The sequence below is a fragment of the Nicotiana sylvestris genome, chromosome 7, assembly GCF_000393655.2.
Source record: "Nicotiana sylvestris chromosome 7, ASM39365v2, whole genome shotgun sequence".
Taxonomy (NCBI): Eukaryota; Viridiplantae; Streptophyta; class Magnoliopsida; order Solanales; family Solanaceae; genus Nicotiana; species Nicotiana sylvestris.
Window position 1 is genome coordinate 7,367,081 of NC_091063.1, and position 72,089 is coordinate 7,439,169.

General features: G+C 37.1%; 4 protein-coding genes across 5 annotated transcripts; 1 reads left to right on the forward strand and 3 right to left on the reverse strand.

Moving 5' to 3' along the window:
• The first annotated feature begins 8,512 nt into the window (after positions 1–8,512).
• Positions 8,513–18,401, forward strand: LOC104224822 (uncharacterized). Its single transcript, XM_009776528.2, has 15 exons — positions 8,513–8,825; positions 9,285–9,530; positions 10,082–10,206; positions 10,347–10,557; positions 10,749–10,874; positions 10,941–11,197; positions 11,719–11,826; positions 15,797–15,938; positions 16,028–16,193; positions 16,415–16,572; positions 16,666–16,989; positions 17,146–17,220; positions 17,358–17,427; positions 17,533–17,690; positions 17,927–18,401. The coding sequence occupies exons 1-15, from the start codon at positions 8,559–8,561 to the stop codon at positions 18,074–18,076; spliced, it is 2,583 nt and encodes an 860-aa protein (XP_009774830.1). The 5' UTR covers positions 8,513–8,558; the 3' UTR covers positions 18,077–18,401.
• A 2,527-nt stretch (positions 18,402–20,928) lies between these two features.
• LOC104224820 (protein FIP1-like) lies at positions 20,929–29,575 on the reverse strand. 2 transcript variants are annotated; one of them, XM_009776527.2, is made up of 14 exons: positions 29,426–29,567; positions 28,248–28,339; positions 28,070–28,174; positions 27,878–27,927; positions 27,052–27,118; positions 25,959–26,031; positions 24,546–24,601; positions 24,266–24,362; positions 23,955–24,039; positions 23,563–23,625; positions 22,946–23,005; positions 22,340–22,432; positions 21,471–21,533; positions 20,929–21,371 (listed from the first exon to the last, which is right to left on the reverse strand). In XM_009776527.2, exons 1-14 carry the CDS (start codon positions 29,473–29,475, stop codon positions 21,285–21,287), a joined length of 1,041 nt encoding a protein of 346 aa, XP_009774829.1. In that variant the 5' UTR covers positions 29,476–29,567; the 3' UTR covers positions 20,929–21,284. The 2 variants fall into 2 exon arrangements, 1 of the variants encoding a protein (XP_009774829.1); XR_011401149.1 differs by lacking the exons at positions 20,929–21,371; positions 21,471–21,533 and having other exon boundaries at positions 22,348–22,432; positions 22,642–23,005; positions 29,426–29,575.
• An 815-nt stretch (positions 29,576–30,390) lies between these two features.
• Positions 30,391–33,585, reverse strand: LOC104224819 (cysteine proteinase 3). The gene is made up of 7 exons (XM_009776525.2): positions 33,321–33,585; positions 32,959–33,080; positions 32,043–32,158; positions 31,613–31,686; positions 31,250–31,514; positions 31,010–31,141; positions 30,391–30,795 (listed from the first exon to the last, which is right to left on the reverse strand). The coding sequence occupies exons 1-7, from the start codon at positions 33,518–33,520 to the stop codon at positions 30,622–30,624; spliced, it is 1,083 nt and encodes a 360-aa protein (XP_009774827.1). The 5' UTR covers positions 33,521–33,585; the 3' UTR covers positions 30,391–30,621.
• A 3,630-nt stretch (positions 33,586–37,215) lies between these two features.
• Positions 37,216–43,369, reverse strand: LOC104224818 (uncharacterized). Its single transcript, XM_009776523.2, has 11 exons — positions 43,148–43,369; positions 42,784–42,921; positions 42,562–42,716; positions 42,386–42,479; positions 41,731–41,801; positions 41,537–41,643; positions 40,134–40,255; positions 39,808–39,896; positions 39,039–39,098; positions 37,972–38,076; positions 37,216–37,868 (listed from the first exon to the last, which is right to left on the reverse strand). The coding sequence occupies exons 1-11, from the start codon at positions 43,305–43,307 to the stop codon at positions 37,749–37,751; spliced, it is 1,221 nt and encodes a 406-aa protein (XP_009774825.1). The 5' UTR covers positions 43,308–43,369; the 3' UTR covers positions 37,216–37,748.
• Between the last annotated feature and the right edge of the window lie 28,720 nt (positions 43,370–72,089).

Below are 72,089 nucleotides of genomic sequence, written 5' to 3' on the forward strand. Positions count from 1 at the left end.
CATTACCACAACATTGTTGGCCACCTCAGTCATGCCAGCATCGACATTCTCCTCGAGTGACTCCATCTTTGTCTTCATAGAATCAATAGTACTTAAAACCTCCATGAGTCTACACTCTAAGGCAATGATTGTTTGCCTTAGGGTATGTTTACGTCCCTCCAAGTCATTTCGGATACTCTCAATCTCTTCAATAGTGTGCCCCTCAAGAATGCCACCTTCCCCAAGCATTGGCCAAAGATCTTCATGACATCCATCCCCGCATTCATCTTCATCACCCACTCTTTACCGAGCGAGACATCTTCGGGGAGGACCTCCATTTCATCCTTGCTCACCTTAGTTTCAGATGGTTCTTGGGATGTAAGCCTCTCATTTGGCACAATCTTGGACGGCACCTCCTGGCTCTTGTTGGTGGCATTCCTCTTTTTGTTGCGGCCCTTCCTGTCATCAGAATCCTGGATGACGTTGGCTTGGGTGTTGGCAGCGTAATTTCTCCCTCGTTGGCCATTCCCTTAGTTGCAACCTTCGCTCTGATACCACGTTGTCACGTCCTTAGTTGTTAACTAAGTACATGTGTGGGACTTTACAATTCGCTCACGATCTTGCACAACTTGCTCACGTTCTTGTTATGCCAAGTCAACCTTACTACACTCAAGATTGCTAAGAGAATGATAGAAATAACACAAGAGAATTGTTAAAGGAAGCTTCGTATTAGAGAGAACTTGAATTGTTTGCTTGATGAATTACAAATGAATGGCCCCTCTTTATATACTAGTCTCCTAGGGGCTAGTGTGTAAATATTAATTGTTAGACAAGTCCTTAATACTTACACGATAAGGTCTTTCTCTAGAACTCTCTACAAACCTAGAATATTCCAAGGACTTTCTTAGCAAATCCATAAGGATCTAGGTTCTTCCTAAGGAAATGTCCATACATCTCTAGAATCTTCTCACAAATGCTAGCTTTCTTCTTATGCAAGCTTCCACATGACATTAATATATGTCAAATGGCACATATGTGGCATGATGATGCGGCTGGTCATCTCATAAGGCCTTATAGTCATGGTCTAGATGAGCATTAACAAAGGTATATATTATTACAACACTATAGGCATGCTATATAATAATCACATAGAAGTAGACATGGGAGTAAGTAAGATATTCAGTCAGACAATCATGCTTCGAATAATGTACAAGTATTAGACAAGTTAAGTGAAGTGTGTGATTTCTTATAAGCACGATTTCTACTAGTGTGCAGAAGCAGAGCAAATTAAACAAGGTAGCAAATAAATCACGCAGACCTTATAGGCATGTTCTCTACCCCTTTGTGCAAGAATGAAGCACACTTATTCCCCAACTTCACTAATGCCCCTAATTATTTGTTATTACAAGTTACAAGACCAAAATGGAATAATACAAACTCAAAGATGACAAAAAACAGGCTGAAACAAACACACCCATCTAACAGTATAGGCCCGCTATAAATATAACCTAGTAAATTTCTGGGCCTTTAGCAGCCTCACCAACCAACAGACCCAAATCTCAGGCTCACAAGGATAGTAGAATCTTCCTGAATCCGATGCCTAGGTCCAACAACACATATGACCCAACACCAGGCCCGACAAATAACTTACTTAGCCAAATGGATCCCCAAAGTTAACCACACAAGTGACAAATCACTCATGAAATTAATTAACAACCTTTCACACTTAGCTCCTGAAGCTGTAACTAACAACAGTTCTAGCCAAAGCACATAGACAAGATCACATGAAATACTAGCAAGTTTACAAGGAAGGTTCATGCTTGTATTCTCAGAAACAAGGCTAAAGTATCATAGGATAGTGAACTATTCCGAAGAATTTCAAAAGTAAAATGATTCAGAATTAAGTAGAGATTTAAACATGAAAATCTAACATAGTCAAGTAGAGCACAACCTTCACATGAAAGTTTGAACATGACAACCTAGTGAAGACAACATAAAAGAACAGGTTCATGATCGAGCAATCACTTAGTTGAGGATGAGAGAACTTGAACATGCTGAGTATCAGTTATAATATCACCAAAAACTTATAGTAAACAGAAGACATGTCAATTTTCAAATCAATAGAACGAAAATGCTAGTTATGAGATTTACTCTAAAGGTCTTAACTAATATTGAAGAACACAAGATTGAGCATGTCACGACCCCGATTTTCCACCCTCGGGAGTCGTGATGGCGCCTACTCGTAGAAGCTAGGCAAGCCACAAAATTTAGAAAATTCTTTACTTCTTTGTTTTAATCCTTTTAACATCTTGCTTTAACAACTGATAAACATTTAAATAATAGCGGAATATGAGGTTAAACGGAAGACTTAAACGAAATAAACCAAAATAATACGGAAATCAACATATGCCTCTACCCAAAAACTGGTGTCACAACATTCACGGACTATCTATGATTACTACATTCAAATGTTTGAAAGAAGGAACACTGTCTGTCTCAGATATAATGAGAACATAACAAAATAACTGATAGAAGAGACGTCGGGCCTGCGAACGCCTGCAAGACTACCTCAGAATCTCGGTGGACTGAAGGCTGGATCCCAAGGTACTACTGTTGACCCAATGCTGCTCCGATATCTGTACATAAGTGCAGAGTGTAGCATCAGCACAACCAACCCCATGTGCTGGTAAGTGTCTGGCCTAACCCCGGCGAGGTAGTGACGAGGCTAGGACCAGACTCCAGATAAAACTTGTGCAGTTATATGATATATAGCGGAAAGTAAAGCAGGAATAAACAAGTAAGGATGGGAGGGGGAAACATGCTTTGGGGAATGGCAGGTAAAACAAAATATCAAGAGAACTATAAAGGAATCAAAATCCAACCACTAACAAGAATAAGGAAAATAAAGGCAGATTTCACTTTTTTCACGTCTTGTTGAAGGCGTGCAACCTGATCCCATGTCCTGTATCTCGTGGTAGGCGTGCCACCCGCTCCCATTTCATTTATTTCGTGGCAGGCGTACCACCCTCTCCCATTTTATTATATCTTGTGGTAGGCGTACCACCCGCTCCCATTTCATTATATCTTGTGGTAGGCGTACCACCCGCTCCCATTTCATTATATCTTGTGGTAGACATACCACCCACTCTCATTTTATTATATATTGTGGTAGGCGTACCACCCACTCCCATTTCATTATATCTTGTGGTAGGCGTACCACTCACTCTCATTTACAAGCCAACAATAATCACAAGGAATCCCGACAAGGGTACACGAGCAATATAACAACTTCCCGACAAGGAAATAATGATATTTCAACAACATCCCGGCAAGGGAACAATATTATCAAACAAACATCCCGGCAAGAGAACAATACTATCAAAACAAATATCCCGACAAGGGATCATTAATATCAAACAAACATCCCGGAAAGGGAACAATGGTGATAATAACATATGAAGCGCAAGAAACCACAACAGAGTCATCACAATTATAATACAAGACTCACGGGCATGCTTGACACCAGCGTATAGATACTCATCACCATGCCTATACGTCGTACTCTACAATTAACATGTAGCAAATAAGACACAACTCTTAATCTCTCAAGCTAAGGTTAGACCAAACACTTACCTCGATGCCTCGAATACAACTCAAGTTTCAATTATAGCTTTACCCCTTGAATCCTCCGCCAATTCGCTCGTATCTAGCCGCAAGTTACTTAATTACATCAATAAACGCTAAATGAATCAATTTGAATGCATGAAAATGAGTTTTCCAAAGTTTTACCCAAAAAGTCAAAATCGCCCTGGGCCCATATGGTCAAAACCCGAGGTTTGAACCAAAACCCGATTACTCATTCCCCACGAGCTCAAATATGTAATTTATTTTGAAATCGGACCTCAAATCGAGGTCCAAATCCCTATTTTTTTGTAAAACCTAGGTTCTACCCAAAACACCCAATTTTCCCATGAAAATCATTGATTTGAAGTTGAAATCATGTTAAAAGATGTTAATGATTGAAGAAAACTAGTTAAAAATGACTTACAATTGATTTGGAGAAGAAATGTTGTTTGAAAAATCGCCTCTTATGTTTTTTGGTTTTGAAAAATGCACAATGACTGAAAATCTCGTCTATTTATACCCCTCTCAGACCCCCTGTGCGGACCACACAAAATGGACTGTGGCCGCACAGGCCTTCCTGAGGGTACTGTGGTCTAGTGCCCTGTGCGGACTGCACAAAGTCGACTGCGGCCGCACAGCCTCCACCGCGCACCGCACAAGGTCGACCGCGGACCGCACTGGTGGGTTTAGAGACCTGCAACTTCTGGTTTTAAGTCTAAAACATCCCGAAACCTACCCGAAACTCACTCGAGCCCTCGGAACTCCAAACCAAGTGTGCATACTGACTCAAAAACATCATATGGACCTACTTGTGCGATCACATCATCAAAATAACTTGTAAAATCATGAATTAAACCTCAAAACTCATTTTCATCAAGAACTCTCAAAGTTCATAACCCCTCAGCCGGAAGTCCAATTCACGTCAAATAAACTCTGTTTTTCACCAAAATTTCACAGAAACGTCTTAAATCATATATAAGATCTGTACCGGGTGCCTGAACCAAAATACGGGCTTGATATCATCATGTTCTAAGCAAATTTCATTTCAATTTTCCTTAAACAATTTCGGAAAACAATTTCCCTTAAAAATTCATTTTTCGGGCTTTGGACCTCGGAATTCGATTCCGGGCATACGCCCAAGTCCCATACTTTCCTACAGACCCTCAGGGACCGTCAAATCACGGGTCCGGGTTCGTTTACCCAAAACGTTGACAGAAGTCAAATTTATTCATTTTACAATCAAAACTTATCATTTTTCACATTTAAGCTTTCCGGCTACGCGTCCGGACTGCGCATGCAAATCGAGGTGGTACTAAGGGAGGTTTTTAAGGCCTCGGAACGTAGAATTTCATTGCAACACAAGTGATGACCTTTTGGGTCATCACAGAGCAAGTCAAGGAAAACATACAATAGAGTTACAAATAGTATGGGAACAGATCAGAGCTAACAATAGAACTCCAGGAAGATAAAAGTTAGACATGGATGTCTCAATCAAGAATTAGAACACATTATGGGTATGAGTTGGTTGTCATAATAGTACAGAACACGGTAAGAAGCCAAACTAAGAATAAATAATAGGTATAAGTAACCAACTACTCATAAACATAATGATTAGAAATCATTCAGGTTAGACACACATAATGGACATGCATTAAGGCTAGTATATTAAGCTAAGTATTTAGATAGTATTGTCATATGACTTGTGGAGAAATAGATCATTATGCATACATGATTCAACATGAAGAGAACAATTTGGAACAAGAACATAATTTCCTAAGGGTTTTAGTACAAAGTTCAACAACCATCAATCAGGTTTTAATTACGAATCAACAGGCATCATGAATCAACTTAGCTATCTACATATGAGTAAAATCAGGACTTGTATAGAATTGAGGCTAGTGGAACTATAAAGTAGTATTAAAATAGGCAGAATTGCATACGAAGTGGCATAATATCGAAATTAACTCAGGGAAATCCAAGTAGCACTAATGCACAAAACACAAACAGAAAGAAGTAGAATTGCGAGAGTATAGGGCAGTAACCAGTTGCAAACAAAGCGAATAAAGGATGAGAAACTCAGAATCTCAGGAATAGTAGCAATTGCAAGAGAGTAATGAAAACCCCAAAATCCCCAGTACTTCATAGTTCAGAAGAGCCTCAAAGTGGGCTTCGAGTAGTGCTTGCACTGGGGAAGGCTAATGAATGGATTCCCGTGACCTTGGCTTTTAGCCAGCCAAAATCAAAGTCTCAGAATAGTATAGAATGAGTGAGAGTGAGAGAATAGTAGTGGTAACAATACTCAAGTAGTAATCGTTCCATCCTTGAAGGGGAACAAGGAAGGGGAGTTTATGTAGTGATAGAAATCGAGCAAGCAAACATGGAAAATAATTAATCAATCACAAATAAGGAAAAAAATATCATATGTAATCAGTAATAAGACTGGTAAAGAAGAAAAAAAATTGAAATTTCAAACCTTAGTTCAACGGAAATCAAAGATTGGCCGATGATCTTGGTAAATCGAACCCATATAATCTGGCAGTGAGTGTATATAGACAAAATACCGTCTAGGTCTCGAAGATTGAGGGCAATTGTTCATAACTCAGGTCTTGGTACTTGCCAAAAATAGGCGAGTACTAGGTGATTCCAAAATCCTATAAGTAACAAGATGACAGAGCGTATAAGGTAAATGAATCATGGTTTGATTCCATTTGGGGCCAAGTTTGGAGAGGATTTGAGGGTATGTCGGCTAGGGTTTCTCATGAGTGGAATTGAGAGGTTTTAGAGGCGATGTTTAGGTGAGAATGTCCCTAGGGTTTAGGTTAAGGGGATATAAGGAAATTGGGAAGGTTATTGTGGGCCGTTGATCATTTGAGAGATCAACGGCCATGATCAAAAGAAAGTGGGCTGGGTCAAGAGATGAGTATAGGGTAATGAGTTGCTAGTGCTGGGTTAAAGGATATTGGGCCGAAAATTAGCCTTATATTTGGCTAATAATTAAATACACGAAAATTGTTTTAAAAAATAATTTATAAAAACAATTAATTAATAAAATATTACTTGTGCATATAAAATGATTAAAAATAATAACTTAATATTTATAAAAATATAAAATGTTGTTTTATCATGAATAATATAACAAATGTAATTATGCATTGTATATAGGCTATTATTGTAAAATTGTATAAATAGCCAAAAATGCAAATATAACTATATAAAATAAAGTAAAAATATTATGAAACCTATATGTTGATACAAATAATACATTTGGATGATTAAAATAATTTAAATGGGTAACTAATATATATTCAAATAATTTAAATGCAAGATATCAATTTTAAAGCTTTAAAAATTATAGAAAATACTTGTATGACTCTTGTAAATTGGTGATGGTGCAGGAATGATATTTTAAAAGCATATATGACCTTTATAACAATCTGAGGGCAAAATTGGGTATCAACAGGGGGCGTCCCTTCTTCTGCAAACGTGGAGGCACCTTTTTCACTGGGTTTTGTTATGCTGCAGCGTGGGAGAGGCGACCTGTCGCGCCTAAGGGGAGCGTTGGGCGTCACATCCACGCCTACTATTTCGCAACTTTCATTGATAACATTCATGAGGTTGCTAGGAAAATCACTTGTTATTTTTGTCCTTCTCCTTGACTACCTGCCATGTAGGGTTTTGTACGCACAAAGAAAGGAGATCTCGGGATTTTAGATGTTAGTGACTTGCGTTAATTGTAGATCTAGAGGAAACTAAATATTTAACTAAGAAGTCCCCATAGATAGCGCCAAATTACTCGACCAAAAAATATAAATCTTGGTTCAACTAATTAAATTTGTGTAAATGAGGGTTAGTCTTAGTTAACAATAATATTCCAACGATCAAGTTCTCAGAAGTGCAATAAATATTACGTAGATATATTTTAATAGCAATGACAACATACAACCAATACTTAAAAAGTCAAAGGAAATAACCTAGCAGTAAATATTGATGAATAGCAATAAATAACATTTAATTAAATAGAATGAATGAGCCATCTAAGAAAGGATATAATCAGAGAATGTTCTTTCTGACAATAATGAGTGATGGATAATCCTTTGAATATCTGAGTTATTCTCGAATCTGATGAAAAAGTGTAGACAAGAATCTTAGCGAAAAGGTTGTGTTTGTGTCCTTACAATAAGATCCGATTCTCTCCTTTAAAGTCAAAGTGTATTTCACAAATGAATATCACATGTCCCCTATCATCTGTCTTTATTTATAGGGAACATGTTCCTCAAAATCCTAACAGTACAAGTAAAGAGAATATCAACTAGAATATTCTCTTTTGTGTCCTATCTTGAAACTAGTCGTTATAACTTTGTCAAGGGTGCTAGACCTCGGTCGTGATCCCTTGATGACTCTTCAACCACGACCTTTATTGTTGATTAGATCACTTCTACACATGGCAACCCGAAGATGCTTTACCGATGTTATTTTGACTTATATTCTAGAGGTATATTTTGACCAATATAGTCTCGAGTTCAAGTCTCACATACGAAAAAAATCGGGAGAAGTACTTTTCAATTTAGTGGGCACATGTACTTCAAAAAATTAGATTTTCATATTATGCTATTTTTGGTTTTTGATTTTGCTTTTGATATTACGGTTTCTTGAATTTGATAGAATGTTTCTGTTTTTTCTAATAAGAATTTTTATTCCCACAATCGTCGTAATAGTTAAAGTTTGTTAAATATGTGACTAGGGACCAACAATACTTTTTAAAAATTTAAAGGATCTAATGTGCTCAAGAATATATTTAAGGAACTAATTTTAACCTACTCTCAAACATAGGTGGGTATTTTTGTCATTTTATCGGGAAGAATAAGACGAACCCCAAACAGCGCCTTGTCATCTAAAACCCTGTAAACCCTTTTTGCGTTGTCCACAGAGCTTCCCCTCAAACAAACTCAGCAGAAATGAGCAGAATTCAATCCTACCACGACTTCGTTAAAGTCCACGGCGTACTCTTAGCGGCCGCCGGAATCCCGCAGTCACTTCACAAGCTTCTCTTTCAGAAGCTCTCCTCCGATACTTTCGACGGCGGCCACTTTTTTCAGATTGAGCCGTTCGAAGATGGCCGCCAAAGAAGGCTGCTTTTCACTTCTAATTTCATGCCAAAGCACTCAAATCTCTTTCTTGTTGATCACGCTTGGACTTTTCGCCTCCCCGATGCTTATAAGCAGGTTTTAAAACTGTTTTCTCTCTCAAATAGGAGTAATTTACGCACATATATACATTGCATAAGTCAAATACATGAAAATGAAGTGATAAACATACGTAAACACTATATACATTACATAACAGGTAAAGTTCAGTGACTTTAATGTAACAAAAAATAGTTTGTAATATAACTGTTACAAGTAAAGTTCAGTGACTGTAATGTGACAGAAAATAATTTTGTGATATACAAAAAATAGTTTTTGACTTTACTGTTACAACATGAAGTTTTTTTTTTTTTTTTTTTTTTGATTTTACTGAGACAACAAATACTTTTATGACTACTGATACAACAAGTAAAGTTTAGTGAGCATGTGTCAAATTAACCCTGGAAAATTGGTGATGAAGTAGATGTTATTTCATTGGCGATGCTTTCAGTTATTTGCGATTAATTTTTGTATTTTTCCTTAAATTTCATAATGCAGTTGTGTGAAGTTCCAGGTTTAGCAGAAAGAATGGCTGCATTAATGTGTGTAGATAGTGCAGCTGAGGAAGCAGGTGATGTAGAGGGCGATGCAGGCGAAGAGGATAGTATTAAACCGAGTGCCGTGGAAATAGTGCAGAGAGAAATAAAAGAAGGCGGGGATGATACTACGAGGTGGTTGGAGCTTGAGGAACTTGACATTGATGATGACATGCTTCTATCTCTTGATTTGCCTAATAAATTTCCTGTACGTTTCCCTTATAGCTCTAAATTGTGATATCAACCTGATCAATTAGAAACTAAAAAGAAATAGGAACAAAGTAGATCCTCGGGACTCGGAATTGCACACCCTGTTCTTGTGCAAGCTTGCTTAAATGTGCCTGTGATAGCATGAGTTTTATCCGTGGAGAAGTAGTTCCCTTTAATGGCCTTACTTTGCGTTAGGATTCTTCCCACCTTCCCTATGCATGAGAGATGCAAGCTGCGGTTTCTTGTACATAATAGCTAGCCTAGATTTCTTTATGAAATTTTTATTATGCATATAATGGAAGATCTTTTAAATTAGTGTGTTAGAAGCTTCAACTTCTAGCTATCTTATAGGGGCAAAAAATGTATGCAATGAGTCACCTCTAGTGCATTGGTGCTTTTCACTATGTTTGTTACAACAACAACAAACCCAGTGAGTTTCCACAAGTGGGGTTTGGGCTTTTCACTATGTTTCTTGTCACACTTTTTAATAATGTTGACTAGCTGCTTTATTTTACTTATATTTGTTAATTTTCAATTTTCTTGCATCAGAATTTACTGGCACTGAGCCTGTGCAGCAACAATCTGAAGGATGTTGAGATTGTTGCCAAGGAAGTTACCCGACTCAAAAATCTTAAAGCTCTCTGGCTGAACAATAATCCAATTTTGGAGCGTAGGTAGGTTGCCAAGAGCTCTGTAACTAGGTCTAATGAAGCAGTGAGTTTTTTTTGGAATAGTAATTGATGCTCGGATAGCAATTTCCTTATTGGCAAGCTTGAGCAGTATTTGATGCTTCTTCCTTTTCTTCTTTGGATAGTAATTCAGAAACTGCAATCATTCAGGGTTGCCCTGGTTTGGAAATTTGCAACTCAAAGTTCACATCTAACCATGGAGAGTGGGCATTAGGATTTTGTGGTGGAATCTATGACAAAGAAAATGCAGGCTTTGCCCATCAAAGAGATCATCCTTTGGAGAGTGTGACATCTCTAGACCTTAGTAACAGGTCTATTCACAATCTGATAAACAAGGTGAGGCCTATTCCTACGTTTACCTTTCCAAATAAAGGTGCTTTGAATTTATCATGAAATTCTCTCTCCTCCCCCCCAAAGAATATTAAGATTCTTTGAGATAATGTGAAACTATGGCTGTCTTTTATGGATGTAGTGGTTGCTCCTCATCCTTCTAATCTTTTCCTGTTTATGCTGCTTGGTTTTCTCAGGCATTTAATCCTGATGATATCCCATCTCTTTCTTACTTAAATCTACGTGGAAATCCATTGGACCAGAATTCTCTTAGTGATTTATTGCAGCTTCTTAAAGGATTCAGTTGCTTGGATTCTCTGGAGGTACCTCTTTTAACTACTTCCGCTTTAGTGTGAGCACATAATGATTTTATATAAACTATGGAACAGGTTGATATTCCTGGGCCTTTAGGAGTAAGCGCTGCTGAAATTGTTGAAGCCCTACCTAATCTTTCTCTCCTAAATGGAGTAAACACATCCAAAATATTGGAGTCTGGGAAGTCTGTGGTCGATTCAATGTTGCAACCACGCCTTCCTGAATGGGCTGCCGGAGACCCTCTAGAAGATCGTGTGATAAATGCTATGTGGTTGTACTTAATGACATATAGACTTGCAGATGAAGAAAAGATTGATGAAACCTCTGTATGGTATGCAAGCTAGAAATTTACAATTTCATTTGATTATCCTCAAAGTTGATATCTCCATGTGATGTCCTTCTTCCCTTACACATCCGTCTAAGCAACATGAATAGTTCGGTTTAATAGGCATTCTCAGCATCTTGAAGCTTTGGGCTTCTTGTTTTCTCTAGCTTGGTTCTGAAGATTGCATCTATAGACTCTACAGGATCTAAAAAAATAGCACATTTTTCTGTGAGCTGAAGTTGGAGGAATTCTAGGAGTGTAAAATTAGACTATTGGACTTTTAGCAATTGGAATTTAAAAAATGTGATCAGAATCCCTCTGTCTATTTTGTAAAATGTTTAACTTGACTCTTTGACTAAATTGGTGAGAGTTGCTATTGCAACTAAGAAGTTTTTCAACTTGATTGTGCCAAAGTTGCTGGACTATAATGATATGATACAATGCTTTTGTGATTCTGAACAATGTTTTCTGAACTCAAGCTTATATGCGTATTATCCTTTTATCAACATGTTTGTTTGTGCTCATAGGTATGTAATGGATGAACTTGGTTCTGCTTTGCGCCACAGCGACAAGCCAAACTTTAGAGTATCTCCTTTTCTCTACATGCCGGAAGGCAATTTGGCATCAGCTGTGAGGTTCTCTTCTTAAACTACGTTTACCTGCTTTCTTGCTTACATATTCGGATGTTCTTTTTTAAACGACTTTTTGTATATCCATTACAGAAAAGACACTTTTTGTATATATTGGAGTACACAAGAAATCTTGTTTAGATGACTACTTGGGATTTGTAGCTGCATATACCTCTTGTACCCAGGCTTCAGGCTTTGCCCTTTTTGTGAATAAATCTCTAAAGTGCTCAGATTGTATATCCCTTTTTATTATACTTTTCTGAATAGATACATATCCAAAATGTTGGCTTTACTTTTTTGTTTAAACAACAAATAACGTGTCACTTATTTTTCCTTTGTTCCAATTAAAGTAGGTGGATTTGAGGAAAAAGTTTGTTGCTAAGTAACTCTCCTTGGGAAAACCTTAGCGCAGTGTTAAAAATAGCGTGAGGCGAGGAAAAGCGACAACCCCCATTTCGCGAGAAGCGAGAAACGAAGCGCCCGCTTTTTTGAAGTGAAGCGGAATTTAAAAAAAAAAATTAAAATAAATACGACATAGACAACACATGTAATTGTAAGCAAATGTTCAATACTTGAATTAAAAAACTAAAGAGTAGCATCAATTAACGCACAAAATGAGCATCCCATTCTTCTACAAGATTGTCAAAAGTAGCATCAATTAAAGCACAAAATGAGCATCCTATTCTTCTACAAGATTGTCAAATTCTTGTATTCCACTATCATTATTATATTGCTCGTCATCTTCTTTAACTTCATCTTCTTCATCAACTAGGGACAAAGTAGCTGCCTGTTTTCCCTTCCTCTGTGAACTTGAAGTTGAGGTACTCCCCCTCAAACCATAAATCCTCTCCCCAATTCCACGCGCCTCCGCAACATCACCCCAAGTGATATCAGAAGTATCCTCAAATACTTCTTCATCTGCATGATCTTCCGGGACTCCAAGCCATTCATTAGCATCATCGATGTTGTCCAAACTAATTGGATCAATTACATTGCGAGCGTTGTAACGACGCCTCAATGTTCGATTGTACTTAATGAAGACTAGATCATTGAGACGCTTCAAGGTTAGTTTGTTCCTCTTTTTGGTATGAATCAGCAAATAATAAGTAATTAGTAAGATTAGGACAATTGAGATATAATTTAATTATCTCAATATACTAAATCTTTCTTATTAGTTCTTGCATGCTCAAACACGCTCCAATTCCTTTCACACCCGGATAAGCTACATGTTAGACTTAGAACCTTGATGGCAAACTTTTGTAAATTTGGAGTGGAATGACCATATTGCTTTCACCATTCAACTGTAGAAGTAGAACAAATTTTCAAAACATAATATTAATAAAGAAGTAACTTATTAACTATAAAACAACATATAAGCACTCGCTCACCTGGTGACTTCGTCTTTCTTTGTCTAATGGCCATGTTTTTTCCAAAAAATTGTTCAGCATTCCTATAAATACTAAATTGCTCTGTGATTTTATCTTGCACGGATTCTGCAGGTATCAACTTGTCAATGCATTCATAGTATCCATTCCACAAGGGTTCATCTCCTAGAATCCTCTCTTCATTGTCATAAAACAGTTCCGGGTTCAAAACAAGTCCGGCTGCATGCAAAGGGCTATGAAGCTTACTATCCCACCTTTTATCTATGATCTCAAAGACTCTTTTGTATTTTCTTTGATCACTAAAAGAGGCTTGAATAGCCTCCTTTGCCCTATCAATTGCTTCGTACAAGTAGCCCATTGGTGGCCTTTTCTCCTCATCCACCAAACGAAGCACTTTAACTAAAGGACCACCAATCTTCAATGCATGAACCACATTGTTCCAGAATGAAGGAGAGTATAATATCTGCAGATTCTCTCCCTCGAGCTTCCCTTCCATAGGCACTGCTAGTGTACTCATCTGAAACAAACAACTTCTTCAAATTACTTTTTACTCATACATCCTAGCCAAAGTCAAGAAAGCAGTAGCAAATCTTGTCTTTGCAGGTTTCACCAAGCTTCCTTGTTTAGTGAATCTCTTCATCATGTTCAATAACAAATGCCTTTGAACAATATAGGAATGCACTGTAATTGCCTGATTAAAGACAGTACTGAAGGGTCTTTCCTTGAAAATATCACCGAAGATCAAATTAACAGAATGTGCAGCACACGGAGTCCAATAGATATGCCGATAGCAAGCAGACATCATCTCACCAGCTTTAACATTTTCACTGGCGTTGTCCGTGACAACTTGAACAACATTTTTTGCTCCAATAGAGTCTATTGTACTCTTGAACAAGGAGTACATTTTGGTTGAATCAGTCGAAGAGTCGCTTGCATCAACGGACTCAAGAAATAGGCTTCCCTTAGGAGAATTCACCAAGATATTGATGATCATTTTTCCATTTCTCGCTGTCCACTTATCCATCATAATGGAACAACCAAACTTGTTCCATTCTACTTTGTGCTCCTCCACGATTTTGTTCACTTCTGCCACCTCTTTTTTTAGATATGGCCCACTAACTTCATAACAAGGTGGAGGCTTCATTCCTGGACCATATTGGTCTACGGCCTCAATAAAAGCAGCAAAAGTGTCAGTATAATTAACACAATTTAAAGGAAGACTTGCATCATACATTCACCGGGCAAAAAAGGTAACTGCACGGTCCCTCAAAATCGCTTTTGCATCAACTTGAGGATTACCACTTTTTCCTCCCTTATCTCCAGATTTTTGCGGGAAGTAACAATCCATATGACCTTTGGTCTTGCCAGTAGATCCACAACTAGAAGACATTGGTGGAAGCATCCTTTCCTGCTTTTGTGATTTTGATGGAAGCGACGAAGCATTGTCACCTTCTTCTGTTTCATCATCATCATCATCAAGATTATAAAGTTCTTGTTCATGAATCATTTGAGTCTTTAACTCTTTCTTTTTTTGAAGATATGCTTTCAATTTTTCCTTCACATGCCCCAGAACTTTAGGACAAGATGCGACATTTGGATCACCACCGATTAGATGCGCTTTTTCACGATAGATTCCTCCATTTGTAATCTTATCACAAAAAAGACATCTAATGGCCATCTTGTTGGTCTCGCTAACTCTTGCAAAGTAAACCCAAGTCGGGTCTTTCCCATCTTCTTTTGGCGCCATTAAAATATCAACTACATAACACATAAGAAAGGCAATAAGAACTAAGAATAAAAAATATATAATTGGGCAGAATTTGGGCAGAAACGGGGCAGAATTTTTCTGAAATTTTTTTTCCAGCATTTCGACGCTTTTTGGACGTTTAGAAAGAAAAAGAAAAAGAAGAAGAAGAAGAAGAGTGAAAATAAAAACATACCTGTTGAAATTTGAAAGCTGTTGTTGTAATGTTGAAGAAGAAGAAGAAGAACCCTAGTTTGCTTGAACAAATCGTTGCTTCATGTGAGGAAGAAATCGCTAGTTTTTTGAGGAAGAAAAGGCTGGTTTAGAACCCTAGTTTGCTGCCGAAGAAGTGTCTAAAACAGAAGACTCAACGATTTGGGTCTTTTAATTGAAAAAGACTCGTTTGGGCCTTTTAATTCAAGAAGCGATCGCTTCTTCCGCTCCCGACAGCTTCACCACTTCCCACTTTTTAGAGAGAAGCGGTTGCTTTTCTGTACCTGAGCCGCTTTTAGTTGGGGTAGCGACCAACCCATCGCTCCGCTTCGCTTCTCGCTTAAAGCGAGGAAGCGGTTGCTTTTTTTAACACTGCCTTAGCGTGTAAATAAGATCCATTGTGGAAAAACAACATATGCTACTCAAGGGATATTGGAATATTATCCTTCTCATAGTCTCCTCTATGGCTGAAGGCTGAAGGGCCTTTTCCAATGTAAAGCCTGATAAGGGAATTAAAACATAGTTGGCATATGCCCTTCTTCTGCTTCTCTGATGAAGTTATTATGCATTTAAACTTTAACTTTGCAAACTTCCATATATTTATGAAACTTCACTAATTTTTAAATGATTTTAGTTACTCAATTATTTGGCCAATTGACGATGTTCGAGAAGGTGATGAGTGCACTCGTGATTATCTATTTGGTATTGGGGAAGAGAAGCAGCGATCTGCTCGCCTAACTGCTTGGTTCCATACACCAAGAAACTATTTTATCAAAGTATGTATTTACTTATTCAGATTTGATTGTTCATCTTGTCAACTGAATATAGATGTTCAACATGAAATTTGGTTTCCATTATTCTTCAGGAATATGAAAAATACAAGAATAAGTTGCAATCAAACAAATTTGTCAGCCCAGTACAGGGGTCATCAGTTACAATTAGCCTGTGTCATGGTGATGGAAGTGCTTTACGCGTGTACACTGACATACCTCCAGTGGAAGAATATCTGACTCGTCCTGAGTTTGTTATCAGTATGTCTTTTTTCTGATGCCACTGTAATTTCCTTTTTATTAGATTGTTGACTGTTTCTGTTTCGCTTTCACTGTCTGGACTTGGTCGTTAATGTTCATGCACTGTCATTTTGCTTACAGTCAAGAAAGTGTGTACTGGTTGTTTGAGTACAATTTTATGAACATTTTATTTGCTCAAGACTCTACATATATTAACTTCACATTACTGGTGGTTTTTATAGCAACTGAGCCCAAAGATGCAGACATTATATGGACAAGCATGCAGATAGATGAGGAGACAAAGAAGGCAGCAGGACTAAATGATGAACAGTATATAAATCAATTTCCATTTGAGGCTTGCCTTGTTATGAAACATCATTTAGCGGAAACTATTCAGAAGGTCATCATAGATTTCATGTGTTTATATTCAGTGGTTGAGCACTTGTTCTTTATGCAGAATGCTGATGCTAAATTTAGTCCACTTTCTTAACAGGCTCATGGATTGGTCGAATGGCTTCAGCCAACTTATAATCTTGAGACACAGCTAACTCAACTTATTGGAGATTTTCACCAACGTGAAAGAGAAAAACTAGACAATTTGTGGATCTTGAAGCCATGGAACATGGCAAGAACTATTGATACGACAATAACTAGCAATTTATCTGCTATTATCCGTCTCATGGAAACTGGCCCAAAAATCTGTCAGAAGTACATTGAGCATCCTGCTCTATTTAAAGGGAGAAAATTTGATCTCCGCTATATTGTTTTGGTTCGCAGTATGAATCCCCTGGAGATCTTCCTTGCAGAAGTTTTCTGGGTATGTGCATATTTCATTGGTGTAGGTGTTCTCTTAGTGGTCGAGAAGTTGGAAAGAGAACTGTTTCACTATGATACTTTATGTTATACATATAAAATGCCTTTCTAGAAATTGTTTTCTCGTCTCTGGCTAATTGCGATTCTATTTTCCGTTCAGGTAAGATTGGCAAACAACACATACACTTTGGAGAAACATAGCTTTGATGAATACGAGACTCATTTCACTGTTATGGTAAGTACTGATTACTTGTCTCCACTATTTGTTGATTTTGCTGCTTCATAATTAATTTGAGTATTTTATTTGATGTAATTGCATGATTTCATTCCTTGACTCAGTTTCTTGACATTTAACGTAATATTCTCCTGTAGAACTACAGAGGCAGGTTAAACCATATGAATACACCAGATTTTGTGAAAGAATTTGAGAAGGAACATAAGGGTGAGGGTATTTTTCAATACGTCGATTTCCTCCTGTCAGTTTATTGTGGATTTAGGAGGACATAGTGATTTAAATACTAGTCTCACTCTCTTGACTTTGTTGCAGTTAACTGGTTGGATATCCATTCAAGGATTAGAAGGATGATTAAATCGGCTTTTGAAGCAGCTGCTGTTGTGCATCCAGAAATGCATCATAGCAAATCTAGGGCAATGTATGGGGTTGATGTCATGCTTGATTGCCATTTTCAGCCTAAATTATTGGAGGTATGACTGCAAATTACCTCTATTATAGCATTTTCCGATTTTGGTAGTTTCTGAAATGTAACTGCTCAAAGCATGACTTTGTCACTGATCATCTTTGCTTCTGTAAATATGGTTATGGATTTAATTGCTTGCTATTTTTCGGTGTCATTGTCATCTTAGTGAGACGGGAAATGACCCTCTCGTTAGGCTCAATCTGCAATGAACTCTAAAGCCAGATGCATATCTTTTGGATGCAGATTACCTACTGCCCTGACTGTGGTAGGGCAGTCAAATACGATACTGAAGCTGTTGTTGGTGGAGGAGAAACTGTTAAAGGAAAAGATTTCTACAACTATATCTTCGGCTGTCTCTTCCTAAATGAAACTAATCATGTTTCCCAGTTGTGAGTGAAACCAGTATATGCAGAGCTCTTTGAAGTAGACTTTCGTGTCGAAGTCCAACTCTTGATGATTTATGCAAGTGTGTATCAAGAGAAGAACAATACAAGCAAAGCCATTTGTACCATGTAATCTATGCAAAAGTATGTCTGAGCCGGTTTGGACTTCGGAGCTCTTTTACTTTTATCATCCCACCAAAGAGCTACACCTAGAATATCTCACCAAAGCCTACTCCTTTCCCAACTCTCCCCCAGTCTATTAATTTTACACCTTTTGACATGTATCATATTTTCATGGTCTATTAAGGTTCTTGCTGTATTTTAGGGTCTTGAAACTTTCCAGCATCATCTCCATATTGATGTGTATTTTTCCTTTTAAAGTTTTTTCTAAGGTTGAGAGGATTGGACATATAAACTACAGTGTTTTCCGTGGGTGAGATAGAACTTCAAGATGCACAATCCCAGTTGCCAGTATGGTTTTACATGTCTGGACTATGGCTGTCCAACGGGACGGGACGACATTTAAGCGGGACGGTGGCGGGACGGAACGTTCGTCCCATCCCGTCTCGCTAACAAACGGGATGGGACGGAACGAAACGGGACGGGTTCGTGGGCCTTAAGTGTATTTTTTTTTTTAAAAAAAAAACGTCTAGTTTTTTGAAAATTACTATGTTTTTAAAGTTTGCAACGGCTATATTTTGACTTATTTAATAAACTTAAATGTTACTATGTTAAAATGAAAATTAGAAAACTAAGTAAAGAATTATAAAATATTAAAGCAAAAGACTTGTAATGAAAATTATAAATTTATAATAGAGTTATAATTTATTTAATATAATTTCAAAGCATTAACTATTAAGTAACTAAGACAATTCATAAATAAAATTCAAATGCTTAGAGCCTTTTATTTTATTAATAGAACTTTCAAATCTCAAATACAAATATAATTCTTTTGAAGAGAACCTAATCTATGCAGCCACCTTCTAGGAAGGGTTCTGTTTGAACTATGCCTCTTAGTAGTCAATTACAAATTATCATGCTAATATTTGTAAGCTCCTATCATGTTTAAAAAATTTCCATACAAGTGATGTTTTGGGACGTTCAGCCTTAGGCTGTAAAGCTCCAGACTGAGATTGACTCTGAGTTGGAGCTTGTGTTGCGGGACTAGTGGGTGTTTCATCTAATTCTTCTTCCTCAAAAAAAATATCACTGCCAAATGTCTTTGTAAAGTTTCATGATCTAATTGTTCTCCGACATGAACATCATAAAATGTGGGGGGTTGGGAAAATGAAGTTTCATCAACATGAGTCATTTCATCAATATGCTTTCTAATTCTAGGTCTAGGAGAAAGGTTAGGATTAGGATTACTACTACTTTCACCTTTACTATTTTTTTACTACTTTTTAAAAAAATACCAAATACATTTTTAGGTGCCATAATTTAAATAAGAAATTAAATTAAAAAGCTAACACAAATATTAAATACACAAATGAAATAAGAAAATATAACACGTAAAGTAAACATAAAAATTAAGCACTAAAATGATACGCAAAAATTATATATTTAAATTAGGAGATGGAACGGGTGCACCATGATTAAATAGTGAAACTTGAAGAAATTGCCCAAAATATTGCTCCAAATACTTGACAAATTAATTTGAAGCTTGAAAGTTGCTCCAAAAAATTTGCCCAAATACTTGAAACTTGAAAGTTATCACTTGATAGTTGATATTTGATAGTAACAAAATTGAGAGAATAATATAGAATATAGATAGAATATTAGAATGTAAGAGATTTGAGCGAGAAGATTGATTTTTTGTGGGAAAAAATGAAGAAGAATGGGGGTATTTATAGTAGAAAATAGGGCAAAAGTGTAATTTAATAAACTTAGGGGTTATATTAAAAAAAAAAAAAATTTTTTTTGGGGGGGGGGGGGGGGGGGGGGTTAGGAGCTGTTTGGACCGTTGGCAACGGCTATTTTTGCAATTTAAGCCGTTGCCCAACGGCTAGTTTCTTTTAAAAAAAAAAATCTAGCGGGACGGGGGACGGGACGAAATGGCCGTCCCGTCCCATCCCGTGTCCCATTTAACTTTGGCCCATCCCATTTAACTTGAAGCGGCACGACGGGACGGCCCGTCCCGTTGGACAGCCATAGTCTGGACTCTGGAGCCTGTAACATGATTGAAAACCTTAGTTTATTTTTTAATGTTCCGCAAGTGTGTTTCTTCCTCAGTTGCCAAAGTGACTCTTGCTTTTTCAGTTGTGGTTGGTAACAATTCTGCTTGGAAGTGATTATTTCCACTGAAGTATGCTGCTGATTTTATGCATATTTCCAAGAGAAGAGGGAAAACGTCCAGTTGAGTGCTTCATATTCTCAAGATCCCGAGTTCTTTATGTTTTCATATTGTAAATAGTCTTCATACATTGGAAGACCACAATATCAATATCTAGCACCAATAGGGGTGACAAACGGTCGGGTCGGATATGAGCTGATCAAAACGAGTAATTTAAAAACGGATAAATTATCTAACCCGACACATATTTGATATGGACAAAAATGGGTTTATCCGGCAAATAATATGGATATCCACATTATCCATGGCCTCTTAAATATGATCGCTTATGAGAGAATTCCTCGTCTTCCAAACTTGAGGAATTTCAATTTGAGGCTTTACAAATGTAAAAGTTAAATACATTAGTTATCCATTGGTTAGACATTTTCTAAGTGGATAATATGGTTCTTTATCCATATTCGACCCGTTTTTAAATGGTTCATTATCCAACCCATTTTTTGATGGATAATATGGGTGAATAACTGTTTTCTTTTAACCATTTTGCCACCTCTAAGCACCATCATGAGAACTGGTAAAAGAAACAAAGGGTGTAGTCCTAGAATTGGTAGTAAACAAATGGTATTAGTCCAAGAGTTAATGGCAAACACAATTGTCAAGAAATAGACTTCCAAAAAATCATTGTAGCAGGAAACCAAGAAATAAAATGTGCACAAACCCACATATGGCAGTGAAGGCTGAAAACGTTGTGTCAACCCAGAATCGTCTGTATATATGCAGATAGGACCGCGGCATCCTCCTATGTAACAGACTAACAGGTAATCATCTTTGTTGACACTACCCTCCTTCCTACTAACCAAAAAACAAAGAATTGGCTGGTGTGTTGAGAAGTGACAAGTTGCTAACCAAGTAGCTATCTTGATTGAACTTAGTCATGCCTTTGGCTTTTCAGTGAGTTTACTTTTTTCTGCAATTCCAAGTTTGACATCCTTTCAAGCTCCAAAGCACGTTCAAGCTTTCATCCAGCAGACAACAATAGTATATGTATTAGTTTTAATCCAAGGAAAGATAATAACGAGTACTAAGCAACATGGATGCAACGATCAAGGATTACCTTAGCCGCTCGGCTGCTCCATTCCCCTAGAATAGCTCTAAGCCTCTCATTTTCCTCTACATACTGTTGCAAACACCAAATCGAATTAAGAAAAGGAAGGGGAAAAAGAAGCAAAAGGATAAAAAAAAGAAATATCATGCTAACCTTTTGGTGTAAAAGAAACTAGCATGATTATGGAAATCCAAATACTAAAGATGGATGATGGAGTTAGAATAACAGTATTTAGTATTTAGCTATAACCACTACTTTAGTGCATGAAAAAATAACAAAGTCAATTTGCTTAATATTATTACATGAAATTAATTGCAGATCTAGAATAATAATCTCAAGTTAGACAAGAACCTTGAAATGTTTCTCTGATGAAAGCAGAAAGGTTTGATCATATTCATAATAAATGAGCGATACTATAAATGAACATAGATGTGGAATAAATGTCAACGTTTAACTTGAATCTTACTCGGCCTAGAAATTGTAGGACTCACGAGCACCTAGGCAAAGGGACAAACCCACAGACAAGATTCTAAGTAACCAGTGGAAGCAAGGACTGTCCCAAGGTCAGGAAAAATACAAAAAGGTATCACCCATTGGTGGTAAATGATGTCTTCCAAATCTGAATTGTCCTTTTCGGCTGTTAATGCCTACATCTTAGCCAAATACTCTTGACTTTTCTTTTGGTACATCATATTCATTTTTAATGGCAAAGAAGCAACAGTTGCAGCAAAAGAAGACAAACGAGCAGCACGAAGTTGCAACTTATGTTTAAAATGACACTTCTCCATAAAGAAAAACAACTCCATTTCTGATTACACCAAACATTTTGCATTTACACTACAACAAAAGTTTATTTTCCAAAATAGTTTCAAACACACCTGATTGTTTGTACTGCGGATGCGCTGCATCTCAGCATCCTTCTCTTCTATTAGAGATCGAGCAAGTCTAAGCTCAGATTGCAATTGATTCATCTGAAACACAAATCTTTCAGCAGATAATTTCAAAAAAGTAAAAGGATAACAATTGCTGAGGTAAAACTTCTACTTGGAAAGAAAGAAATATCAAATATCTGAGACAAGTAAATTCTATTCGTCCTCAAAAACAATTCCCTCCACAGACACCAAACAGAATCAGGGAAATCAACAGAAGGAACATATGGACTCAAAAGCAATGGTCACACCTCATGTAAAGAAATCAGCGAGAGTTTTCATCAGTGTGAGATTATAATTCCACAAAGGCATGAGTCATATGAAATGGACTGCCACTTAGAACTGATCCAAATTTACTTTACTCTCAAGAGTTTGAAATAAGATGCCACAATGTAGAGCACCCGGATGCCACATGGATCCGCCCTTGAGCAACTAAGTCTGTTTCTTAGAACTACTGCTTTACATGTTAGTTCTGCACATGATAAAAGTACTTCCATCTCTGTGTATTTCGTAAGAAATAAGATAGGTCCAAAAGACCACAAGCCCCAATAATACCTCAGCTGAAAGTGTGCGCAATTCTTGGTCTCGAGCTGCCAGTAAGTGGGCAAGATCAACCTGCAATACCAAGCGACTGATTATTTTCACCATATTCATAGCCCAAATTCTAATAACAATTGAGTATTACCACACAAAGATGGTTGATTTCATTACTGAATAATTCCACAGTAAATGAACTAAAATGACATAGCTTCCACATTATCATCTTACAGAATATAAAACATGCAACAGCTGGTGTATATTATGTCATGCTCAGCATCTATGACTTTTTTTCTTTCCTGGTTTTGTCATTAGGAAACTTGTTCAGACTGGTGTTACCAGCTAACTTGGGCAACAACAATAACAGAAGTGAAGCCCTTTTTCATAATCTTAAACAGAAAATACCTTCACCGAGATCTTATAAAATGGGAAGTGCGGAAGAATGTTTACCACTTTCAGATTTATGATAGTTGATACAGGTTTCTTTCTCCTCTTCAAATTCTTTGTTTTCCTTTCTGACTTATAGCTTAATTATGACTCGCTATGCAGTCAAAAAGTTACATTCTTCTTTCTATTGTAGAGAATACAGGAAGGAGATTCTTATAGCAAAACAACTTCGATAAGGAGAAGCTTACCTGAGGTGCACTCCCATCATTAGACCTTTCATATTTGCTCAAGGATTCTTGTAATCCTAGAATCTAAAGGAGAAAAAACATCAAAATTCAGAGAAATAAAGGAAATAATTCCACAAGAAACAAGGACTAATTTCCAATCAAAATGCTATTCATTTTCCTATTTTGGCCACAAGAGATAGACACATCCTGCAGCAACCAAGACCTAGAAATGTGTAGAACTCCACCTTCCTTTCCAAACATGACTTGTATGCGCTGTTAACTACTTGATGCACCAACTAGTAAGACTAAAGCTGCTCATACCAGTTCTTTCTTTACTCTCTTCTTGCAATGAAACATGCCTGGAACCTTATTTCTAAAGAAAGAGTATCAGAGTTTTCTTTATCAACACATACCTCCTCATTCAGAAAGTGTATATTTTCTTGCTGATATTGCAATAAGGTCATGAGCTGATCAGATAGTCGACCACCATCTTGATACCTATACAACCAAAGGCTCCCGGGTAAACATCATTATTATTTGCTTCCACACTTAATAGACTCAGAAAGAGTAATGTGCTTTGACAATAAAAAAATGGGGCTAAAAAGTGCAATAAGAAACTGCGGCCACAAAGCTCCTTATTTTACAGGGGACTCATGGCAAATCCATCCACTATGGCGTATAAGATTTTTCTTGAAACTCAAATGCGTAAATCTAATGAGAAAACCTCAGTCCTTCCAAAGAACTTGATGGTTGAAGTGGAGAATAAAGTGACTTCAAAACATCAGGCTGGGAATGAAATGAATTGTATTGATGAACATAACCTGTGACAATTGAAAGTGTAGCCTGACAAATGTCAATTTTTAAATATGTTTCCTAATAACATACAAAATTTTGGAACTTACTATAGGCAATTTCTTTGTAGGGAGACATGGGTGGGCTTTACTATAAAAATATAGGTGGAGAAATGACTCTTGTTAAGGAAAACCACAAAGGAGGTCTCTCACCAATATAGAGAGTCATGAAAGAAGCAGCACAGACTACTTCAGCCAGCATGATTATCCTGCAAAAGTGGTGGAAAATGCATCAGACCTCTAAATTAGAAACACAAGGCTACAATGAAGCAATCAAGTTATAGGAAGCTACTCCAGTACCACCACAATGGATAATGCAACCTTCAATAGCAGCATTCACTATATAATAGAAGCGTAAATGGCTACACCTAACATCTGGCTGAGGCCTTGAACATTTTATAGACTGGCCTCGAAACTGCATTTAGATCAAGACCCATTTAAATGACATTTAACTAATTAAGACCCATTTGGGTTGTTATGAGTCAGTAGTGCTGTATATTAGAAGATCTATCATATTTGTCCATTTTTAAGAATTCATATGCGGAAAAGGCGACCCATGTAAATATATCGGTTTCTTACTCGTGAAAAGGAACTATTCTTGGCAACTTGGACAACTTATAACGATATTTGTCCTGTATATCACCAGGAAGATTGCCACCGACTATGCTTATACCCTGACTCATTATTGGAAAATGCAACCCCAATGATTTGGGACCCAATTGACAGATTTGGCCTATTCGTTTGCCTGGATCAATAGAACCTTTTGATATTTCATATCCAGTTTGATTTGATTTCAGTCCTTGAACTGGATCTCCTAAGCTGAAACAACAAAGGTAGAAGTAGCGATCCCATCTGTCGTATTTTAATCTTTGTCATGTGTCAGTTGTCTGGGGTAGTTTGAATTAAAAGTGGCTCTCTCTCACAAAATTCTGCAGGATGATTCAATGTCTAAATTCTTCAGGCTTGGAGTACAAGATGTTATTTTGTGCATTCTTCCAGTTCCAAATAAAGAAAAACAAAAATATAATGAAAATCACTCCTTCATCCTTTTTTTTCTCCTTTGTTTAGCCCATGAAATATACACCAAGCTCCAAGAAAATCCATTTAAGAGTCTCAATCTCTCTGTACTTTCTCAAAAAACGAGGCTTCATCTCTCTGTCAACTCTTCCATGGTATGTTTGGTATTATTTATCCATCGAGTGTAAACGAAATTACTGGTTGTAATCATTATTCTGGTTGCTTTAACTGTCCAAAAATTTAATTTAAAATTCGATGATAAGAATTCTATTCTTAAATCCGAATCCACAGATTGTAATGCACCAAGGACAAAAGTGTCCGGTATGCAACTGATAAAGATATGGACATTGGGCCTAACTCAACCCCAAAAGCTAGCTCATGAAGTGAGGATTGCCCAAGCCATATAAGGAGATCAAGTGCTCCATCCCTTAGCCGATGTGGGAGACTCACTCCATCCCTTGGCTATACAACATCTCAATATGCAGGAAGCTGCAAAAAAAAAAAAAAAAATGGAGGATTAAAAGGCACAAGTGTTCTTAGCAGGTGAACCTGAGTAGTGTGGATATGGAGAGGATGCTAATATCTGGATCCCAGACCATGACCAGCAGCATTGCAGCAGTTCCTGCAATTGTTTGAAGTGTTTTAAGTATCGGAAGTACAGATTGAAAAATATAAAAATTGTAGAAGAAATGTAATCTTCAAGGAAGTTGGAGATTCAAACTTAGTGCTTCCCCAAAGTATTCTTCAAATAACACAAGGCTATGGATATTATCTTTAGGGAGTGTGAGAATGCACGGGAGAAAAATCTATTATTAACAATGATACAATGAGCTCTATATATAATACATATTCTATTCTACTCCAACTACATATGGGACTAGGACATATTCTACTCCTACTACATATAGGACTAGGACTAATTACATATAACTATCTAATACTCCCCCTCAAGCCGGTGCATACAAATCATATGTACCGAGCTTGTTACACATGTAACTAATACGAGGACCAGTGAGGGACTTGGTGAAAATATCTGCAAGCTGATCATTCGACATGCAAGGCCATTAGACTCCCCCTGAGCAACAAAACCAAGTGGTTGCTGATAAACAGAAATTGGCCGAAAGATCGCAGGAAAAATTTGAAAATAGTGAGACTAAGCCGAATTCTACACTACAAAATAGGTTCTAAACCACCACCAGAAAACAGAAACTTTCACGCCCCAATTACTATTCACGCCGGGAAATCAATGTTATCTAACAGGGATCACAGTGTGCAAATTAGCAAGCTTCTCAGAAGACTAGAATAATATTCAGGTTAACCAAGATTTACTTGATTGTACTTTCCCTTCTTACCAGGAAGTAAGGGATGGGGCATTGAGAAGGTAGAAGTTTTGAATGATTTAATGCATCATGAATATTCACAAACGCAAATTAATAAATGTAAAAAGGGAATGATTGTATTGCTTTGCTAAAATACACAATTCAACTGTAACAAACCAGTCCTGCATTTAAATAATAAATATATTTTAGCACTACAGCAAGATTTGTTTTGACCTTAAATTTAGAGATTAAAACAAAGTAAAAAATGGCCGGTACACAAAAAAAAAGGCTGAACACAACCAAAGAACCAAGTAGAGATATACCATATGCAATTGTCGCAAACGGTAGGCGAATAATGTGCTTCAGCTTCTGGCTGAAAACACAGTAACCCTACAAGATTAAACCATTGTGCACTTCAAAAGTTTGACACTTCACAACAGATGATTGGATTATGGCAAAATAAGAAGGAAACAAGCAATTGTCAATCTTAATAAGAAAAATATTTCAGGAGTAATATGTAATCCTCATCCAAGTAGTGCATACAAGTCCCCCATTCTCGACAAGAAAGATAGCCAGAATCCCAAAAAGTTTTATGCGAAAATGGCACAGAGAAGTTGTCATCTTGGTCAACCGACTTATACTCCTTTATACCCCCAAGATAGCTAGTGGACAAGCCAACATTTAGTCTCATGTAGATTGGGTACCAGGTTTTCTTCCTACGTCTGTCAGGTTCTTTAACTATCTGGTAGCACCATATCAAGAACATCCAAAGAATGCACAGTGGCTTACACCAGAAAGTGGAGCAACTTTAATGCTATGCATGTTTTGGTGCCATACCGAACTTTAATATATGCACAAAGCCTCACAGAAATATGATATGATATTAACCAAAATGATTTAGGGAGAGATTGTTTTTAATATTCTGTTTTCTTTTGTGTACATGTCGATTGGGGGGAATGGGGCAGCGGACGGACATGAGGGAGAGAAAAGAAAGTTATATCCAATGAGGTAGCGCTGACATTAATCATTGACTCCCTGTGTTATTTTCCTCCCCTTGCACAACCTCTAAGTCAAGATTTATAGTGGCAAAATGCCATTCATGACATCAAAACTACAAAAATATATAGTAATGCATAACGGAAAACTCACCTGCAACCGTATTTTCTGGACTTGGTATACCAGATATTGCTGAAAAATGCCTGCAGATATTGAATATTAGTGTTTAACAATTAGAAAAAAGTCAACAACAGGAAAAATACAAATGATGAAAAGATATTTTAAACTTATAACTTGGCCAAGATGAAACAGTATAACCGGAGAGTATATTTCATAGGAGCAGACCCGTGATAACTAAGAGGGCAACATTACAACTGCAAAGAAGTTGGAAAACTAATCCCCGGATCGGGAGAAATATGCATGTAGCTCCCACAGCCAAAACAGCAAAACCTGCCTAGAATTTGTTATTAATCAGCTCCCATATAAGTGAACTAATTTGCACGCAGAATTGAAGTAGTATTACTTGCCAATAAGATACAGTAGAAAACACTCCCAATCAGGCTTGCAGGCTTCCTATTACCAAAAAGTGGCGCCTCATCCAGTATGTCCAGGAACCTACAGTTAAAAAGCAGCAGGGACATTTATCAGCAAGAAAGCTCCAATATTAAGTAAAAAAATGGGATAACTTCAATATTTTTTTTTTTTTTTTTTTTGAGAAGGGATAACTTTAATTTGGACAGTATATTTCACTTGGCAAGTCATATAACTGACCATAAATTATTGCAGTGAAATGGGGCGATTTCAGGCCAACTTCACTGGATTTTGGCAACGGCAAAGTTGAGTGTGAAGGGGAGCCTTGGAGCAATGGTAAAGTTATTTTCGTGTGAACTATAGGTCACAGGTTCGAGCAGTGAAATCAGCCACGGCTGCCTACATCACAACCACTTGGAGTGCGGCCGTTTCTCGGACCATGCGTGAGCACGAGATGCTTATTGCACCGAGCTGCCCTTTTTTAAAGTGAAAGTTGAGGGATTTTATGGTTAGAAAAATAAGTTTGATGATTTTACTGCAATATAATTTAAGTTGAGTGATATTTTATGTAATTAACGCCCATTTTGCTTAATACATCATCATTCTATCATCCTAAGTTTCCCCTTCTCCTCCTTATGCACATACATACATCATAATTTACAGTCTAGAGGCTGATTTTGAAGATCATAACACCCCAGATATATATGTTTAGTTGATTATATGAAAGAAACATAATAAACAGTGATACAAAGTTAACAGAAAAAGAGGAAAACATAATTAAAATTTCTTGAAAAATTTGCTAGAATTTTAAATAATTATCCTAATAAGTCACTTGTCAAACAACACTTTGTTCTAATAAAATACAGTTCACTATAACGCTAGCCACATTTATGAGTTCGAATTCACAATTAGGTATTTTCAGAAATTGCCATAGCATGTATTTACTAAATTTTCAGCCAGCATAAAGAGACAAATTAACTGAATTACAAGTAATAAACAAACATTGCGATATTTCAACTTTAAAGTACGGCAACAAAAATGAGCAATTGAAAACTGAAAGACTGACGATGACTGAATTGCTGGAAATTGAACGTCGCAAAATCAAAATGTTGCGTGTGTAGAGGAATCAATGTGATTATCGACGGAATAGATTGGAGGACTAGCGCTTACAAATTGTTTTCGTTTTCGTAGAGAGAAGAAGAGCGTCTTTCTCCTGACATTTTCTTCTTCGCCTTCTAGTTCAAAACATAACCACTGTGCTTCCTTCTGTATTTAATTTGGAGGTTTCTCTTCGTTATTTTAGTTTCAAATTTTCCTTTTTATTCCCCATGCTTGCCACCAAATTATAAATAGATAACATGTGTTTGCAATCATTTTTATTACTTATCAATAGTTAGTGGAGTAGTATATTTTACATATTTTATAATCTTGATGCAATATTTATTTTGATTGTTATTTAAAATTTTTTGTATCATATTATTAAATGAACCAATAAAAAGTATCACTTTTTGTAAGGTCTTATTTGATGGGTTGCGTCTTTACCTTATTTTTTACTCTCACCTTGCCCTTTTTTTTTTTATTAAATATTTTTTTTTATCTTTTACTCTACATTTTTATAATAACTCTACTCATATCCTACTTTTTCTTTATAATTTGTAAGTTATATTATTCATATTATTGGTGTATGACACCATGAAACGGCGACAAGTAATAAAATCTATTCAAATATTGTATTCATCAAAATAATGCAGTATAGCACAACGCGATATTCATTACGAAATAATATTTAACAAACATCCAAACAAGTTGTTAACTATAATAAAGAAATAGTATTATTGATGCAAACATCAAGCCTGAGGAAGAGTTTTTCGCTTATAGTAGTCAAAATCATTTATTATTCAAATATATGTTCTTCCTTCGGTAATAGTTTCAGATTGTGCCATGTAGCCCATTTATTTAGTGAGTTAAATTCAATTGAAGTGAACCGTCGTCCTCGCTAATTCTGACATTTGAATGGTTTTGTTAAATGTCTCAATCGTAACTCGTAAGCAATTATATTTAGGACAACAGCAACTATAATGTCTAAAATCAAACAAATTGAAGTAGGCTATATGCAGAAGCGGAGCCAACATAAATTAAGAAGAAAAACATTTAAATGGTTGTGTATAAATAACTTGCTTTAGGAATGTTGTAAATTCAGTATCTCTGTTCTTATTCGTTTACTACACAAATCATCTTTGTATGTACTATACGTGTTTTGAACATAAAACTGAGAACGGAGCCCGAATGCTGTTGTATCATCAACTGGGACAATGTGGGATTTTGGCCTACTTCCCTTTGGGAAAATAAATTACAAACTTCAAAACTCAGGCAACGACAGGGTAGGATGCGCAAGTGGCAATACCACACATGTTCTTTCCCATCTCCATTTTGAAGTATCCATTGTCACCCCAATCTGCTCCCCATGAATTCTTGATGAGCCAATAGGGAACACCATTTTCAACACCGTAACCCACAGCAAGAACAGCATGGTTTACATCCTGCCAATGCAACACACAATGTTTGTAATATTGTGTATATGCCTATTTAGCGAAGTTATAAATTTCACTTAGGGTGTTCAAGATTTAATATATGCACGACAGTGAAGTGAAGGGTGTTCAACTGACGACCCTTGGTCGGCTGTAGCTTTCCCCTGTATTTAGGTAACTATGTCAATATATTTGCATATCACGTTCCTAGGGACAGATGACTTACCATGGGAGTGTTGCCGCATTCGGTGCTGGTGTAAACACCACTCTTGTATTGTTTGAAACCTTTTATCACCTCAAAAGCTATACTAACGGGCCTAACCAATGCAACCGCGTATTTTAGTTCATCTTCAGCACCCTGTAATGACACGTATGTAAGGAACTTAACCAATCCTTATTGACCATTAAGGTTGGATATTAACACTGGCAAAGATTGGTTGCATACTGGAGGAAAGAGATATCATACCAGGGTAATATTGACGGAATCGATGACTTTGACACCAACATTTTCTGATGAGAATTTACATAAGCCATTCTTGCCAGTGTATGGATATGCTTCTTCAGTGTCAAGACCACCATTGGATTTAATATACTCAAAGGCTTGTGATGGGAGCCCACCATTGCAGCCAAAGTTATTAAAAGCTCCAGCACAGTCCACAAGCTGCTGCTCAGATAGAGAGATTCCCTTCCCAAATGCTTGGCTATATGCTGCTTCTAGTGCACCAGTAGTGCTGCCAAGTGCCTTCTCCGTTATATTTCAGCTTAAGAGTGCAATTTCAAGACTTACAATTTAAGAGTCCAATGATGTGAGATTCTAACTAATTCTTACCTGAATGTCCAGCAAGATCCGCACTTGCCCTGGTTCTTGACTGGGCTGACAATCCCAGCTTCCCGCCAGTCTTTCTATAATTACGAAATTGGAAATTTCGGTTAGGAAAGAAAAAACTTCTTTTTGCAACCAATTGTGCATTAGCTCAGTACATGCTCGCTAGTCTACTCCACTTCGATCAATTAGCCAAGATTTTTACCAGATATGAAATCATGACTGGTGCTCGATCTAGTGGTATTTCTTATGAGGATTCTATTTATTGTTGTAGGATACCTATTCAAGATCTTTTTAGTTAGTGTTTCTATAGTTACAGCATAATTAAACTCAGAGCACTCCACAATTCTGGAAATAATAAATCATCAGAAAGTAGTTTAACTCTAATGATCACTAACTCCAGAAATAGATACAGAGGAGTTCTGAGTGCATATACCGTCTCCGGCAGAACAACGTTAGTGACTTTGAGATTGCCCTTTGTGGTGGCTGAACAGTTTTGAGCTGCCCCCAACCTGTCTCTCCGGAACTCGTCCCATGTTAGGTCGGTAAACTCTGTCATGAAACATAATAATCGATAAACAATAAGGGCCATATATACTAGAACTTAGAAGCATAAAATGCATACTTATTTCTTTACTTTTTGTTGTTGAATCTATGCACAACTAGATTAAGTTGCAAAAACTTTTCATTTGGGCAGTCCAATGCTTAGGTGCTTATATTCTTTCCATGTACTGTGATTTTGTTTTTATGTCCATATATGAATGAATAGAGAAGAATTAAGAATTCAATTTAGATTGTTTTTAGTCTTTAAGCAGGATCAGTTGTAATGAAGAAAAGCTTTTGAATTGAGCTTTTAAAAAAAGTTTTTTGATTGGAGAGAGAAAGGGTACCCACTAGCCACACAATATGAATGAAATATCTACACATGATAAGGCACTAGACCAATTAATTACTAATAAAATATGCAAACTATAAATACCATACTGATACTGTAGTGGAACATATGTTTTATCGCATTATATTATAATTTTAATTTGTCCACATCTCTCCAAATGAAAAAAGAGAATGAAATAAAAACATATATACAAAGTCTACTTACAAAGAGTAGTATTCAATTGCTTGTACTTAATTTTGAAGCTTCTAAATAAAAATTACCTTATTTTACAATAATAACTATAATTACGCCTTAATCTGTTACCTTAGCTGAAGATAAAAACAAAGAGTATTCCGGTAAAGGAACCACAAAACTATAACTTGTTACCTCCAAATCAACAAATTAAGACTCCACTTAAGCAAAAGAGAAAAAAGGAAAAGAGCAGGGCCTTAGCGTTATGCCATAATATTAATTATACCATTGACACCGAGTTTGTATGATAGTCCTTTCTTGTTGTGCGATCGAATCATCTTCAAATTGTCCAAAAATACCTCGAACCTTTGCTTTATCTCCTCAACTGACTCGTACCTCTTCCCATACCTTAAATATCGTCCCAAAAATAAAAAGATTTAAGTTATATACACATTACAGTATAATATTTTTTTACACTATCATTACCAACTAATACATATTAAGTGATTTATTTGTTATCATCTTATTTATGTAAAAAAAAAAAATATGCTCACTGCATATATAGAACTTAAACTCAAAATAAAACAATTACTATTAATAAGCAAATAACAAAAAAAAAATCTCATTTCCATGTAGAGATCATCGTACCTGTGAGCAAAGCGAGCGAAGGAGAGAGCATGGCGGGTCTTGCCGACGACTTGGAGAATTGCGTTCTCCAGCTCATGTAAACCGTCAGAAACGACTTGTCTGATCGGATTCTCATCGGCAAAGGTCGCCGGTCCGGCGAGTGCGGAGGCGAAAAGGCCACCGGCGACGACGAGAGCCAATAGGAGTGAGAAACGAGACATTATAATCTCCTCTCAGAGAATGTGGGGAAGGGAATTATACGGATTGGATGATTGTTTATGGTAAGGCTTTGGTAGAATAGTGGAGAATTTATTCAGGTGGGTTTTGTCCGCTATTTAAGTGGGGTCCATTTTCAGGGGAGAAATTAAAAAATATTAAGATTTACAAGTGGACATTTAAAAATAGTCACAGTTTCAAAAGTTATTGAAATTTAATTACTTTTTATGTAAAAATAAATATGAACAAAAACACAATTCAAAATTCGAAAAATACTCCAGCATAATATTCTGGAATTTAAGTATAATATTCTGAAATTTCAGCATAATATACTGGAGTTCCAATATACTTTGCTGAAACTCCAGTATATTATAGTGGAGTTCTAGCAAAATATAATCGAACTCCAATATATTATACTGGAGTTTGGAGTTCTAGTATACTTTGCTGGAACTCTAGTATATTATATTGGAGCCAGCAAAGTATACCGGTCAAGCATAATATGCTGGAAGTTCATACACAGGTACACCGAACTCCAATATATTATGTTGGACCGATCTCTGTTGCAGCAAAATAGTGACTATTTTTAATGACTTAGCAAATGGTGGCTATTTTGAATGACCAGTTCGAAACTGGCTAGCCGTGTTATTTTAACCATTTTCGGAAGTATGGCCCAAATATGACATCTTTATAATGAGTCAAACTTATTATTTACTTTTTAGTCGATATACATTGATTATATAACTGTTACTCCTTTTAATCAGTATCCAATCAAATTTTATTATGAGAGTATTTAGATTGAGTTTTAAGCTGGTCAAATCAGATTTTAAGTTTTTTAAAGCTTTTTTTTAGTGTTTGGAAAAGTCAAAAGGTATTTAAAATAAATTAAAAATACTTAAAATAAGTCAAAAGCAATAAGCTGTGCAACTCCCAACTTATTACTTTTTGGTTTAAAAGTTATTTTTGCTGAAAAATTACTTTTTCTAAGACAATTCAAACGGGCTTTATATTCTCTATAACAACACTTTTACTATAATGGTCAAGTTTTTTTGGAACCAAATTTTCATCTTATATTATAACATGTGTTCTCTATAACAACACTTCGCTATAACAACCAAAAAGTATGTGAAACAAACGAGACAGTTAGTGAGAGGTTTGACCGTATATTGATTATATACGATTACATATACAATGTAGTACATGAAATACACATATTATATGAGTATTCGTTAGCTATATTTAGTTTAAACGGTTGAATTAGCGATTATTTAGGTTAATACTCGATGATATTTACAACTTTATCCTTTAGAGATATTTTGACTAAAAACTAGAAAGAATCTTGATGGAAGTATCTTTGAGTGGGGCTTATTGCTCGCAAAGTTGAAAAAAGATGGCGTAGGGGCTGACGTTAATTTCATATTCCCACCATTTCCGTTATGGAATCTGTTTGGAAGTTTGTACATTAGTTAATGGAATATTGAAATGGGAGTATGATCTCATTAAGATTTATTTATTTTTTTCATAATTATTTTTTATATATACAAAGATGAAGGAGAATTACAGTAGGTTGATAACTAATTTTTTTGCATATATTTTTAACAAAATCAAATTCTAGTGCCACGGGATTAAATTACTTATTCATACAAGTAAAGAAGAAGAAGCAATATGTAGTGGACATTTGGAAGAGTATAAGGCAACATTATCTAAGTTTATCCAATGAACACTCAAGGATATGGAGTAGTTTTGTCATTTTGTTTGAATTTTCGTGTAGAACAGAAAGGGACCATGTCTTTGGAAAAAATAAATAAGAAAAGGTATTATACTGAAAAATAATACTAGAAAACAAAGACGACTAAAGGTGCTCCAACATTTTCTATTGTTTGATTAATTCTCCCTTTTAGACCATTCTTAGGTCAGCCAAACCAAATGTAGGATCAAGTTATCAACCAACCTTTATTTTTGAGTTTCTTACCAATTAATCTGTATTTAGCTGTGTAAAATCATTTAAAGGGGAAACTTCTCTATCAAGATTTTATCCATTTTCGGCGCTCCAACTCAAAACCTCTAGTTAAATATGGAGGAATCTATTCATCCCACTGTAGCCCTAAGATAAAAGTAATTAACCAATCCCATATGTTAATATTGGTATTTAGCTAGCATGCATTAGCCAACTTTTTTTTAAGGTTTCTCATCTGATATTCGGTCCCTGCATTAGAATTTCGATAAATCTGTATTCGCCATGTGTAATGCTATTTAGAGGGTGAAACCTCTCTATCAAACTTTTATCGGTTCTCCGGTTTCGAATTCAAAACCTTTAGTTAAAGGTGGAGGTTCATCTATCCCACCATAACCTAAAAGGAAAAAAAGTAATTAACCAATCCCATATGTTAATATCGGGATCTACCTAGCATTCATTTGTCTATAGGTCCCACGTAAAACCATAACTATGCAAACCAACCATAGATATAGACCTAAAAGGAACAAACTTATTATTAATAATTTCATATTATCATACTATATGGTTGGAGTGCAAAAAAATAATCAAGAAAACGGCATGCATGGTTGCTAACGAAGAAACCACACATTTAGGATTTTTTTTTCTTATTTACCTTTTGACGATGAAAGACACTTAGTAGTGGGATTAAGTAATCAAAGTGACAGATCGAAACAACACTTCCTTTCTTCACGCAATATATAGAACATTATCAAAAACACCATTTTCTAATACGTAAAGAATCTGGCATTTTCTCTTGGTAGTGCACTAGTAGACGTCACATAGAAAAGGAAACAAGAAAAAAAATCAGCCACTTTTAGAAAAGATATTTTTCTCCCAAATACCAATCATACTAGCTCGACAGTGACGTACTCCCTTTGTTCACTTTTAATTGTTTACTATATGATATATGTTTTCACTTTTACTTATCCCAGGGAAAAACAATCTTTTTTTCCGTTTTACCCTTATAATTAACTATTCATTCCCTAAATTATTATTTCCCAAAACTTTTGAAAATGTTATCATTATTACGGATAAAATTATAAATTAAAATACGTTATTTATTTGTTTTTAAAGGAAGTGCATTATTAAAAGTGGACAATTAAAAGTAAACGGAGAATAGTAGTGAAGATCTCTTTCACTTACTTTTTAGAGGATAAGAGATTAAGAGGAACGAGACAAGGCGAATTTGTTACTACTCAATAATAGCAAGACACGGAAGGGAAATAAATTTTACTATTTATCTTACAGAAAAAAATACTAATCTCATTTATATTAGCATTTGATAGTGATTTCATTTGTTTAATTATTTTAATTTCCTACTGTTGTGAGAGCACTATACCTTAATAAAAATATCACCTTTAGTGTTATGGCATATACATGCAAAAGGCATGGGATGAATGTTTTGACGTTATAGAATAGTGCATATGGCATAAGCAGGTTTGAATCTCATGATACCCAGATAAAGTAGAGATGTTATTTCCGGTAGACCCTCGATTCAAATTTTTGGAAATCAAACATAATAAAGATATTTAAACACTTAAAAGTCCTAATAATGCAAAATTAACACCATTTAACCAACACTTAAAAAGTACCACAATGAATTTCAAATATGTTGTATTCCATCTAAAAGCATGTTCGATATTCGTGTATGTTTACTAATTCTATTTCAACAAAGACAATAGTGATAGCATAGCTAGTCGCCTAACATACAAAACAGCAACTTTAAATTTATGGATAAAAGGTTAAGTCTACGACTCCCAGTCTAGTAAAAAAAACATACCACTGAATAAATAGCTTCTAGTTTTATTGCAGGGACAATCATGTTTTCTAGTGCAAAATAGATCATTAACTATGTAAAGATAAAGATATCTAGGATTCCAAACAAAAACTTCTGACTGCTTCTTTCTGCAGTGTCAGCCCCATCTCAGAACACCTAAAATGGGAATAAAGGACTCTGAACTAGCTGAAACCCCCATCAATATATGATTCAGCAGAAATTACGGACGTCAATTAATGAGAATGGTAATTCAATGTGTTGGATTCATAAGAATCCTCACTAAAGCTAAATAGTAATTGTGAGGATTCTGAGGCTACCTTCAAGCACGGTTGCAGCACAGTTGCGAAGACTGAAACATGTGGAGATCTTCCTGAAGGCAGTAAACTGAGATGGCTGCTCCTCCGTAATGCAAAATACACAGTGAAGGGCCAACATGAAGTTTGACGTTTTATTCACCCAAATGTCAAGATAAGACACCTTCCTTTCTTGTTAGATCTCCCAAATTTACATCCAAGTTCAAGCCCATATTTGGCAACGCATTGAGCATCGCAGGAATATCATGTTGTAGTGTTGCAGCAAGCTCCTGGATTTTTTTTAAGGTGACATCAAAGACAACATTGAATAAGCAGCACAGTCAAATACAGTGGCCCCATATGTGCTCAAAATAAAACGCATAAACAGCTTACCTTCCTCTTCTCATCCTTTTGACGCTTTATCACCTCCAAAGGCCAGTCCGTAACTAGCTTTTGAAGTTCAACCATGAAATTTTGCCTTCTCGAATCCGGTATTGTCTGCAACGAACATCAGTACTTTTAAGTGTGGCTATACATATGCATGAAATGCAATGAGGGCCAAAATTGCAGGATATGACAAGTGCGAGAACATAAAAATAATAGGCAAACAATAATAATATATGTCATCGGTTGATTACTCTTACACAAAAGTCTTAATCACAATGACAAGCGGAAGGGGTGGAGTAAGTTCATTTATCTTGTTCAGTTAAGAAGCAAAAGAGGATAAACAAAGATGGAAATGCATGAGCGTTTAAAACCCTCCTTACATTACCCTCCCCTTCATTGAACCAACCATCATAAAAACAGCAGTCTATAGTCACAGATCAGAAGACCCCCCCCCCCCCCCAAAAAAAATGTTTGGAAGACCAGAATAGTAAAGAAGATTGGATGAACTGTAAAGAAATTAATACCTGACAAGTCATATAGAATTGGATTATTTGCTTTCTGACATCAGGTGCATACCACATGATTAACTTATCAGTCAGTCAGTTTATGAACATTCAAGAAATCAAAATTTGAGTTGGGGAAAAAAAAAAGAAATCAACATTTGATGCTGCCGATAATTGAGATGGTCACCGATATTAAAAGCCTATTCCAAGGGGGATACATGATCAACTATCCAAAAAGGGAAGGAATTTTTTTTTTTGTGCGTTGTTTGGTTGTTGTGTGTGTGTGGGGGGGGGGGGGTGTTTATACATTATTATTGGGGGTTTACAATGGATTTACAGTTTTATCAAATAGCTGAAGTCAGTAGCGCACATCATCCATTAATCAATATGATGAACAATTTTTTTAGCACATCCATTGTAGTTGTCTAAGAGCAGACTATTTGCAAAGCTCCGGTTCTAACCTAATATCCTAACCATTGCACAAGCTATGCCATGCTTGATGGCACCCTCTCCATAGAACAATAAAATAAAAACTCCAAAACTTTAAAACAAGCAAAAACTGGAAGGCACCTGATTGAGTAATTGAATGATGGCAGCAGCATCTCCAGGTTTGTGATTAATTAGGAAAGCCTACAAACGAAATCAAAATTTGTTAATATCGACAAAAAAGGAAACAATTGTGAGAGCACATCTGTCCCTCTTCAGTGCTTGGATATACATTTGCCGAAAGAAGAAGATGTTAAATAGTAGGTGCACTTGCAACTTGTAAGCAACTAGAAAGCTGAGGAGACATGAGTTTCATAATCTTCATTAAGAAATAGAAACCAATCAGCTAGTCGATTTTACAACCAATGTTAAAGGAGTTCCCCCATCAGCTTTCATAACAATGATGCTGCATTCTACCATTATCCAGGCTGCTCTAAGACTGTCAAAAACTACTGGGTCACTGTGGGGAAAGACTTGCCTAGCACTATATATCAACCATGTGTTGAACTTGATAGCTTGCCCTTATATCAGTAAGGGTCGTTACATAGCTATGGCTGCCTATTTCAGTTGAATATGAGCTGATGGGAAAGTGGAGGTGTAACTATGCAGAGCAATCCAAATGCACGTTCTTTCGACAGGTAAATGACAGTGGTGTTAAATGCAAGACAGCACCAAAAGATGTGTCAACAAGTCTACTCTATCAAGGCGTCAAACATTTTTTTGAACACTTCTCCAATTGGATATATGATACAAATTGTGATCCCCTTTTAGGTCATTCATTTCTGTGCTGAAACAAGAAAGAGAGGCAGGTAAAGGAAATGTAAAATAAATCAAAACTAAGAAACTGAATTACCTTAGCACATGAAAGTCCACTTGCAAGAGTATGTTCCTTCATGGATTCTGATCGTATCTTCTCAATTTTCCACAAAGCATCCACGTCTCCTTTGGTGAAGCAAAGATGCAGTAACAGCAGAGTGTCAAAGCCACAGCAGTAAGCTTTAGTGTTCATTAGGAAACTATAATCCCATAACTGAAAGCCACTAATAAATTCGCCCTATTACTTGGTGCAATTTTAAAAACTTAACACCACCCACCACCGCACTCATGCATAAAAAGAGAGGATTGTGATATGAAGTTCAAAATCTTTTAAAGTTTATAGGAGAAAAGGAGAGTAAGTACCTATTTTTGATGCAAATTCCATCCAAGTCTCCAAGGAAATCTTTCGTAGCTTCACTCCTGCTTTGACAAACCTTTTACCATACTTACACATCAAGTCCCAGTTATCAGTTTGGGAGCAAATGCTGCAGTAAATCAATCCAACAAGTTAAAAGATCTTTTTAGAAAGAATGAAGTGTATAAGGAAGCAACAGATTGTAGTTCAGCCAAGATATAACAATAAATAATAAAGATAATTGCTGTTACTTGCATTAAGATACATATTATTATGTTAAAACTAGCATAGCTAAGTGGCAATTTGCAGACATGCCTCTTCAAAATAAGTACAGTATCTACATGACTATAGGCCGATAAAATTTATACAAGAACTGAAAAATATCTACAAAATTTCAGAAGAAAATTAACAAATCAAAAAAAAAATCAGCAGAAAATTAAATTATATCACGACGTCATTAAAAGGCAATTACTCTTTAATTGCCCAACGTACATGCTGCTATTGATCAAAACTAGCAGAGGAAAGCATCTGCATGCCTGTATGTATAAGGTTCATCTTTCATCACTGAAGACCAAAATAAAATCACTTAAGAACACCAATTAGTATCTCAATAGAAATGCAACCTTCTTTGCAAAGCATTACTTTAATGTAGCTATTAAAAAAAATCCAATGTGATACATCCCCTGGCATACCACAAGCCGGTTACCACATGGTCCTCGTATAAGACCAAATCTACTAATATCTCATGCTCCGCAACAATTTGTAAGTCTATCATCCTATCGGCACAAACCTCTAGGATGTAAGTTAGGGCCCTAGCCTGAAGTATCCAAAAATTAAGGAAGGGCTACCCAACTTGATCTCAAAAAGCACATTACTACTCAATTGTGTTCTCATGATTTTTATTGAACTGGAGCAGGTCCTTTTGTCTTTATCGCTCCATGAGGTGACAATGGGTGCAATCCAGCTGGAACAAAATGCAATGTAATGTGCAATTCTCGAAATTGGTCTTGACCTCAAGATAAAAGTATAAATGTATAAAACTATAGAAGTCACAGAAGAATTAAGTTTAATAAATAGACCATTAGAATTGAGAAAGCAAGCTTGAAAAGCTCACCAACTCAAATAGTTATCAATCTTCTTTTCAGAAGTAGTAGAAAATCCCCTATTCTTCCTAACGGTTCCTACTTCCCAGCAACAGTGCTCAAAGCACGATTAATTATGTCTATTGTCAGTAAAAGAAATGAACACTGAAAATTTCACGGATATTACGATCCTCATATTACAGAAATATAGAAATGTCAGGCTGGTAAAGAGCAATAGGATCGCCACAAATTTAGTTAGACAAGAGAGAATAAAAATAAAAATAAAAGAGGGAAGAGATATTGGGTAAGAGTTTATACTGGATCTGTACCTGAAGACAATTTCTGCAGTTCCAGGCTGCAGGTTCAAATCATTCTTCTTCACCAGTCTCATAATTTCTACCAAGAGTTTAACATCGTTATGCTGTTTAGCAAACAACTGCAGTCATAGAACACCAAGTTTTACATGGCTTAGTAATCACACACATATCATACATCTTGAAGCCAAAGTAGAACTCCAAATTACCAGTAAATGGTGAGCAGATCCAATATTAGGAGTCAATCCGTACACATTATGCTTCCACAACACCTTCTTACCTGTATACAAGGTGAAGCTTTAACACTCTCAACAAGCTCTTAGTAAGCAGAAATGCTTGAAGATTCAGCTTAACAATCCATCAATCCATTCAGATACCACTGAAAGAAATCAATTGCATATAATATTTGTAATTTTTCTTTCATCTCATTTATTGACCTACTCAAGTTATTCGTCTTTTCGAAAGCTTTAACTTACACATTAGAAAATCCATAAAGACGACCAAAAGCATATCCGGCATGTCATCCCAGCAAGAGTCCCAATCCTAAGATGGTCAATCTTTCCCTTTTAAAAGTTTGTAACCACAAAAATTTCTTAAAAACTCAAATATTTCAAGTATATTCCTACTTGGGAGTTTGCACTCAGGAGAATAATGGAGATTTTAACTAGAATTTTTACAAAATTAATTTTACTTAGCTTGGATGAACAAGTGTACAGAGTCAAAGCAACGTGATGAGATGCACTTCTGCTTTTAGTCAGAAAGTCTAGCTTCCTTATTGATACTAACAAGTTTGCACTACAAATGATGGGAACAAGCAACTAAGCTTAAATGCTGAAGAATAGCCAAGAGAACTCAGAAATTTACCCAAGTCAATGGCGCCAACACGTACACACGCCTTTGTAATGTCCTGGCAGAGGGCACAGTTGAAGTTTTCATGGATACGGAGATTTGAAAGTCTCTGCCCTCAAACATACACCACGTGTTAGACGAGCAAATTAACAAGGACCTCCTATTAATTCAACGAGATAAAAGAGACTAACAAATATCCGAAGTCTCTGCAAAATGTCGTGTAAAAGATTAACATCTTCATGGTTCGCACAACTTTGTATTAGGGACCACAACCAGGCATTTGGCGGAGCAGATCTTTGTTCCACGACAGATTTCAGCATCTTATCATACAATTCCTTCACGGACTCTGCTTTAAAACAACGATTCAGAAATAAATATAAAAATCAAAACCATGCACGAAAACAAACTATCACCTGTCGCACTACTGCTTTCAACTGCCCCTGCTTCTGTAGAAAATGATGCCTTGAGCATCCTAGAGCATTTCTCACATTGACATACATTTCTCCGAATATTGCATTCTGTTTGCATATAATTTCCATTAATTGTAGTACCTGTTTATCCATAATATACAATCAAATCTGTCATTTAGCCGGAAAACAACAGCAACTTTACTATAGCATTCAGGTATAGACTTGTCTAAGTTGAAAATTTATTAATTAGAAAAATCTTCAAATAGCAATCATACTTTCTACAGATCAAATTGCACATTTCACAATTTTTGACCTAGTAAAATCCAGAAGAAAACATCCTCTTACTCAAATAAAAATAGAATATTACCAGAGGTAAAGTAACCACGCCATGAAGAAGAGTTGAGACATGATTCAGTAGCTTCATAGGTACAATGAGATTGAATTCGTGACACTGAGTTGAGCAGAATCGGAGACGACGAGTTTCTCAAAGCCCTAACGAGCTGGCGAGCCTTCAAAACCCTTTGCATTTTTGCTTTACATAAACCCTCACAACGTGAGTGACAAGTCTACAGAATCAGGTGTTCCCAATTTTTTGTGCGAACGTTGTCACGTAGATCTAACCGTTCATTTATTTTTTAAGTGTGGACTTATCAAATGGTCCAAACAAGGAAGTCCAATTAGCTGATCCAAAAAAATAAAAAAATAAAATAAAAATTACCTGATCCATATAATTAAAAAAAAAAAGTTGTTGGGCCGGGCTGGTAGTCCAGTTTTGCTAGCAATTAGTAGGGGCAAGTGCATACATAATCATTCTCGGGATGCTATTTAAAGACTAGCCAAAATTTATTTTGTTCTGAAATTTTAAATTAAAATTCTTAACTTCAGGACAAGTCATGATATTTTTGTCCTAAAAAAATAAATTGAAAAACTGAAATTCAGGATGCACTAGCTAATTCCTAAATAGCAGCCCTTTAGAGTGGCTACCTAGTGTCATTTCTACCAATATGTGTTCATCCTATGAGATCTTTATAGAAATAGTCGGTCGATTTACTATTTATTTTTTTAACCGGTATACATGGATTCTATACTAATTATTTATGGTTATACCCATATTCCCTCCATCCCAATTTATATGAAGGTATTTGACTGGACACGTGTTTCAGAAATAAACGAAGACTTTTGAAACATGTGGTCTAAAACAAATCATAGAATTAGTATGACTATAAATTATTTCACTACAGGTAAAGAAGAAAGTTTAATGCTGGATTGTTACTAAATATAGAAAAGTGTCATTCTTTTTGGGACTGATTAACAAGAAAAGAATATCACATAAATTGGGACATAAGGAGTAGTATATGAATGATACATTATATTATACATCATTCAATTATTTTTAATTTAAGCGGTTGGATGGCATGTATTTAAGTTTACTAGTCTTAGGGTACGCGCAAATACCTCGTCTTAATGAATAAAAACTTTTAAAAATGACATGAACATCATATTAAAATTGTGTTTCAATTATAAAATAAAGGTTAATTTTTTTTTGTTGTTGTTGTAAATTTATGAAATGATGAGTATTTATCCTATTTAACAATCTTAATAAAAGAAGAAACTCTATCCCATATAAGCCCTAAACCATCATTAACCTTAAAATATATTCCAGTTTTATAATTTTACTACTTCAAATTTACAGTTGAACTTACTTTTTAGTTACAGTAAGAGCACGTAACCCTTGCATATTTTAGAGATTTCATTTTTACAATACATATATTCTAAAGTTCATTCTAAAATGACAGAAACATAGTCATTTAACTTACACAAAATGTTTATTTCCTCATGAGCAAAATGCAAAATATTCGATTACTTTAATCGATAAAAAATAATATATAAGACTTATTTTCAATATATTAGAAAAGATAAATTATTATTGCAAAAGTAGAATAATTAACTAACTAAATTATGATTAATATATAAAAAAAAAATTACTTTTAGTCGGAGCTTTCTTTCTTTATCCAAATGCATAATTATGCATCCCAGATGTTAGCCTTATGCATCAGAAAATTATTTTTCTATGAAAATAAAAAAATATATGATTGTATTTAGATTTCTTGATAGATTATATTAAAAGAATTCGAATATAAAATTTATGTTAAGATCAAAATTAAAATTTATTTTTTTCATCAATTAATATAATGTATCATTTTAGTGTCAAGAACATATGATTATATTTAGATTACTTGATAGATTATATTAAAAGAGTTCGAATATGAAATTTATGTTAAGATCAAAATTAAAATTTATTATTTTCATCAATTTATACAATGTATCATTTTAGTTTTCTTGTTTTGGTTCTCATTTAAATAGGAACCTTTTAAACTTAAGTTCGATTTAATTCAAAAATACATTTTAATTGCTTATATTTCCTAAAAGCATTTTGAGAGAAATTTTAAAAGAATACTTTGATTGTTAACTTCTATTCTATTATGATTCGTATGTAGTTGAATTTAATTTTTATTCCTGTTAGATACATATAAATGACTTTCTACCGGTTATAATCTCGGTTTCTTTTTTATTTTGTTTTGTTTCATGTATAAAATGGCACATGCTTTACATTACTTGGAATTGTGAGATAATTACAATAATAATAACTTGTGAATCAAACTTGAACTAAAGAAAATATAAATTGAAGGAAATTAATTTTTTATTTCCCATAACAACTTTGTCTTGTCATGTTAAATTGTTGGGAAAGATAACGTGAACTTCTCATAAATACAAATGGAGTTAAAAGAGAAAATTTTGTTAAACAACAAAAATCCGCCTAACCTAAAAGGAGTATAAAGTAATCGAGACTACTCTATTGAGAATTGAAAGCTTATTTAGTACTCCTAAATCTTAATGGGAAGCTAGGAATTCTAGAATTGGAAGAAACGTCCCAAATAATAGGAAAAATATTAAATAATTATTACTAAATATTAGGAAAATTAACCAAAGTACAATTTTGTCCTATGTAAAAAAAAAATTTAAAGGGTAAAAAAGTCGAACGAAATTTCGCTAGGGGCCTTCGTGCTTTTAATATAGTATAGATTCTTCTTGTCCTATTAGTATTTTGGTAAACATGAACTACAAGTAACGTACGGCGTAGCCACATTATGCTAAGGGTGGCCAAGTGACCACCCTTCGCTGAAAAATTACATTGTATATAAGTCAAATACTACTTTATATGACTATATATTATATTTTGAACACCCTTAACATAGTTGAGTGAGGTAGTCCAACGATCCAGGGTGTTCACAATTATATGCTGTTCACGGGTTCACAGTTATTTGCACATTTTGTTTGCCAAAACTAAATGGAGGCCACCACGTGTATGATCTATTTGATTCTTTTTTAATCTAGTTATTTTTAAATAAAATAATTCTTAGAACTTAAATTTATATAAAGACAAATAACTAGTCTTAAAAGTAGTTTTCTAATTAAAAGTTATTTTTAAAATAAATTACAATTCAAAATTCAAGCTCTGCAAAAATTTCTTCAACAAAAGCTCTCTATAAAGTACAGACTACAAACCCTCTCGACTCTCTCTTTCCTTTAATTTATGCTTTTTTTTATTAGTAAATTTTCTATTGTTGTCTTTTTATGTTAATTTTAATTTATAAATTATAGTTAGAGTACAAGTATTTTTATTATTTAATTAAATGTTGCTTAGATTGATTTTAAAAATTTTGGTACACTATTCATTGACAAAAAAATTATTAACTTTCTTAAAATTTAAACATCATTGGTGAGATTCCCGACTACACCACTACGTACGACACAAAATCATATCATTGAAGCTAAAAAGTTAATTTATCTTGCAACTTCGTGATTTTGTCATGATCCAAATTTTCCTCGGTAGGATGTCGTGATGACACCTAGTCTTTAGGACTAGGTAAGCCTAATATTTAGTGAAATAATAACAATAATAAATAACGATTGACAATGTGAAGAAAAATCTCGATACAAAGTTTACAATCTCAAAGTCGGTAGTACAAGTCATAAGCTCTACAAAGTTTTTGCTAGAAACCTCTAAATACAATTGTTCTGAAGTAAGGATAAACAATGTAAAAAAATAAAATCAGAAGGTGACTCTGAAACCTGTGAACGCAGCAACAAGTTTACCTTGAGTCTCCACAGCAGAACTTCGCACATCTGGTTAACGATCGACTCACTTCGAAATAACTGGATCTGCACAAAAATTATGTAGAAACGTAGTATGAGCACACCACAGCGGTACCCAGCAAGTATTGTTGATACCCAATTTTCCCTCATATATTTCAAATATGCATATATACTTTCAAAATAGTGCACGAGCATCATCAAGTATTTTTCCTATGTTTTTCATAGTTTTTAAAGATTTTTTAATCAATTTTTCCCATATGTTATTGTATAAATAATCATTAATTCCATTACAAATTATTTTTATGATGATTTTATCATCTAAATTCATCACTTATATCCATATTAAGCCTTAAATATTTTTGACGCATTTATTATAATTATATTTGCATCTTTAGGCTAAAATTGTATATTTTACAATAATAGCCCCTATATACTTATGGTTACTTTATTTTTGCAAAAAAATAACTTTTTATATTTTAATAGTATTAAATAATTATTATTAACTATTTTTATGTACAAATAATATTTTTACTATTTTATTTATTATTTTTACAAATTATTTTATTAATTAAAAATGGATATTTAACTAATAGCCCTAAATTCCTATTTTTCGGACCTAGGCTACCCAAACCAGCCCAAATTACTCAGCCCAACACCTAAAATGCCTAACCCATTCTGCCAGCCCAAATCAATTAACCCAATTAACCATACTCATTCATTAAACCCAACCTCAATCCGCCTAAATCCTGACCGTTGATCAAAATTGATTAACGACCCACAATTAAATGCCCCATTCCCTTATATCCTTCCTTTCTACCCTAATCCCTCGTTCCTTAAACCCCGCCGCCCCTGAACACTCTCTTATTCTCCTCATCTGAAACCCTAGGTGTCGTCACCCATAATCTTTCTTCGATTCCAATCGGATATGGAATCCCTTGACGATTTTCTTACCTTATCGATCGTATCTCACTACTGGCTACTCGATTATGGTATTGTTTAGTAGCTTGCCTAAAATGGCAAGCTAATCTCTCCATTTTCGGACCAAATCTAGGTCGAATCCTCCCCATTTCTCATATGTGTTCGTCTTCCCTCTCTCTATGTACGAATCTCTGAGATTTTCTTTGTTCTCATTTACCCTAAATATTAGGGTTTAGATCTTTTACAGATCTGTTTATATTGTTTTATTATTTTTGTTTAAAAAACCTTTTTTATGTTCTCGTATGTCTGTTTTGTGATTTTTTGTTAAAAACCTTGCCTAATTTATTTTGCCCTAAAATTAGGGATCAGATCTCGCTAAGATCTGATTTGGTCCTATTTTGGTTGGGTATCTTAACCTTCCCATATATCTGCCTTCTATTTTCGTAATACTGTTTTGCCTAAATTAGGGCTCAGATCTGTTAGGGGTTCTTATTTTTTTTATTAACATTTTTCTTCAATGTTTCCTATATCTGTCTATGTACTTATCCTTAAAATTTTATTTTCTTATTTTTCTTCTCTTACTGATTCTGTCTATGGCTACTTGCCTTAGTTGTTCCCAGACCTGTTTGATTAATGTTATTTCTGACTTGCCTTAATAATATTCTGAGTTTTCCTTAAATAATTTGATTGATTATTTCCATGTTTATGTACCCTAGTCTAAGGCTATTTAAACCCCTTCCCTTTCCTCTTTAGGACAGATTGGAATCAATATACTCTCACTAAAAAACTTAGGGTTTTGGCTCTGTATTCTCTTTGCTATCTCGTTTGCTTCTGGTCTTGGCCGACTGAAAGCCAAGGCCAAGTAATTCTGGGCTCTTGACTATTGTGATGTATTTCTTATTTTCTTACCTAACTGGTGAGTGACTATCCTATTGTCATTTCCTTTCTATGTATTCATGAACTGTGTTTATGATCCAACATGTTTAAAGTCTATTCTGAGTATGATTCTACCATTTTTATGTTTCTATGATTTCCTTTAGTCCTATAATTGATACTGCTAGTTATGAGATTGGTTATTTTTTGAATAATATGAATTATCTTAGAGGTTAGCTTAATGTCTTTTAACTTGTTTCATGTATGTTGTTTTGCTAGTTCTGAAATTGTTTTGAACTTAGCATCTTTAGGATAATACTAGTACGTTCATCAGTTAATCAGTCCTGAATCTTTACAAACTTGTATTGTTATTAAACCTTTCTCTGTCATTCATGTGCCCTGATAACTTGCCTTCTGATATGTTTTGCATCCTTTTGGATTCCTGTGATTATCTGAGGATTGCCTTAATACATTGTCTAAATATTTTCTGTGATTGAACAAAGCTGTCCTAAAATATTAGCATGTACACTTAGCCTAATTAGGCCTTTCAGACTTTAACTCATTAGATACTGTGCATGAACAACTTTGCAAATCTTGTCAGTTTGTCTCTCTAATGAAATTCTACCTATATATTCTATGTCTTAAACTCTGTCATGATGGCTTTTTCCTAAAATCAAATCTGTTTTAAAATTGATCCTTTACCATTGTCTCCTTTTATATCTTGCTGATTTTAAACTCCTATTCTTAGGTCCTTTATGTTCTATCCTTCACCTCCTCAGTGTGAGCACTGTTCGGGGTCCATGTGAGACTTTTGTGAACTCTGACACACTGGAGTTTGGTTCCTAACCTCCTTTTAACTACTTTTGAGCATTAGGTCCTCTAGTGTGAGCATTGCCCTGGGTCCTTGAATCCCTTGAGAACTTTGAAATACTAGAGATCTGGATTCTATGTGTGATTGTTCTGTACCTGTGAAAGTGAGCATTGGATCTACTATGGTTTGAAGGCCTGGGTTGCCCGGTGTATTTGGGCTTGTTGTAGGCTCTCTATAGTTTATTTTATTATTATGTAATTCATTCATTAATCTGGTTAATAATAATTTTGTAACAAACAACTCTGAGGTATTTAGTAAAATCGGGAAGAATATCTTAGTTTCATTTGCTAAATCGGGTAGAAATCCTGCCTATAGGATCTCAGTTATGCTGTTTCATATCATGCTTATAAGTCCTATGTTATGTCTACATACTAGAGATCCTGCCTATAGGATTGACGTTATGATTTGTTGAGAATCCTGTCTTTAAGTGTATCAATCTGTCCAATAAACGTGTGTAGCAATCATGCCTATAGGATCAATATTTGGCTTAATTATTTTCTGGATCAATGTGTATAAATTCCTGCTCTTATACTACTCAATTTTAGAAATCATGCCTATAGGATTAAAGTTAACTTAATTCTATAAATCATGCATATAGGATTAAAATTAGCTCAATGCTAGAAATCATGCCTATAGGATTAAAATAAGTTCAATGCTAGAAATCATGCCTATAGGATTAAAGTCAGTTAAATGATAAAAATCATGTCTATATGATTGAAATCAGTTCAGACCTAGAAATCATGCCTATAGGGTAATAATCATCACATTCGTAGAAGTCATCCCTATATGATTCTATTAACTGATTCGAAATTTGATTATCATTGTCAATCACTTAGACAACATGCCTATAGCATTGAATAATAATTCCTGACTTATGATTGTGATTTACTGTTATTCATTAATGCATGAAACGCCCAAATGTTGTACTGAATTAAAATCAGTAGGAAAATATACGTAGGCCCTAACACTCGCATTAAGAACTGACTCAATATACTACTGCTCGCCTGTTCATCACATGGATATCCTGCCCATAGGACTCCAAGATTTATAAAGCCTGCTAAATCAATTGCGTGCATTTGTTGTTTACATGCGGAGGTTAACGTGAGCCCATGTCTGTCTTTATTTGAACAGTCTTAATTGTTTTGCTTGTCTCCTAGTATTTTAAAATTTTGAGAACCTTATGCCTAGTCTAAGATCTTCCTAAATAGAGGTCCCAATGCCTCCAGGACCTTAGGTAAGGGACATGTATGCACACATAGGATACGAGTTAGAATCAACTAGAGTGCTTTAGGTAAAAACTCAAAGATAATAATCGGGTAGCAAGAGATGATAGTCTGTCTCTGCTGGATAATATGAGTAACATCCCCGTCTTAGGGGAGTTATGAAGTATTATTTATGTTGCACGGGGTTATCCTATAGGCTAAAAAATTTAGGACCCCCCATCATTATTAAATAGTTTATTCACTTTCTTAGACTAATTCGCATAATTTAAGTTCGGCCGGGACCCACCGTTGTGGACCTCGAAGGGTGCCTAACACCTTTCCCTCAAGGTAATTTGAGACCTTACCCGATCTCTGGTGATGCAAACTGGTATAATCTAAGTTATTTGCTATAGGTGTCTTAACGCACCTTAATCCGTTAGGTGGCGACTTTAACAACCAATTCCTTTTCCTACTCTTTCAAAAGGAGTTGTCAAATGTCGAAATCCGATTTCGCGAGAAAAAGGAGAAGCGACAGCATGGCGACTCTGCTGGGGATATCCTTAGGCTCTTACCATAATGACTTGTTTTGTGAATTAGTCTTTCTTAATAAGCATATCTTTATTATTCTATTAATACTTGCGCACCCCTTTCCCTTTCCACTCTATATGAACTTATTTGCCTTTCTTCATTCAATTATGCTCACTAGATTTCTTTTTTTTTGTTGCTTTTTACTACGGAAAACTAACTCTTCTCCTTGTTTTCTTTCTTAAATGCCTTTACAATTATTAAAATACCGCATTTTATCTTTCTCATCGTGCAAATACTTGACAACATGTTATTTTCTTTTTTCATAAATACATGCTCAACATCATATTCCACTCGTGCACAATTAATACATAGCAACACTTGATGAGTGTCTGCGCTCTTCCTGTTGAATTTGGAAAGGTTTATTTACAGTAAAACTAGTCGATCAGTGGTGCAATTGACGGTTCCGTGCCTTTTCCCCTCAAGTTGTCCGCTTGGGGGTACCAGTCTAGACTTCTATAGAAACCTTACTCTGATAATAACTGTACATGCATCATGATCAAGCCTAACCTGGGTTAATATGTTGTCCATAAAATAACCCTTTAAGAAAAACCTTGTCCAAAGTACACCAAGGTTTCCATAATCCCAACGGGCACAACCACGATATGTGCATTATTTGGAGAGATAAATGCCGACATGCTAATCGTTACTGTATAAGTAGCCGAATCCGGAGGGGGAAAGGGTCTAACTTTATTTATTTTGCAGAAAATGAGGCACGAAGTCCCCAGGTTTGGCATGGTCTAAAATATACTACCGTTATTGCTGGATTGGTGGGAAAACCTTTCGCCAAGTGATAAAAATAACGTAAAAGGGTTCTCAAAAACTTACCATCCTTATTAGACATCCAGCCAAATAACATGTTGATCGAGGCTGCTACTATGTTCTGGGACGGAGAAAGGGCTGTATTCTATTTTGGCAATATAGAAATGACTCCTCTTTTGGAGGAAATAGGAGGATTTGCTGGATTACCCTGGGATAATCCCGGTTTACTAGTACCAAAAAATTGCACTCCCAAGGGGTTTCTACAAATGATGGGTCTGAGAAAGAATGAGAACTTAGCATGCCTGAAAAAGTCCTACATACCCTTCGACTTCCTCTATGAACAATACGGATATAGCAAATCTTATCGTATCTATCATGACGAATTCTCCATCATTCCCTGGGTTGGACTCATTGTAGGGTTTTCGTATTCATCGTCTGCTTTCTGGGTATGATAGTGTTTCCAAGCCAAGGGGACAGGATTCACACCAGGTTGGCCATGGTAACCAAAGCTTTAATGGAGGGAATCCAGGGACAAACACATACTATTGTTCCGATGATTGTAGCAAAAATATACGGGCTTTGTATCATTGCAAGAAAGGGTTCAAACATTTTGAGGGTTGTAACTTGCTGCTGTAGATTTGGTTGTTAGAACATATTCAGAGAGGCCAAAACCGCCAAGAGTTTCCACGGAGACCATGGAATGATCACATAGCTTTCCACCATTCGAAAAGAATGACCTTTATCCGAGACGGGTTTGCACAACCAGAGAATGCTGCAGAACGGATACAGTTTTTCAGCAATTTGACCAAGGACAAGGTTCATTGGGCGTTCGAGTGGTTCCCTACCAATGAGTTCATCATCAGATCCAGGGATGTTCTGCATTTGGTATTGATCGGGTTAAGGGGCATATATCCATATGTTCCTATTAGAGTCATGAGACAAGCTGGTAGAAAACAAGTCATACCGCGAGTCTCCACAATGGGTCACTACAAAGCAAATTTCCTAGACAACACCATCCCATACAAATGTGAAGCGTAGCACATATGGCATTTGAAGATCATTGTGGAAAAGGATATCAACGAGCCTGATCGATACCATGTAGCTCATGTATACTTCTACCTATCATGGTTGGATGATAACATAACAGGAATAGTCGAGCCAGGGGTCGGTCAAGGAAACAAGATCATAGATGAAGTTGCTGAAGTACATGTGAAGTATAAGAGGCTACGCAAAAGAGTCCTCGAGTCCGAGGCCAGGCATTTGGAACAACACAAGATTGACATAGAATCAATTAACGAATGGAGGGAAATGACTACTAGATCAACGGAAAGGTTGGAATATCTGGAGCAGGGACTAATGGAGTTAGAGGGGAAAATGAGGAAAAGAGTCAGAGACTTTTAGAATGCAGAGGGTAACGAGGGAGGACACCTAGAAAGGGCGTATCTAATGCTGGACATGCGCGACCTGGGGAATCTGATCGACGGAGCCAAGAGGGTCAAGTCTAGAGAAGGTCCTTCTGGGACCAAGTAGATTAGGATTATCTGTTTTTAAAATCGTTTTGGAATTCGAATGTAATAAGGCAAATGCCATTAGTGACTCATTTATTTATTGTCGTGTTTAGGTTCGTCTTATTTATTACATTAATGAAATGAGGCATTTATTCGCATTAAGTTTCTCCAAATCTACTTATCGCTAGGCCTACCTTGGCACAACGAGGTTCCCAAATTAGGACGCAAATTTACATTTCTGCAATACGTACTGCAAATACTTTTCAGAATCCTTACCGACTTATTTACCTTTTATTTATTTATTTATTTTGATTATTCTCATCCACTAAGGTGGGTTCACAGATACTGGCATCGTCAGCATATCACACCATATCTAGAGGCCCTCCACAACCTCCTCCTCCAAGTAATCCGAAAAGCAATGGAAAAGCTAAGATGGATGATATGAGTGGTGTCAGGAAAGACAACGCTACACATGCTGAGAATGTGGAAACTTCAGACGATCAGAGTACTCTGACACAAAATGATTTGGTCCTAAGGTTGGAACAAAAGATACTAGAATTGCAAGGGCAGCTTGAGCAGGTCCGTAACCTGGCAAACCTTTCCCTCACCCTAAACGTCCCAGATATTAAACAGCAAATTGCCCAGAACCCAGTTGTTTACCGTGAAAATGGTAATAACAATTAAATTGATTATGAGGTTCTAAAAATATGTGATCTATTTTTATGCTAGTTGTTAAGCAGTTGATGCTATATGAAAGACTTAGAAACGAGATAAGAGATTGAGAGCAAGATGATAGCCAAACTGAATGATTAATAATCGGGGCCTCGAGCTTGCCTATTCAAGGACCTCGGGGTCGAGTCTGAAGCTCGGCTGAGAACTATCAAGGGTAATCGATGGGTGACTAACAGTAGTAATAAATCAATGACGACTTTTTATGGCCAATAATAAGCAATAAAAATAAATGTAAGTAGTGAATGCAAGTAATGTGATCAAGAGAATATGTTAGAGAGCAGAGAGAAAGTTCTTGTGTATTTGATATTGAGAAACAGATGTTTACAAAATGACAAGGATCCCCTTTATATATGAGGGGGAATCCCAACATAGTACAAAAAATATTAATTACAAAGATATGGAGATGGTACAACTAGTTAATGCCTTGATTTATTTTTGGACTAGCCCACTAGACTTTGTCAGCCCTATTTATGCGCCTTGGGAACTCCCTACTTTCTCTCTATAACAGTCGATCTATACTACTAGGAGGTTGAGTGTTGATGGCCCCCAAGGGATAAAACTCAACCGTGGTCTCGAGCCTTCGAGACGTGCCTACGACATGTCGTAATAATGAAAATTAGACCCTCCGATTTACCGTATACAAATAGTCCCTACATTTCTTAGAGTAAAACGATAAGAAACGACCTTGATAACCATCTCTTCGAATTTCCTACGATGATGTCACACTGATGATGCAAGCCTTCGTGATAACCGAGATGTCCCGTTATTTCATCTTTCCAGAATCATTCAATGCATTGTCGATTCTTATTCTTCAAAGTGATAATATCGCCGCCGATTCAGCTACTGAAAATGCATTTATTGTGTCTACCGGTACGTCTTTCAAAGACATTGATGGTGCCATCGATTACGCTGCCGCCCTTTCTTTAAATGGGAGCCTCCTAGAATCAATTCTTCATTCAACTGTTCTTCAATCAGCCTTTCACCCCTTTCTTCTCTCCATCCTCATCCATTGTCATTTCCCATGTCTGAGGCCCGTGGCCTCAAAGTTGCATGAAGGCGTTCTCATCAGTTATGCCATGGCCTTTCTCCGGGGTTCTTCCTTACCAAGCGAGATTACACCAACTTCTTCTTCTTGTTGTTGTTATTGTTACTGCTATCGTCGTTGGCTCGAGACGACGAGATAGGGGTCCCAATTCTTCTAACTCGGGAGAATGTTTGGACTCTACACCACTGCTCAGGAGGGTGTTCGGGCTTTACACTGATGCTCCCCTCCCCTGACTACCCGGTGCTGTGCCTTACTCCCTTTGCTTTCCGCGGGGTGAAGTGGTGCCTCTGGACAGTAACTTGCACGGCATAATGTCCCAAGAAGTGGACTCAAAGTAGCCATGCAGGTAAGGCTGACGCTCGCCAAGTCTTCTATCGGGTTGTGATCTTCTTGGACTAGTAGAGTTTTTGCTCTATGGCAGGCTATGGCTTTTTCTTCATCCTTTTCCGCTTCTTCACTTTCCTCTTCGTTATCTTCTCACTTTCCTCGTCTTCATCTTCTCCCTTGGAGATACCATTTTGGAGGACCGAGATGAGATCCCCGAGGAGGTGATGCTCGAAGATACTATCGTCGAGGATGTACCTCCCGAGAATAGATTAGACTCTAGGCTTCTTATATATATACTTTTTTGCTTCTTTGTTTTTGTGTAAGGACCCCTCGTGGGCTTTTGTAATTATGTGCTTATGAATACAAAGATTTTTCTTCAATTTGCCTCTGAATTATGCTATATTTCTTTTTATCTGTGTTTGTGGAGAATTTGAGTGCATGACTCCACCAATTGGTGCGAGTATTGAGCCCGGGTGCGAACATTCCCTCTGGATATTGACTGATTAACTCGATTCCCCGTAAAACCCTTTGCCATACCTTACCGAGCTTGGATTGGTTTGATAAACTTGGGTCGTCGGGATCCCCGACTTCGAGTTGAATGGGAGTAGGGTTTTGAAATTTTGGTACGAGACTTAGCCTATTAGGCCCTGCGATGGTCTTCGATGGGGGGATTTTCTCGGACGCCCAAGAATAAAGGTAGCCTTTAGGCTTTCGGGAGCAGTCCTCGAGTGGGGTTTCGCTCAAGCTCGGGCTCGAGTCTTGTAATAATATCAATGGCCACTTGGAGCATATCTTCTTCTCGGTAGAGGTCCTCGAGATCAGGTACCATCTCGGGACGTATAATGACGACATTGGTTTCCTGAAGCCTGTTTTCTTTTCGATGGAAGTCCTTGAGATCGGGTACCATCTCGAGACTTGCAATGATGCTAATAGCTTCCTGGAGCCTAACTTCTTTTTGATGGAGGTCCTCGAGATAGGTTACCATCTTGGGACTTGCAATGATGTCAATGAATTCCTAGAGCCTGTCTTCTTTTTGGTGGAGTTCCTCGATATCGGGTACCATCTAGGGACTGGTTGACGCGGGATCTTCGACCCTGAAATGTCGTATGGCGATGTCAAGTGTATGATACGGTTACGAAATGACCGAGGCAATTCCGCCGGCATATCTTTCCAAAGAGATAAAAGCTTTAGCCAATATTTTTAACCGGCTTTTGAGGCAGGCAGATGGTCGCCGCTTTTCCCATATATATGGTTGCCTTCGCCCTTTTGGAGATTCCGCTATTTTGAGTAGTTATCCTCTTTCATAGAGTTCTCCTTTATTGCGCCAATTTTCCTTTAACTCAGAGCTTTCGCCCAAGTCTTTATAGTTTTACCATAGCCATGGCTGCTATGCCCAAATCCACTTGGCAAGGAGGAGGGAGCTCTGCCTCTGGGCGCTTTGCTTTGGGAGGGAATCTCCCGTCAGAAGAGACTCCCAACATTCGAGGTTATCGGGAATATGCGTCGAAGTTCATTTCTTTAATAGGAGGGGGGCACCTTGAGTTGATGAGGAAAGATTGTGGATGGGGAGAAAGGGTGGAATTGCGAGTACCTTCCCTGGAGGAGAGCATTATGGACTATGACGAAGGATTTTTGAACGTGTACACGTACCCCTTTACGCTTGGCCCTATTGATGGGGTTGCATTCGACTTCTATCAAAAGTGACAGGTTACCCTGGCGCAGATTCACCCGTCATTTTGGCGGATAGTATTGATGATAAGGTTCTTTGCGGAAGAAGTAGGTCTCGAATTCACTCTCAGTTATCTCATCAGGTTGTATCGGCCCTTTCACCATCGAGGCCTGCTGACCCTTCAATGTCGATCCACCACGCCTTTCATTGTTGATGACGAAGAAGATGGAGATCGGGGATGGGTGAGCCGATTTGTCCGGGGACAGACTATCGATATCATTCCAGTGGAGTTCCTGTCATTTCCCGAGGAATGGAATTTTACATTTAAGTGGTACACTTGTGCCTTTGTAGTTTTGTTTATGGCGAAGGTGGGTTTCATAAATGCTCCTTCTTTTCTTTTTCTGCAGCAATTTTGTAGATGTCGGGCGAGGTTCCCGATCTATCGGACTAGGTTTGGAAGTTAGATACCTACTTGACTTTCGACGAATGTAAGTGGCTAGCTTTATCTAAGGATAGGTGGGAGGCAAAACATCACGGTACGTGCTATGTGATTTGCTCCCCTCTTTTTCTCTCGGAAGGGCGCTTTTGCTTTCTGCGTATTGACTCTGCCATTGTAGGTATTGGGGAGCCCCTTACAACGAGGTCGTGCCCTTTAGGAGAGGGAGAAAGACCGCCGGCTTCAGGACTGAGGGATGATAATGATAACAAAAAACAACAAATACCTTTGTAGGGTGACGATGCTCAAAGCAAAACGAACCCAGACCAGGGACTCGAAGAGGATGTATTGACTAAGTATGCTTCGCCTACGATTTCTGGTTTTGGAAAGGCGGTTTCTCCTTCGCTACCGTCTTCTTTTTCTGTCGAAGGTACTTTGAGGCATGAGAGTTATCTGTCACCAATTTTTTTCTCCCATTGAAGGTACTTCGAGGGATACTCAAAACCCGAGATCTTATACACCGAGCAACCGTGTACCAACCGGGGTTGGATCTTCTGGGTTTGAGGAAGCTGTACTAGCAGATGTGTGCTCGACCTTCGAGGAAGCTCAGCGGCTTTTCTCTGTGGTGAGTTTTGGCACAGACCTTTTGAGTTTCGCGCTTTTCCTTTCTTATTAAGTTTTCTTTTGCAGGCCTTTGACAAGCTTAAGTCCGAGCTGCTTCACCGTAAGGCCAGGCTGTGGAAAGCTTTGTACGGGGAGAAATCCCTTAGGCTCCTTTGTGACGAAAGGGAAGTCGAGTTGGCACGCTTACGGTATGAGTCGAGTCGGAGCTTGAATTATGAGGGCTACCTAAAGAGGCACGTAGTTTTTGTTCTAAGGGAGTGTGTGTTCTTTCTTCTAGCTCCTAAGGCTCATGTTTCGTTTATTTCAGTTGCAGAAAAAGACGGAGAACCTGGAGCACCTTTGGAATGAAGTTGGCTGAGTCAAGCGCGAGTATGATGAGTTAAAGGCTCAAGCGGACGCTCAGGCTTCAGTTGAGAAGGGTGCTCTGGCTAAGCTTTTGAAGATAAAGGCCGAGGTTGTGGATGGCCGGGCTGAAGCTTTAATGAGCCGAATTAAGACTGATCAGAAAGTGGCGGTTTATTTGAAGGACGCTGCTGTTGCTCAAGCTGAGCTGAGAAGGACTCTTAACTGCGAGGGCAGGAGCAAGGAATATACTCAGTGTAAGTCTCAAAGGGAAACCCTCTAGGAGATCCATGCTAGGGGATTTTACCTCTCGAAAGAGGTAAAACAGGCAAGGGTAGACGAACGTGGCACTAAGTCACATCTGTCTGACGCCAAGGATAGCGAGGATGAGGCTGACGGGCCATAGTCCCCAAAGGGGATGTAGATTTCCTTTTCTGATTCTGTACATAGTACTTCGAAGTATGTTGTAAATGGAGCTTGTATTTTTCCGCATATATGTATAAAAGGAAAGCTTCGCGGTTTCATTTCTCCTGCATTTTTTTTGCCTTGATTTTATCCAGATGAACTGGTTTTAGAAGGAATCCTTATATTCGTGGTATGGCCCTGAGGCTCATTAAGCTGGCCCGCAGGCTCTTGCGCGCTAGGAAGGCGCGAACTTTGGTTTTAGCGCTGGCGATAGTGGCTCTTACGCGTTTGGTCACCGCGACCTTCGATTTTAGTGCTGGCTACAATGGCTCTTACGCTTTTGCTCTTAGGCATATTTAGTTAACTGTTTTGGGTTCAGTCTCCGAATCGGGTTTCGACTCGAGCTCATTCGACCCTCAAGTTTTCAAATTGCAAGTTGGCCCTTAGGCTCTTACTCGTTGGGTCAGTGTAACCTTTTATGTGGGCTGGAGACAGTGGCTCTTACACCTTTTGTCAGTGCGACCTCTAATATAGTCTTTATTTTTCCCTCGTTAAGGACTTTTTGAAATAATGTTTGCCTGACTCTTTGATGAACCTCAATTATGAGTCGTTATATGGCGATGATCGAGCACCTCGGGAGGTTTGGTTCGGTGGTTGAGTATCTCAAAGCCTGTGTTTAGGAGCTGACATGGTTGAAGCTCTTTTGCCTATGTCGAGGGTACCTATTTAACTGGTTCTTTTTGAAGTATATTCGAAGTAATTAAAGGCCTATGATTTATAGCGACGGTTGGGCATCCCCGAGTCGCGTTAGTTTGGCTGGTACAACCTTGTGACCGTAGTCATTTGTGTTTGGCCGGAGCTTTTTAGTCCAAAGTGAAGTAGTTTCGGTGTCTATATCGAGGATATGCCATTTTAGGGGTCTTACAAGTTTGATATATAGTCTTAACTTTGAGATTGGGTTTATGCCTTTAGTAAGGTCTTACAAGTTATACATGCCTTTGAGGTCTTACAGTTTTGGATACTTGGTACACGTATGGTTCATGCCTTGCTCGAGGTCTTACAGATATTTTCACTTGGTACAAGTGTGGTTCATGCCTTGCTTGAGGTCTTATAGTTATTGTTGTTGCCTTATATAGGTCTTACGAGACCGAGGCTGCCTGTATGTGGTCTTACGGCCTCGGGTTTTGATAAGTTGATAGAGATGGCGATTGACGACAGTCCCTGAGTCGTCGAGGATATCTCGACTCGGGAGCCATTACTTGTAAACTTGGTATTGCCTTATTGAGGGCTTACGATTTTGGAGTTCCCGACCCGGAAGTCATACAGCCTTGAGCTTTTGAAGCTAGTCCCCGAGTGTTCGGGATGTTTTTAGCTCTGGGGCCATTTTGTGATCTTGATGTTGCCTTATCGAGGGTTTACGAGTTAGGAGATTCAACCCGGGGGTCTCATTGTTTCGAGTAGTCGATGCCAGTCCCCGAGTATTCAGGACATTTTTTGGATCTGGGGCCGTTCTTTGCAAAACCTATCAAGCTTTCTTGAAACGCAAAATGCTTATGGGAAGTATTCTTTGATTACTTGGTACAAGTATACATGCCTTTGCTGTTAAGGGCTCAGTTGTTCTATATGGACACGGACGGTTCGTTCGACCGTTTGGCCTGGTACATTATTTTCCTATCGAAACCCCATTTGGCGTATCTTTGCTTCTCCGAGTAGGTGTCCTTTCGGGGGGATGCCCCCCAGCATTCGAGGTTGATTGCAAAATAAGCTTTGAATACTTGTTGAGTCTTTCTTAGGTAGCATATGGATGTTGCCTCGTTAAAAACCTTGCTGATAAAACCCTTTTTTGGGATAAAAACCCGGTCAAAGGAAAAGAGTGCAACGCATGCTTTTGAAACCTAAGGCCTTCGAGTTGGAGAATTCTTTGGCCATTTCGATTGGATACCTTCACTCAGGTCAGTGTAGAATGTAATTGAAAGAGAAAGGAGACGGTCATACCTTAGTGTAGAATGTGCCGGCGATGTTTCGAGCCCTGATATGTTTCATTCACTTGTGATGAGGATGCGGTACGGTCCCTTGCTTTGTTTAGTCGGGGATAGCTGAGAGTGTAGCTTGTAATCACTATTTTACTGTTTGTTTATCCTTCGGCTCCTTCTAAGGTGGAGGTACCAGTGTCGGGGCTACATCGTTGTCACGACCCAAACCGAAGGGCCACGACGGGCACCCGGTGCTTTACTCAACCGAGTACCAACGTAACATATCTTTCTTATCATATTATCATGAGTAAATGAGCCAGAAAATCTGTCATGAGATAACAAGAATAAAACATAAGGGAATACTCAACATATGAAGACACAATATGATATACAAACTAATATATGTGACATACGGGCCTATAAGGCCGACATGACCATTAGTAAACTCGAAACATAGGCCGACAAGGCCATACGATTATCCATACACCTGACATCTGTCTACAAGCCTCTAAGAGTACATAAAATCGAAAAGGTCGGGATAGGGCCCCGCCATATCAATCAATACATATCCAAAGCATACTGACCAAATAGGCAACTCCGGAGCAAGTGGAGTGCACCAACACCTTCGCTGAGCTGATAGCCTACTAGGAGGACTGTCAACCTATCAATCGGGACCTGCGGGCATGAAATGCAGCGTCCCCAGGCAAAAGGGACGTCAGTACGAATAAAGTACCGAGTATGTTAGGCAGGAAAGCATAAACAAGAACAGTAATGTAAAGAGAGAGATAGAGGAGATACAACCTGTAACATCTGAGTGCCTCTGGGGGTTACTGATATGAAATGCATAATACATATATATACATAAACTTTTTAAAACATTCGCCTCAGTGGGCATCATCATCATCATATCGTACCCGGCCTTAAAGAGGAATCGGTAAAAGCATACCCGACCATCATAAGGTTCTGTAGAATCGTACCCAGCCACGTGAAGCTCGGTAAACTCAACTGATTAGTGGTTGCACAATAGGTGTCGTACCCGGCCAACTATAGCGCGGCTCGGTAGAGTAAAATAGATACATATATATAATGCATGCTCAACTCATGGAATCACATTCTAAACCTTTTGGAGTAACTTAAGAACATTATGGACATCCCTACCATCAATATGAACCTTAGTGGGATTTAAGGATCATACACACTTGTTTAGAATAACTTTATAAGGAAAGAACAACATGGACAACCTTAGTTTCTAGGAGTAGATCCGTTATGAATTAGCGTACCGTTTATGTTCATGTCACTTTAGATCATGCCAAAAGAAAGAAGTAAGTGCCTTAACATACCTTGTATCCGTTGAGTCCCTAATCCCTTCCAAGCAACTCTTCAAACAAGTCAACTCAATCTATCATAGTATAAGGAGATTCAAAATCAGTGCTGAGCAAAGGCTAAGTCTATAACTTAAGCTAGTAGCTCGTTTACGTAAATTTGGGCAGCATCTCCCTTGTAACAAGGGCCTCCTCCAATACCATATACCAACAACAATTACCAGAGCAATCCATCAATACATAATTATCAATATCAAGACACCATATAACAACAACAAGTCACAACTACATTACGACGAGCGGCAAGCTCCGATTGGAATCCGTATACCCCTTATCAATCCTTATAGACTTCTTACTTCAACATAAAAGTATCATTAACATGATAATGAAGTCATTAATCAATGATTCCAGCCTTAAACCATATATTTATAACAACGAAAATAATCCACAACTTCAACTATCCTCAATTAGCAACTTTATTCACTAGTTCATGTCTAGCCCATCCATTTAACTTAATCAACATCAAGATAACCTTAGGCACAAGCAAGATCACAATATACATACCTTATACAGTAACTTCAAGTCAAAATCCAAGTTATATTCAGTTTACAACAACCCTTAATAGCAATACAACACCATAGAAGTGACTTAAGCTAATCCAAGTATTATCTTGTAGTTTATCATCCTAACAACTTAACCAACATACAAGCAAGATTAAGCACAATTAGTAGGCTGTTATACTCACCTTATAAAGCAGCAACAACTTGGAATTTCATCCAAATATAGCCCACAACAATCCTCAATGACAACACAACCTCAAAGAGGTGTTGTTCTTCACTAGAACTAAGTTTTGATGTTGAAATATAGTGTAATCACTTTGGAATCACTTCAAACCCTTGTTGTATATGTTTAGGAGGGTTAGGAGAAGTTTGGAGACGAATTTTAGTTGAAAAATGAGCAAAAATAGGCGTCCAAATCATTTATAAATTGAAGTAGGTCAACCACCACCTAAGTGGGTCCCATTGGGAGCTGCTTGCGCGGTCTCGCAAAAACGCGAATATCTCTCTACTCAGATGTCGTATTAATGAACGGTTTAATAAATTAGAAACTATACTCGTAGATATTCAATTTGGTAGGTATAAAACCCCATGATTCCAAGTATATTTGGAAATATTCTCAGATACATTTGACCTAAATTTCAGCAAATTTATGAATGTAACTTGTGATGACCTTTGCCAACTCTTGTTCCACAACTTGCTTGCCTTCAAAATGTAGAAAATGAATATCATACGACTAAAATAACTCATAGAATAACCTCCTTATCATGTTAATAACCCTAGTCTCACCCCAAAGTACATGTTATAACATTCGAAACTTGTCGACTTTCGACGAAACTTATTTTCTTCAATTGGTTTAGCTTCTAAGATTTCCAACCCTCTTGGTACTCGTTATTCATGATCTTAAATATTTGTAACCTCCAAGGTAACATGATTAACTTACTTTATTTGCTTCCAAATATAATCTCATTTCCGAGCTTACATCAATGACTTACGACGTACTCTCACGTATGAAAACTTGGGGTGTAACATCATTCCCCCCTTTGGAACATTTGTCCTCGAATGTTGACTGATGCGTTTATCAGTTTCATAAACTATGGCTCTTACGAATACTTTAATGCTCATCTTTCCATCTAAGAAACTATTTTGTGAATAAATCCAAACCCCTTGGGCATTCCCCCCTTTTAGGCTTCTTTGTCACACCATGACATGTGGTTGGAATTCTTCCAACATCGTAACATTTGATACCTTATGTCATGCAGTATGTATGACTGTGTCCTTGTATGAGCACCTAGCGACTCGTTTTCTCTTTTTCCTCCATCTTTTAGCCAATCTCTAAGCCTCACTTTATGAACATATATAGAATTATGACAAGCTGTCCCTCTAGGCATCTATAGGTGTACTGATGTCTTTCGCTTGGTACTTTATCGAACTTAAGACTATTTCTATCTCTTGTTTCATAGCCTTGTATATCTATCCTTATGGATTTACTACATCTAGGTAGGTTATACTATACCATAAAACTTACTTCGGTTTATTATTACCGAGGTTTGCTACCCAACTCCAGGTTACTCTCTCGCTGCTTATCCTATATGTATAAATCTAAGTCCTTTAGTGCTTCCTCATTATTATTCATCTAAGAATAACAAACAAATCTCATCTCGAACTTTGGAACTTGTACCCATCTATTGTTTATTCACCTTAATGTTGATCTATAATCTATCACTGATAACTTGCAACCTCTTACGTAATACACTGTCACTAGGGCTCACATCTTATCGGGGAACATATGAAGTGATTTTCCTGATCCACCTAGGGATAATACTATACTTCAATAACCATATTTCATTGCATCCCAACGCGATTCATCTTATGGGGGTATTCTAATCCCGTGCAATTAATGAAATCCCTTTCTCGTTAAATCATTACTCAATCAAAGGCCTAAGAATCATCCTCTTATCTATCACAATTACACCCTTATTCTACCGCCAGGGCAACATTCCATCTCTTCTAAATGCACCTAGTCTTAGACTCCTCTGGGTTCATTCAGGCTGTATAGAGTTTTTTATTCATATGGAAATCATCAGCTCCCTTGTTTTGATGGGTTTAATCCCGAGGACATACATATTCTCATCACCTTCTCACTCACCTTTTCATATCCTTACTCCTATCAACCTAAAACCTTGTTGCTCTACAATACTTTACCATAGGACCTACACCGATCTATTTATACTACTCGCAACCTTTTTTTAACTTGCTAGCACCATAAATTTCCTTTCGTGCCTTCTCAGTTGTCCTTAAATGTAAGCAATTACTTTTGCTGGTCGTTCTATCACTTGTTGCATGAATACTTGGCTTGTCTTTTTGCCCACGAATACTATAATTTCCTGTACCTCATATGATCTCAAACATCACCTTTGATGGCTTTTTTTTACCATTCATTAGCCATGATAGGTGCCACTTTCTTATGGAGTGTATACAATATTGTAGTGAGACTGTTGTTACAGGATCATTTACTCTTTAGCTCACTATGCTTAGGTGGAAACCTTCTTCCTTATTTCCTCAGCTAGTCTTTCATTGTAGTACTTAGGGAGACCTTCTGGCTCTTGTAAAGTTGCGAGCTTGATATATCGTACACCCGAAGGTAATTTTCGTTATTCTTACTCGCCCATAATAATCCTTAGTTACATAAATTTATGCCTTTGTGCTCGTAGGGTTACTTCTAAGCTCAAATTTTTATTGTCTCCTTAGTGGTACTCTCTCTTATTTTTATAAACCTTAAAAATGGTACCTTTAATTGCCTCAACTCCTATTTGAAATTTTTTTCAAATGATTGTGATCTCGTATCTGCGAGACTGAATTCACTATGCTGCGGTTCACTACATTTATCTTGCATGATCTATTGATTTATCCGTGACCTGTTGTCTAGCCATAATTGGGCTCTTCCTGAATCAATTACTAATTACTCGTTGGTCCATTCTCATATATATATATATATATATATATATATATATATATATATATATATATATATATATATATATATATATATATTTATTCTGCATAATCCCTCTTGGGATATATACTTTGTCTTAACTTATCTCTCACCACTAGCTCCTGATGTATCAAGTGTCCATTCACACTTATTTATCAATAACATCCTGGCCGAAAACTTTTACTGCCTCTCCCCGGTGTCGTGCTTGTATACTGTTCTGGAGTCGCAACATATCTGCAGGAACTGAATAAATGCAACATCATCCCTTTCTCCTTTTTACCACATTCTTCCTTTACCATTCCTTAGTTAACTGAACCGCTTAACTCCGACTTAATATCATATCACACCATATTCCCCCCTTCAGGGGAGTACTAAGATTTAGTACTACAACGATCTACCTATAGTTGTTTTACCTCTTCATCTTTGGCGTCTTTTCACATTATCAATGAACCTTAATCACCTTATGGTAACCTTCTATACCAGAGATAACAAAATTTCTTACGCACGAAGGTGACACCTACGGTAACTGGCACACTTAGTCCCTTAAGATTAACTCTGCTTAGAGTGCTTGCTTTAGGTAAGCGACTTCCTAAATAACCTTTAAAGGTTATTCGTCTGTTGTCTATTCTATTATTGTCGGAGCACGATCTTTGAAATTCTCACGATGTCGACCATTATCAAATCCGCCGGTCCCTAATTCATGTTCGGTTTTATCTTGTTCACCAGCCCATACTAATTTTTATTACTCTGGGGTCTAACCTTTCCTCCTGGTAATCACGTTGAAGTCACCAACTCATTTCTCAAAATAAGAATATGACTTTATGGCTTATACTCTTTTATTGCCTTAAGGCTTGTCACCTCTTGTAGTTTCCTTCACTTGACTATAGACTCTGTCATCGTGTCATATTTTGATTTACTGTTATCACCCATATATCATATCTTACTCATGATGCTTCATTTATTTTCTTCTTATTCTCCGGATAATATTTTTTTGTCTATCACTTTATTCTGAAAACTTCAACAAAAAGTTCTTTCCCTTTAAGCTCCCCTAGCTTCATCTCACTGGCTCTTTGGACTAACATTCTTTTTTTTACTCGGGGCTAGAGTCATACTAAGGTAAATATTTGTCCCTTCTAGGATCCCACTGCCTATCTTCTGAAATTTTTGAATATTCCAGTATTCGTATCTGATTGTACTACTCTAGAGTTCACCATCTGGGTGTCTTAGAAGGAGATCTATTACCACATTTGCACCATCTTTCGGAAACGTTAGTTAATGATAACAACCTATCCACAATTTTTGGGTTACTCTAACTCCAACTGGATCCTGATATCCCATCTTTCTCTTAAATAATATCTGTTAGCTCCCATAGAACATAACTGAGATGGGTGTGGCCAATTGTACTTACCTCTGTCATTGATGAAGGTACCAAAATGCTTATATTTCTCTGCCTGATTTGAAAATATTGATAATCTTCATTATCTGGGTGCCTCGTACCCCTCTTCACCTTACTTCTTTTACTTGTTAAAACTTGTATCTAGCTTCTGAATTCCTCATAGATTTTCACCATATTCGTGAATAGATATCCGTGCCTTAAGGCTCCTTATTAAGAAGCATACACATCTTAGTACACACATGATCTGTTGAAGACCTCATATTTACTCATCATAAGCATGATGTGAAATCGAGTTCCTCTGACTCAACTCTTCCACATCCACATGCAATCTCTTACCAACTGTCTTTGTGGATGTAGGTATCGTTGTATTACGACTAAAGTCAAATTTAGGAGTTTGAATTCTTACAACTGAGCTCTACTGCACGATCTAGAGTAAGAAGAAAGAGTGATAGACCTAAATGCCATGTAGCCTCCTGCTTATAAGTGTGGTGCACAACACACCCATAAACAAGACTCTACTAGACACGGCTTGTAGACTCCCTAGGACAGAACTGCTCTGATACCACTTCTGTCATGACCCAAACCGAAGGGCCGCGACGGGCACCCGGTGCTTTACTCAACCGAGTACCAACGTAACATATCTTTCTTATCATATTATCATGAGTAAATGAGCCAGAAAACCCGTCATGAGATAACAAGAATAAAACATAAGGGAATACTCAACATATGAAGACCCAATATGATATACAAACTAATATATGTGACATACGGGCCTATAAGGACGACATGACCATTAGTAAACTCGAAACATAGGCCGACAAGGCCATACGATTATCCATACACCTGACATCTGTCTACAAGCCTCTAAGAGTACATAAAATCATAAAGGTCGGGATAGGGCCCCGCCATACCAATCAATACATATCCAAAGCATACTGACCAAATAGGAAACTCCGGAGCAAGTGGAGTACACCAACACCTTCGCTGAGCTGATAGCCTATTGGATGACTGTCAACCTATCAATCGAAACCTGCGGGCATGAAATGCAGCGTCCCCAGGCAAAAGGGACGTCAGTATGAATAAAGTACCGAGTATGTTAGGCAGGAAAGCTTAAACAAGAACAGTAATGTAAAGAGAGAGATAGAGGAGATACAACCTGTAACATCTGAGTGTCTCTGGGGGTTACTGATATGAAATGCATAATACATATATATACATAAACTTTTTAAAACATTTGCCTCTGTGGGCATCATCATCATCATATCGTACCCAGCCTCAAAGAGGACACGGTAAAAGCATACCCGACCATCATAAGGTTCGGTAGAATCGTACCCGGCCACGTGGAGCTCGGTAAACCCAACTGATCAGTGGTTGCACAATAGGTGCCGTACCCGGCCAACTATAGCGCGGCTCGGTAGAGTAAAATAGATACATATATATAATGCATGCTCAACTCATGGAATCACATTCTAAACCTTTTGGAGTGACTTAAGAACATTATGGACATCCTTACCATCAATATGAACCTTAGTGGGATTTAAGGATAATACACACTTGTTTAGAATAACTTTATAAGGAAAGAACAACATGGCCAACCTTAGTTTCTAGGAGTAGATCCATTATGAATTAGCGTACCGTTTATGTTCATGTCACTTTAGATCATGCCAAAAGAAAGAATTAAGTGCCTTAACATACCTTAAACCCGTTGAGTCCCTAATACCTTCTAATCAACTCTTCAAACAAGTCAACTCAATCTATCATAGTATAAGGAGATTCAAAATCAGTGCTGCGCAAAGGCTAAGTCTATAACTTAAGCTAGTAGCTTGTTTACGTAAATTTGGGCAGCATCTCCCTTGTAAAAAGGGCCTCCTCCAATACCATATACCAACAACAATTACCAGAGCAATCCATCAATACATAATTATCAATATCAAGACACCATATAACAACAACAAGTCACAACTACATTACGACGAGCGGCAAGCTCCGATTGGAATCCGTATACCCCTTATCAATCCTTATAGACTTATTACTTCAACATAAAAGTATCATTAACATGATAATGAAGTCATTAATCAATGATTCCAGCCTTAAACCATATATTTATAACAACGAAAATAATCCACAACTTCAACTATCCTCAATTAGCAACTTTATTCACTAGTTCATGTCTAGCTCATCCATTTAACTTAACAAACATCAAGATAACCTTAGGAACAAGCAAGAAAACAATATAAATACCTCCTATAGTAACTTCAAGTCAAAATCCAAGTTATATTCAGTTTACAACAACCCTTAATAGCAATACAACACCATAGAAGTGACTTAAGCTAATCCAAATATTATCTTGTAGTTTATCATCCTAACAACTTAACCAACATACAATCAAGATTAAGCACAATTAGTAGGCTGTTATACTCACCTTAGACATCAGCAACAACTTGGAATTTCATCCAAATACATCCCACAACAATCCTCAATGACAACATAACCTCAAAGAGGTGTTGTTCTTCACTAGAACTAAGTTTTGATGTTGAAATATGGTGTAATCACTTTGGAATCACTTCAAACCCTTGTGGTATATGTTTAGTAGGGTTAGGAGAAGTTTGGAGATGAATTTTAGTTGAAAAATGAGCAAAAATAGGCGTCCAAATCGTTTATAAATTGAAGTAGGTCAACCACCGCCTAAGTGGGTCCCATTGGGAGCTGCTTGCACAGTCTCGCGAAAATGCGAATATCTCTCTACTCCGATGTCGTATTAACAAACGGTTTAATGAGTTAGAAACTAGACTCGTAGACCTTCAATTTTGTAGGTAGAACAACCCATTATTCCAAGTATATTTGGAGAAATGCTCAGATACATTTGACCTAAATTTCAGCAAATTTATGAATGTAACTTGTGATGACCTTTGCCAACTCTTGTTCCACAACTTGCTTGCCTTCAAAATGTAGAAAATGAATATCATACGACTAAAATAACTCATAGAATAACCTCCTTATCATGTTAATAACCCTAGTCTCACCCCAAAGTACATGTTATAACATTCGAAACTTGTCGACTTTCGACGAAACTTATTTTCTTCAATTGGTTTAGCTTCTAAGATTTCCAACCCTCTTGGTACTCGTTATTCATGATCTTAAATATTTGTAACCTCCAAGGTAACATAATTAAATTACTTTATTTGCTTCCAAATATAATCTCATTTTCGAGCTTACATCAATGACTTACGACGTACTCTCACGTATGAAAACTTGGGGTGTAACAATCGTGCACCGCGAACATTTCTCTCGTCGCATGATGTTCCCTGTAGATGGTATTAGTCCCATCCTTTGTCGGGAATTTCATCATTTGATGAAGGGTGGATGGTACTTCTCTCATGTAGTGTATCCATGGCCTTCCGAGCAAGGCGTTACACCTCATGTCTCTCTCGATGACATAGAATTTGGCATTTTGGATTATGCCGACCACGTTGACTAGGAGGGTGATTTCCCCTTTCGTTGTTTTGCTCACTATATTGAATCCGTTGAGGACTCGAGAGGCAGGCACAATTTGGTCAAGCAGTTCGAGCTGCTCTATCACCCTCGACCTGATAATGTTGGTCGAGCTACCTGGATCCACAAGTACACGTTTAATTTGAATTGTATTTACAAGAAAAGAGATTACTAGTGCGTCGTTGTGAGGCTAAGACAAGGTATCGATGTCCTCATCGCTGAATGTGAGAGCATCCTTGGGTATGTATCCCCGCGTTTGCTTTTCTCTGGTGATGAATATTTTTATTCTTCTCATCATGGGCTCCTATGGGGCATCGATGCCTCCCAAGATCATGTGTATGACATGTTATGGCTCATTTGTTTCGTTCTTCTTGGCTACCTCTCTTTCCCGGAACTGATTTTTGGCCCGGTCGCTGAGGAACTCTCGGATGTGACCTTTACTGAGTAGTTTGGCTACTTCTTCTCAGAGATGGTGGCAATCCTCGGTCCTGTGGTCGTGCGTGTTGTGGAATTCACACACTAAGTTATGATTTCTTTGCGAGGGATCTGATTGCATAGGCCTGGGCCACCTGCATATCTGATTTTATTGATGACAAACATGATGTCTGATACATCGACATTGAAGTTGTATTCTGACAAGCAAGGTGCCTCCATTGGCCATGTGTGCCTATCAAATCCAGCTCTGTTGACGAGTCCCCAAGAATTCTGGCCTTGGTCCATCCTTCGATCATTGTGGGGTATGTTACGCCTCGGGGCATTTTTCCTGTCATCTGTGTATGACCGGTACCTTTATTTATTTGGCTTTGGCTCCTTCGCTAGAAGCCTGCTTGGGTATACCGAGCCCGAGGGGGCTCCTAGTTGGTCATCCTCGACACCGATCTTCGATTGATATTGATTGTGAATGTCCAACCAGGTCATGTTGGGATATTCAACCAAATTCTGTTTAAGCTGCTTCGAAGCCACCGAGCTTCGTTCATTCAGACCTTGAGTGAAGGCCTGCACTGCCCAGTCATCAAAGACTGGTGGTAGTTCCATTCGTTCCATTTGAAAGCGAAATACGAACTCTCGTAGTATCTTGTTCTTCCCCTGCTTGATCTTGAAGACGTCAGACTTCCTT

Excerpts from the sequence above, each read along its gene's own strand:
- LOC104224818 (XM_009776523.2), bottom strand. The coding sequence starts at position 43,307 with ATGCAAAGGGTTTTGAAGGCTCGCCAGCTCGTTAGGGCTTTGAGAAAC. Across the intron at positions 42,717-42,783 it reads TGAAAGCAGTAGTGCGACAG|AGTCCGTGAAGGAATTGTAT; the intron begins GTGATAGTTTGT and ends GTTTTAAAGCAG. Across the intron at positions 37,869-37,971 it reads AAAAGGATGAGAAGAGGAAG|GAGCTTGCTGCAACACTACA; the intron begins GTAAGCTGTTTA and ends AAAAAAATCCAG.
- LOC104224822 (XM_009776528.2), top strand. The coding sequence starts at position 8,559 with ATGAGCAGAATTCAATCCTACCACGACTTCGTTAAAGTCCACGGCGTA. Across the intron at positions 11,198-11,718 it reads ATTGATGAAACCTCTGTATG|GTATGTAATGGATGAACTTG; the intron begins GTATGCAAGCTA and ends TTGTGCTCATAG. Across the intron at positions 17,221-17,357 it reads AGACTCATTTCACTGTTATG|AACTACAGAGGCAGGTTAAA; the intron begins GTAAGTACTGAT and ends ATTCTCCTGTAG.
- LOC104224819 (XM_009776525.2), bottom strand. The coding sequence starts at position 33,520 with ATGTCTCGTTTCTCACTCCTATTGGCTCTCGTCGTCGCCGGTGGCCTT. Across the intron at positions 31,687-32,042 it reads ACGTTGTTCTGCCGGAGACG|AAAGACTGGCGGGAAGCTGG; the intron begins GTATATGCACTC and ends TCGTAATTATAG. Across the intron at positions 31,142-31,249 it reads ATTCCGTCAATATTACCCTG|GGTGCTGAAGATGAACTAAA; the intron begins GTATGATATCTC and ends GTGTCATTACAG.
- LOC104224820 (XM_009776527.2), bottom strand. The coding sequence starts at position 29,475 with ATGTCAGGAGAAAGACGCTCTTCTTCTCTCTACGAAAACGAAAACAAT. Across the intron at positions 24,363-24,545 it reads TTTCATGACTCTCTATATTG|GTTATGTTCATCAATACAAT; the intron begins GTGAGAGACCTC and ends CAATTGTCACAG. Across the intron at positions 21,534-22,339 it reads TCCGCAGTACAAACAATCAG|TATGTAGAGGAAAATGAGAG; the intron begins GTGTGTTTGAAA and ends TGTTTGCAACAG.